Genomic DNA, 72,089 nt, shown 5'->3' with positions numbered 1-72,089 from the left:
GACCGCAGGGAAAAGTTGCAGCGTTGGAATTGAGTCTCGCTCCGTCCCCGTGCGCGGCTTTTGCAAGGCGCTGGGGCGGCCCGAGACTCCGCTCTGGCCCACACAAAGGCCCCTGACTCTGCCCCTCTGTGCGATAACACGGGCGCGCACTGCCGAGGCACTCGGAGGAATCGCTCACTCCTTATCTGCGCGCGCAAACCAGGATATGAGGCCGGCCGCTTTCCCTCTGAGTGAAACACCCTCGGCAAGGAAAATCTCCACCATTGGAATTAGTTCTCACTCCCTCCCGTGCGTGGCTTTCCCAGGGCGCTGGGGCTGCCCAGAGACTCTGCCCTCGGCCCACAGAAAGGCCTCTGACCCTGCCTCTCCGTGGGGCAACACGGGCACTGACTCCCGGGGCCTAGGAAGAAATCTCTCGCCCACTAACTGCGCACCAGCCAGGAGACCGGGTAAAATGGCCGCGCCGCTTGTCTTTCTTTGTTTGGGTTTGGCGCGAGTGTTAGCTTGTATTGCCCGGGTTGCCACAGGATCAGATTTTCCTCGGCTTGGATCTCCGTGCCACAGCCTGTTTCGGCCGTTTGTATTCACCCCCTTTGCCCGCCTCAGTTTCTATATTCACAGTTACCAGAGAAAGCCGCCCTGTTTAGGTTAGTGAGGAAGGCGGAGCATTTCTTACTCCCTATTTCCTTCGGGGTTTGGTTATATATTTAGCCAATTTTTCACTCAATCATACCTTTGGGTGTATTGCGAAGCATCTGGAGGCTCCAAGTATAGGTTTTTCTGTTTCTGGTTGAAGATCTTGTTGAGTTTTGGGGGAGATTTATCGGTATCGCTTCCTACCCTGCCATTACTCTGACGTCATCTCCCGCATTATGTATTTTCTGATGGCTTTAGGTGACCCCGCCGGGGTCACAACCCACAGGTTGAGAACCGCTGGTTTAAAGAAATATATTTGGGCAGTTGGAAAAATATTCACAATCATTTGAGAGATCTTTTGCACATTTAGAAAAAAAAAATAGTGAAAATTTCATAGAACATTAAAAAAAGAGAAGAAAATTTAAAAAATCTACTGTAGTATACTGCTTGTCTCAGTTTTAAAAAAATATCTTTTGTTCAAAAATATAAAGAGTCGATTATCCAAAATTTGTGATAAAGTAGCACTGGCGTCCAGTGTGGCAGTGAACGAATGTCTGGTCAGCAGCCGATGAGGATGGAGGCCTGCCAGTAGCCCTCGCCTGGGCTTAGAAGGGGCTTCTCTTCCGCCTCAGCCTTGCAATGGCCAAAGCCTGGCCAATACCGTGACTGCGTCCTTATGAGAGACCCTGAATCAGAGGTAGCCAACCAAGCTGCTCCAGGATTCCTGACCCACAGACACTGAAAAAATAATTATTTGTTGTTTAAAGCTACTAAATTTAGGTGTAATTTGTTAGGCTGCAATAGATAACTAATACACCTTTCCTTTCTTAGATATAATAGCATAGCAAGCAAGGACAGTAATCTTCTATTATATCTTATATAAACATTTTTTTCACTTGTTGTAGAACTACGGCATTTTTATTTCAGAATTTTTTGTGCCCAGAGAGGATGCTTTGCTTCCTTCACTTTGTGGTTCTGAAAACAGTTGAAGAATCAGACTGATTATAGTAGAAATGCTTCTAATGCTATTTTTATTGTTTGATTGTTTAAACATGTTGGAGAGAATGCATTACAACTGACACTCTGTAGTAATGTCCACGTGAACCTTATCCATCAGCACTTTGTCCCAGTGATCTCAATATTTATAGCATCCACAGCCTGAAGATACATTCCTGTGTATCACAGAAACCCATCTTCCAGCTTACAAAAGATTGCTTCAGAATAGACAACTAATTCTAATTGAGTCTATCAGATCCCCTCTCCCAGAAATTTAGGATCAGGATACATCGATGGAATCATTTAACTATGAGGACTTAAAAGGAATGTTTATGTCGACTTTGGGTCTACTTGCAGCCATCATGAGACAGGCATATACTGACAAATAAGAAGGCAAGAGAGTTTACAAAGTGATAAGCCTGAAACCTATACATGAAAAGAACGATGGTCAAGCAAACCCAGAGCTTTATGTACACATATACACACTCTTGGATCCATGATTCCCTTGGCTAAACTTCTTTTAAATAGATTCTGTGAACATTTCTTTTCTCTTTAGTTAGTTTGGCTTTGATGGGTTTCTATTCCTTGCAAATAAACCATCCCTGGCTGATATGGAAGTTAGAGCCATTGGAGGGGCCCGCCTAAAAGGCAAGCTAGAGGCGCCACTTCATTTCTCGGCTTTAATCAGTACCGTAAGCCTGCGGCGCTGCTGCCAGGAGAGACAAGAACAGCCTACTAGCAAGCACTTCTTAAAAGCCACCATCAATATACAAGCAAAGACACTGTAATTTCTTTTCCCTTTTGAAACATTTCTACATAAATAAAGCTTTCTAAGTATCAGTTGATCTTAATAGGAACTACTCAATCTTATTCATTAGTCTGTAGCTTGGAAAAACTGACATTTCTGAATTTAACAAACTCTACAGTTATAAAAATTGCCTTGTAACAGCAGATTACTTATTTGTATATATTAACCTGCTTTATAAGTGCATACTATAGATTGTCTTGTTTTCTTTTGTGGAATGTTGTGGACTTTGAGACTAATTCTGAATTTTTTATTTTTAAAAAATTTTATTTATTCATTTTTGAAGAGAGAGAGAGAGAGAAGGTAGGAAGGAACAGGAAGCATCAGCTCCCATATGTGCCTTGACCAGCAAGCCCAGGGTTTCAAACCAGCGACCTCATAGTACCAGATTGACTGACCCTTTATCTACTATGCCACAGGTCAGGCCAATTCTAAATTTTTTAAAGATTTTATTATTTAGTAGATCTATTCTTGAAACTGTCTCCACAGTAGAATGATTATAATAATTTAGTGAAAACCAAGGGCAATCCCAAAGTGGACTTCAACTATATAAATTCACTAAACCTGTTTATCTTTTTTGTGTTGTGAAACTATATGGTATTTTGAAGCCAAACTGCATTCAACAACATTCATTTAAAAAATATTTGTTGAACCTCTCCTATTAGCATATTCATTGTTAATTTCTGATGGATGTATAAACATGGGTGACTTCTATAACTTCTCTGAGCTTTGATTTTATGATCTATAAGATAGTAATATTTTTCTTAATTTTATATTTGTGTATGAATAAAAAATCATTTGTGAGTATATAGTAGATGAGAGAAGCGGGAGAGCAGGAAGCATTAATTCCCATATGTGCCTTGGGCAGGCAAGCCCAGGGTTTTGAACTGGTGACCTCAGCATTCCAGGTCAATGTTTTATCTACTGTGCTACCACAGGCCAGGCTAACTGTTATTCTCTTATAAGTATACATACATGTGAACAAATAAACTTGATTTTTTTGGCACCCATTTGGGCCCTGGAACTACAAAAATTCAGGCAGCAAAAGGGAAATGTAATAAATATAAGAGGAATAAGAAGTCTGCCAACTGAGAATAAGCCAAACACTGAGAATTAACTACCTATTACAATACCACATGCATCAATGTAGCCCTCTCTCAGGCATGTTCTGAGCAGAGCAGTAAAGCTAAACAAAGTACAGAAGGTTGGTTAGTGATCTAAATTCAGTCAAAAAGACTGTCATTAAAATTCATGCACTTTTTTCTAGGTTGGTTGCTTCTTTGAAGCTTCTGACTTATGTAACAGAGAACTCTAACAAATTAATAAGCATCTTAACCTACATCAGATTAGCAGAAGAAAATTGAGAATACAGCATAGTCTTTAGGCATACTGATACACTCAAGCAACAGTTGACAGACTAACCAAGAATCACCATACTGGAGAATCAATGAATGAAGATACAACAGCTCCATATATAGACGACTGAGCTGTTACAACCTATCTCAATTATTAATGTCCAAAATAAAGGTTATAAATATAGCCAAACTTGTAATTGGAGAATGAAGAATAAAGGCAGACCAATTAAAGACTAATGTTCCTCTGATTAGTAATAGGAGTTCTTGTTATTACAGGTATATTGACTAGTATTATATAAATGTAATTTAGTGTTAAAAATTCTATCTGATTTTATGCTGGTGTATACTTTCTTTTAGATAATCTTTTATTCCTGGTTGAAAACCATTTCTGTAAGAATGTTGAACTTAGTTTTGCATCATTTTATGTTTATCATATAAAAAGAGAACTATCTCATTGTATTTTACCTGCAGGGTTGACTTCTTAGATATGTGACTATGCAGGTGCCCAAGGACCCACATTTAGAAGGGCTCATGCTCAGTATAGTACTCTGATGCCACCACCTTGCAATTCATTATGATTTTTTTTTTAAAAAAAACAAGGGCCTTGTATATTCATTTTCTACTAGGTTCTCCAAATTATATAGGGGGTCCTGTTTCTCTGTCTACAGTTCTGCTCAATTAGTATATGAAGTGGTATTTTTGGTATTAATAAATAACCCCAATACTTACGTTACAATCAACCATATACTAATTCTAAAATATGTGTGGTTTTTTTCTCTGTTTTATGCGCTACTTCTCTCTTCTCTAGTCAAATAGCCATATAAGACAAGGAGACTAACAAAACTGATATAAAGAACCAGACACAAATTCCTAGATATATGTGCTCTTTTTTTTTTTTTTTTCCTGAAGCTGGAAACCGGGAGAGACAGTCAGACTCCCGCATGTGCCCGACCGGGATCCACCCGGCACGCCCACCAGGGGCTACGCTCTGCCCACCAGGGGGCGATGCTCTGCCTCTCCGGGGCGTTGCTCTGCCGCGACCAGAGCCACTCTAGCGCCTGGGGCAGAGGCCAAGGAGCCATCCCCAGCGCCCGGGCCATCTTTGCTCCAATGGAGCCTCAGCTGCGGGAGGGAAAGAGAGAGACAGAGAGGAAGGAGGAGGGGGGGGTGGAGAAGCAAATGGGCGCCTCCCCTATGTGCCCTGGCCAGGAATCGAACCCGGGTCCCCCACACGCAAGGCCAAGGCCCTACCGCTGAGCCAACCAGCCAGGGCCTATATGTGCTCTTTTTAGTTGGTAGACATGCCCTTGAAAGTCAAGTTGAGGAAGTGCAGTGGACATTGCAATAAATGATGCTAATACATTGGGAGAAAAATAAAATTGTATTTCAAACTCTTATCAAACAAAAAATCAAGTCTGGGTTAATTAAAAAGCTAATTGTGGAAAGCAAAATTGAGAATAATAAAACCAATTATTTTGAAAATGAGATCTTCTGGTCATCAACATATCCTAAAGGAATTTAAAAGTCAAACCACAGAACTCTGTGAATATATTTAAATCACATAAATTTTAGAAATAACTAAAACTTGGAGGAAAGTTTTGAACAGTTCAATAGAAAATTGGGCAAAAGACTTGAATAGGCAATTTAAAGAAGAGAAAACTTAAATGAACAACAAATATGTAAAAATACACATAGATTCAGTAATAATCAGAAAAATGCAAATAAAAAGTAAAATGAGATACCATATAACACAAACCAGACCAGTAAAAAATTTTGTTATATATTACCAAATATCAAAGAGGACATGTGTCAATAGAGATCTTCGTCTATTGTTGATTGAATAATATATTTAAAAATTTCTTAAGAAAATGATGTCTTACCTAAATATGAAACTGACATGCCATATAATCTATCAATTCTATCATTAGATTTTAATAAACTTGGTAAATTCTTATTTATACACACAGAATATGTGTATAAGAAAATTCCTGATCTGTGGTGGTACAGTAGATAAAGCATTGACCTGAAATGCTGAGGTCGCCGGTTCAAAACCCTGGGCTTGCCTGGTCAAAGTACATATGGGAGTTGATGCTTCCTGCTCTTCCACCTGTTCTCTCTATAGCTCTCTCTCTCTCTCTCAAACTAAATTAATTAATTAATTAACAAATTAAATATCTAAGAAAATTCATAGTAGCATAGCTCTTATAATATATAAAGTGGGATATTATCATTCAATGGCATAGTATAGTAATGAAAAAGAATGAATGACACCTACAAATATCACCAGAGATGAATTTCACAAACATAACACTGAATGAAAGATATATATCAAAATATTCATATGCTATAATTCCATTTATGTAAAGCTCAATGGCAAGCAAAACCTAATAATACGTTAGGGGCTCATAGATAAGATGCAAGATAATATATTTTCACATTGGTGAGAATAGTAGTTATTCTTAGGGATAGGAAGAGAAGGGTGTGTCAACAAAGACAACTGGATCAAAGTTACTGGGAATGTTTATTTCTTAATGAGAGTTTTGGCTACTTGATGTTGTCTTAGATGAGTTTCCCTTAGATTGTTAAATAAAAAGAAAATGACAGTTACTATTCTTTCAAATACATGTAGGTTTTATATACCCTTTTAATATATAAATGTATTTTATAATTTAAAAAAATGCCTCATGTTTCAAGGCAGTAGGTACCTAATATCTACTATACTTAAAAGCAACATCTTTTAAGGAGATTTCTATATTGTTGACAAGCCTTCAGTGAAAATGACAAATTAATTCCCAACTGTCATACACACAATCCTCCAGGATAAACAATATTGTATTCGATTATGTATTAAATATTTTTTAAGAGCACTGTATGCTGGATCCTCTGCTAGTTGTTTTTGTAATAAACATGATGAGAACATACATTTGATGATAAGAAACACAAGGTCTCGATGGAGATAATAGAACGTAAATATATTAGTAGGAGATTTATAAGGAGAACAATGATCTACACCTTCGAATCTCCAAATATATTTAAGGTTATGGACTCCCTCTAAAAATATTTCACTTCCTAAGAAGAGGTATTATTAAAGCTATTAAACACAGATTAGAGTTGGTTTTCTAGGAGTGGAGATTTTGAAGGAGACAGATGTCATGGTTATGTACTTCAGTGTGGCCTGTGCCTCTCACTTTTCTGCTGCCCCTGTGATAAAGGCCATGGTCTCTTTCATAATGGGGGTAGGAAGAGGTGATAAGATGGTAGAAATTGAGGCAGAAAAAGTAGTTGGAGACTAGATAGTGATAGGAATTTTAATGCCATTCTGTGGTATTTTGACTCTAATTAAGTGATGGAGAACCACCAAAAGATTTTTAAAAGGGAATACCAGAGTGAATAGTCACATGTCTGTGTAGCTTAGAGTTAAAGGAAAAGAAAAGGCAGATACAGACCTCTTCAAGAGATTAAGTTTAAGAATGGAAAGTGGTGGGGAGCTGTGAAAACAAAGTTGATCAGTTGGAAATTAAAAACTGAACTTTCATCAAAATTTTGAACATTTTAAAATGGAGTGTATGATTTAGATATGGATCAGTACAAGAACATTATCTGGGAGCTTGTATAAATGCAGGTTTCCGGGCCCCATTCCAGAGGAACGGAGTTAAAATATTCATTTGAATAGGGTTTCCAGGTGATTAGATGGCACATCAAAATTTGAGAAGCCCCTCTCAAGCTGAACTTTACAAATGTACTACCGTAAAAATTTAGTCATGTAAGTTGTAATTTTATCCGAAGAACAGAATCCTAGAAATGTGAATTCTTTATAGGAACTATTATGATTGTAGTTTGACAATGATCAAATTTGGGATCTCTTAGAAAAAATGACATAGTTGAGTTAAATTGTATCTAAGTGGAGAAGTAATTTCTATGGTAACCCAGGTTTCCTAGGTGTTTAGAATTAGGAAATTGAAAAGTAATCATGCAGTTGCTAAGGTACAATCATAATTGATGAAATCCTCTGCCAAATGGCAATTGATTGAATGGCTGTAATTTGGCATCAAACTGAGATTTCTGCTGCTTTTTCAGAGGTAACACATGAGGTACTTGCTACCATTTTTGAGATTGCTAAGCCATGATAAAACATGAAAAGTTATCTCAATATTTAAGAGAAAAAAGGTATCCAAAATGTACATATTTATAGCACAAGGGCAAAAGTCTTCTGACACATAGCTAATTTATAATAACCAAGAATCCAGGATGATGATATCCACCTTGAACAGGCAAAAACAATGCTTAGAAAGAAAACATCCCAGAAAGAGATCATTCATGATCATTAAAATACTACTTAGATTTTTTAATACTGTTAATCAGGTATTGAAACATTTTGTTGTTGCAATGCTGACAGATTGACTTCTGATTGAAAGTTATAAACTAGTGTAACAAAATCTCTACTTTAGTTCAAAATACATAAGCTTAAGCAATTCCCTGAGTTTTTACCCCAGACACTAAACTCATTCAAAAGCGAAGGAAACAAAAAAGGAAAAAAACATTCTTTTCATTGTGTTAAAGGGGTTGTTCTCTAAAATATACATGCCCTTCAAAAATGCTTTGTTACTACTGTTTCCTGTGGCTAAAAACCCAAAAGTTTTGAATAACATTGAATTTTGTAAGTTCTCATAGGTTCTCTGATCACTAACAAAAATTCATTTGTCAAACTTTTGAGTCTCTAGTATGTGCTGTGTTCTGGGAGGGATAAAGCACAGTCCCTGCAAAGAAAGAATCTTGACATTTGCCTTTGCTTCCCATTCATTCTCTGTATGAATGTAGATAGTCTGAGGCCAGGGTAAATCAGCCATGCTGCTGATACTTTCCAACTTATTTGAAATTTAGTTTAACAGGGCCTGAGATCTCCATCTGTCTTTTAAACATTCTTATTCCACCTTGAAATGTGCCTATCAAAATCTTACTCATTCTTCAAAGCACATTTTTAATTTCACTTCTTTCATGAGACATTTTGTAATAACTCCCTTGAACACCCCTAAATCTTCTGTGTTATCTCCCTCAAAGGTACTCCCATAACACCTTTCTCTTATGTTGCTCTGCTAGTTTATTCCCTCCTTAGGGATGAAGTCTGTGTCTTATTCATCTTTTCATTTGCATTACAGTTCCCAGTGGCTTGCATGCAGTAACTTGAGAAATATCTATAGCAGTGATTTTCAACCAGTGTGCTGCAAGAATTTATAAAAAATGCAATACCTGATTATTTATTCACAGGTCCTGATATCCTTTCCCTTAGATTGTTAAATAAAAAGAAAATGACAACAGCCAACCCAGTAATCATTGTCCGGTATGAAAAAATCAAAGATATACCTTTTTTATGTCAGATTGGCAAAAATATATATTTTTGGTGTGCCACAGGATTTTAATAATTAGTCCCTGTGTTATGAGATGGAAAAGGTTTGAAATCACCGGTTTATAGAATTTAATTTAACCCAATCTCTCAGTGTCCAACACTGTACATCCTAATTGTTAGATTACTACACGGTTTTCAGGCTCGAAGCACCTCAATGTTGATTGTAGGTTTTTTGGCTCTTGATACTGATTTCTACAGCATCCTAATTCTGATTACTTGAAATTTTTACTTGAGGAAAACAACTGCTTTTCACTTCCCTGTGAAATTTTTATCTCACTTTAATGTTCATTTAATTCATGACTTACACTTGAACTGAACTCTGGCCTTGAATCTAGTTTCTGAACTCACATCTCCCGTATCTATTCCTTGGCTAACTGTTCTTGGCTATACTCTTATCTCTGCCAATATCAAAGGTCTTCACTAATCCTTTGATGAATTAGGTGAATATCCTTTTTTCTCATTCTAGACTGATAGTCTGTTAGGGCCTAAGCTTCAGGGAAAGCATCAAAACTCTATCTTATCATAGGTTGTCTTGGCTGAGTATTTGAAATAGATTATAGGAGAAAAAAAGAGTCCTGCCTCATCCATGTACTGACTTATGCATACAGGGCACCCAAGTCCATCTTGTTTAGTCAAGTGAACTTTTAGAAAACCCCTGTCCTAGAGCAGAGGATGGAGATGGGCGCAATAGGAAGTGGAGGAGACTGGAAGTTGAGTAAGACACTGTTACTGCCTTCAATGGGTTCATTAGCATCGATTAGACATCCTGGCTGTGCCACTTACTAGTTATGAGATTTTGTTCAAGCCACTTAAGCTGTTCACCAGTTCTGTCTGATGACAAGAAGGGATAATTATTTCTACCTCCCGTTATGTTTTAGAGAGTATCGTCATAGTGCATATGCATATACACATGCTTAATAAATGGTAGCAAAAAGCTTGCCCACGTTTTCTCTTCTTCATTTGATAATTTCAAGTATATTCAGCTTAGCACACATTTTAGATCTGACTTTTGTGCATTTCTCAAACTTTGGCTTCCAACACTGGTGAAGCATTGGAATCATTTGGGAAGGTTTTTAGGTCCCCATCCCCCAAATTCTGATTTAATTTGCCTGGCCTGAAAAATGGGGGAAAAAAAGTCAGTAATTTTCCAGGGAATTCAGATGTACAGCCAATGTGTAGAATGACTTTGATAAGACACCTAAATTCAACTTCATTTTCACCCTCTTGCCTACAAATATTTAACTTACTTGTGTTCTCTGTCACAAACTTTTTCTTATAACCTTTACTCTAAGTCAGAAAATGACACCAAATGTGTCTATCATAGTAATGATGCCATGGTCTAGGCTAAAAATCTGGATAATTACCATCAAGTACAACTGAATGACACTTTCCTTCCCAAAACCTTTTTGAATTTTCTTTAGAAATAAGGACTAAGATTTCACTTGGAACTGTGGTGGGTGGAGGTTGGAACTTCTGCTATAATAAAGTTACCAACAAAGATCTAACTATAACTCTGGGGACCATATTTTATGAGTCCTTGCCCTAGATACACTGTCTGACAAGATGAGTATACTTATGGGGATAATGCAATAGAATGTTTGAAATTCATCTGACCCTTAACACCTGGAATGTAGGACTACTACACACTCAGATATTTTTAAACTGCTGATCCTACAGAAGGGTCTATCAATCTCACTTTAATCTGAAAGGCTAAATCATTTTTCACTTCTGTGATGCCTGAAATTTCAATACCGTGGAGACTTCCTATGTGTTTCTTTACAATTCATTATCTGTCCAAAATTTTTTGAGCCAAAGTTTGTGAAGTTGTCCCTGCATCAGAGGCTCTGATTTCACTTAAACTGCTAAAGCCTGAACATGAAAAGATCCTGTCAGGGTACCAAGAGCTATCAGTCATGAACCTGGCCCCAAACCACAATGCAGTGACCTCTAAGCCTATAATGAGAAGAGTGATCCAGTCAGGTATAGCACATAGTCCTGTCACTTCCTGAGATTCTGTGACTTTCTCCAACGTTTGGGAAGTTCCTTGGAATGTCTTTGCAAGCCAAGTTACTGGAGAGATCATTCTGTAGATGGCTCTGGAGACATTTAAGAAATTTAATGGAAGAAAGAGCAGTGAATAAAAACCACTTTTAAATAGAAGATGGTAAAATTTTTCTTTAGTGGAGTGAACATAAATTTTTACTATATATAATTAGAGTCTTTTTGAATCAACACCACTTTCTCATCTTTAGTCCCTGCAGTTCAGGTGGAGCTGACCACACTTCGGGCTCTAGGCCCCAGCACCATGACAAGCCAAAGTGTTCCCCAGGACGTCTTGTGGAACCGTTGTGAAAGGGACAGTGTTTTCTCTGAGATGGCTAGCTGCAGGATGATACAAACCTAGAGTTACTCTGGCTTTATTCTCCACTGTGTGGGGAATTGATATCCAAGAAAAAGTCTACCTAGAAATAAGCAAAGTTCAGAGGTTGTAAGAAAAAAACAGTGTCATGACGCCAGCTTCCTCTGGTTCTACTTTGCTTACACAATGTCCACATCAGTCACATAAAAAACTTTGATTTCTTTATTAGATGGGGATAAACTTAACTATTTATTTCAATTGTGAAAGTCTAGGTTTTCATTGTAACATACAGAATTGATTGACCCTTGAACAACACAGGTTTGAACTGCATGGGTCCACTTATATGAGGATTTTTTCAATAAATACTGTAAATGTATTTTCTCTATGATTTCCTTAACATTTTTTTTCTAGCTTACTTTATTATAAGAATACAGTATATAACACATAGAACAGATAAAATCTGTGTTAATCAACTGATTGTGTTATAGGTATGGCTTTTAGTCAACAGCAGGCCATTTGTAGTTAGGGAGTTAAAAGTTACATGGGGATTTTTGACTGTGCAAGGGTTGGCATCCCTAATCATTGTTTTGTTCTAGAGTCAACTCTATATAGCTATCCAGTCAACTAGTTGTCATCTAAAGTAGTTACCCCTACTCTATTCCAAAGAAAATTTGAGATAGTATTAGTCCTAAATCTTCAAGATTATTCAAGAAATTGATATGTAATCCTCTATAATTTTTCAAGGACTGGCATCAGTTTTGTGTTCACCTCCAACCACATTTCAGGTGCAGATTAATAGGTGGATAAAAAAAAATCTTTCATACCTCTAGATACTGTTTTTCAAAAACAATCTTAAAATTTTTCCCCCAAACAAAAAATTGTATCTGCAGCAATAATTATCAGAGAGAGAAGTGTCAAGGGAAGATGTGTTGAATAATGAAATAACAGCCATCTGTTTAAAGAGGGTTTGGCGGTCTTATCCCATAAAGGAAGCACTCATTTCCTCTGCCAGAAATTGATCCCAGGGTTTCAAAGTAGACCCAGAAGCAGTGTGGCTTTATTTCACACACCAGAAGCACTAGATCTATCACTATTAAAGCTTCTGTATATCCACATCCTTGTGTAATGCAATCAACTTTAAACCCAGTCTTCATATTTGCTGTTTATGACCATATTGTAAATGTAACTGGCATATTGTAAATGTAACTGGACTGCCTTGGAGCAGAAAGTAATTTCATTCTTTCCTAATACAGCTCCTTTAAATTTATTCCTTCAATTTATACCACCACTCCTCAACCCCTAATAAAAATCCCTGTCATGTCCTATAGACTTTTCTTGTAAGTTTTAGGTCGTATATGATTTAATCAAGCCGAATAGTCACATGAATCCAAACCATCTTCCTGTTAAATCTTCTCTCTTATCTCAGCTTGAACTTGAATTCATGGGACATGGTAGCTTTTTTCTTTTTCCATCTAACTCTTCTACTTTTCCTGTTTTACTCACCAGAATGCTTCAGAATTTTAATTGAGAAAAGAATATGTCATAGGACAGAACTGCTTACTTGACTAATATTTATATAATTGTAACCTGATCTAGAGCTCTTTAAGTATGTAGAATTCCATATGGTGGGTCTTCCTTTTATTGATGGTTTTATATTTTTCTGTTGAAATCTCTCACATGTATATACCTTATTAAAAGGTGCTCTTTTCTGTAGCTAGACACTTATGCCCCACTCTCAGTTTCTGTTTTTTCATGGTTCATTTACAATGGGAATCACCTTGTCTGGCATTTCTTTCTTTTTTTTTTAATTTATTTTTAAATTTTTAATATTTATTGAGTTGACTTGGTTTCAGTGTCCCACTCAATACAACACCCTCAACCTCTCCATTATACCCCCATACCCGATGCAAAGTCTCTTTCCAATCCCATTTCACCCCCGTTGCCCCCCTTCCCCTACTTCCAGCCCCCTTCCCCTCTGGAACTTGCTACCCTATTATCTGTAGCTATGTGTTATGCATATATAATTTGGCTAATCCCTTCACCTCCTTTGAACACCTCCCCTCATCCCCCTTCCTCTGACAGCTTTCCAACTGTTCCTTGTGACCATGCCTCTGTTTCTATTCTGTTTCTCAGTTTATTGTGTTCATTAGATTCCACATATAAGTGAGATGATATGATATTTATCTTTCTCTACCTGGCTTATTTCACTTAGCATAATAATCTCCAAGTCTATCTATGCTGTTGCAAAGGTAATATTTCATTCTTTTCAGAGCCGTGCAGTATTCCATTGTGTATATGAACCACAGTTTTTTTATCCACTCGTCCACTGATGGACACTTGCACTGCTTCAGATCTTGGCTATTGTAAACAATATTACAATAAACATGGGGCTGCATATCTCCTTTTGAATCAGTGTTTTGGGATTCTTAAGATATATTCCTAAAAGTGGGTCATAAGGCAGTTCCATTTTTAACTTTTTGTGGAAATGCCATCCTGTTTTCCACAGTGACTACACAAGTCTGCATTCCCACCAGCAGTGTAGGAGGGTTCTCTTTCTTCACACCTTCACCAGTACTAGTTGTTGATTTGTTAATGAGAGCCATTCTGAGAGGTGTGACAAGGTATCTCATTGTGGTTTTGATTTGCATTTCTCTGATGATTAGTGATGTTGAAAGATGTTGAACTTTTTTCATATGCCTATTGGCCATCTGTATGTCCTCTTTGGAGAAGTGTCTATTCAGGTCCTTTGCCCATTTTTTAATTGGATTGGTTATTTTCCTAGTGTTGACTTTTAGAATAAAAGTTGTTCTTTATAAATTTTGGTTTTTAATACCTTATCAGACATATCATAGAATATGTTCTCCCATTGAGTGGGTTTTCTTTTATTTTGTTAATGGTATCATTTTCTGTGAAAAAGCTTTTTAGTTTAATATAGTCCTATTTGTTTATTCTGTCCTTTATTTCACTTGCCTGTGGAGATATATCAGCAAATATATTGCTACAAGAGATAATCAGAGAGTCTACAGCCTCTGTTTTCTTCCAAGATATTTATGGTCTCATGAATTACATTTAAGTCTTTTATCCATTTTGACTTTGTTTTTGTGAATGGTGTAAAGCAGGGGTCCCCAAACTATGACCCACGGGCTGCATGCGGCCCCCTGAGGCCATTTATCCAGCCCCCGCCGCACTTCCGTAAGGGGCACCTCTTTCATTGGTGGTCAGTGAGAGGAGCACATTGACCATCTGAGCCAAAAGCAGGCCCATAGTTCCCATTAAAATACTGGTCAGTTTGTTGATTTAAATTTACTTGATCTTTATTTTAAATATTGTATTTGTTCCTATTTTGTTTTTTTACTTTAAAATAAGATATGTGCAGTGTGCATAGGGATTTGTTCATAGTTTTTTTTATAGTCTGGCCCTCCAATGGTCTGAGGGACAGTGAACTGGCCCCCTATGTAAAAAGTTTGGGGACCCCTGGTGTAAGGTGTTAGTCTAGTTTTATCTTTTCGCATATACCTGTCCAATTTTCCCAATACCATTTATCAAAGAGAATATCTTTACTCCATTGTATACCCTTACCTCCTTTGTCAAATATTAATTGACCATAAAGGTGTGGGTTTATTTCTGGGTTCTCTGTTCTGTTCCATTGATTTGAATGCTTGTTCTTATGCCAGTACCAAGCTGTTTTGAGTACAATGGCTTGTAGTATAACTTGTTGTCAGAGAGTATGATACCTCTCACTTTGTTCTTCATTTTCAAGATAGCTGAGCTTTTTCAGGTCCTTTCTTGGTACCATATAAATTTTTGCAATATTTTTTTCTAGATCTGTGTAGTATGCCATTTGTATTTTAATAGGAATTGCATTGAATCTATAGATTGCTTTGGCTAGTATGGATATTTTAATGATGTTTATTCTTTCTATCCATGAACAGGACATACACTTCCACTTGTTTGTATCTTCCTTGATTTCTTTTTTCAGTGTTTTATAATTTTCTGAGTACAAGTCTTTTAATTACTTGATTAAATTTACTCCTAGGTACTTAATTTTTTTGTTGCAATAGTGATAGGGATTGTTTTCTTAATTTCTCTTTCTGACAATTTATATTGGTGTATAAAAATTCAACTGATTTCTGAATATTGATTTTATATCCTGCCATCTTTTTTTTATTTTTTATTTATTCATATTTTAGAGAGGAGAGGGAGAGACAGAGAGAGAAAGAGAGAGAGAGAGAAAGAAGAGACAGAGAGAGAGAGAAGGGGGGAGGAGCTGGAAGCATCAACTCCCATATGTGCCTTGACCAGGCAAGCCCAGGGTTTCGAACCGGCAACCTCAGCATTTCCAGGTCGACGTTTTATCCACTGCGCCACCACAAGTCAGGCCTATCCTGCCATCTTGATGAATTTATTTATCAGGTCTAGCAGTTTTTTGACTGAGACTTGAGTGTTTTCTATGTATAATATCATGTCATCACCAAATAATGATAGTTTTACTTCTCCTTTTCTAATTTGGATGCCTTTAATTGCTTCTTCTTATCTAATTGCTGTGAATAACTATGCATAGGCTTCCAGAACTATGTTGAATGAGTGATAAAAGGGGATACCCCTGTCATGTTCCTAATTTTAAGGGGATTATTTTTAAATTTTGCTCTTTGAGTATGATGTTGGTTACTGGTTTGTCATATATGGCCTTTGTTATCTTGAGGTACAACCCCTGTATTTCCACTTTGCTTAGAGTTTAGATCAAAAATAGGTGCTGGATTTTATCAAATGCTGTTTCTGCATCTATTGATATTACCATGTGGTTTTTATCATTTGTTTTATTTACATAATGAATCATGAATTTCATTGACTTGGGAATATTGATAACTGTTTCAATCTCATTTGTTTTAATTGATCTGTTTAGATTTTCTGATTCTTCCAGATTCTGGTTTGGAAGATAATATGTTTCTAGGAATCAATCCATTTTCTGTCTCGAGGCTCTATCCATTTATGTTACTGAGGTATTAATATTCCCTACTATTATTGAATTGCTGTTGATTTCTCCCTTTATGTCCATCAAAATCTACTTTTATAAATTTAGGTGCTCCTATATGGGGTGCATAAATATTTACAATGGTTATATCTTCTTGATGGACTGCTTCCTTTATCATTATATAGTGACCTTCTTTGTTCCTTAGTGTAGCATTTGTTTTAAAGGCTATTTTGCCAGATATAAGTATTGCTACCCCAGCTTCTTTTTCATTTTCATTTGCATGAAACACTTTTTTCATCCCTTCACTTTCAGTCTATGTGTATCTTTTTGTTCTGAGGCAGATTTCTTGTAGATAGCATATATATGGGTCTTGTTTTCTTATCCATGCAGCTACCTTATGTTTTTTGATTGGAGCATTTAATCCAGTTATATTTAAGATTAATATTGAGGTGTACTTATTTATTGTCATTTTATTCTTTAAACCCATAATTATTTCCCTTGATTTCTTTTTCTATTTTTTCCTTTCCTCTTCTTATAGCAAGCTCTTTAGCATATCTTATAGAAATGGTTTGGTGGTAATGAATTCCTTTTTCATACTTTTGTATGGGAAGTTCTTTATTTCTTCTTCAATTTTAAATGATAGCTTTGCTGGATAGAGTAGTCTTGGTTGTAAGTTCTTGTTTTCCATCACTTTGAATATTTCTTGCCAATCCCGTCTGTCCTGAAGTGTTTCTATTAAGAAATCAGATGTCATCCTTATGGGGGATCCTCTGTAGGTAATTAATTGCTTTTCTCTTGCAGCTTTTAGGATTCTTTCTTTGTCTGTTAACTTTGGAATTTTAATTATAATGTGTCTTGCTGTGGACCTACTTGGGTTCATCTTTAATGGAACTCTTTGTTCTTCTTGAAGTTATGTGACTTTTCCTTCATTAGGTTAAGGAAGTTTTCAGCTATGATTTCTTCAGACAGGCTTTCTATCCCCTTTTGGTTCTCTTCTCTTTCAGAAACCCCAGTGATACGGATGTTGTTTCTCTTCATGGTGTCACAGAGGTCTCTTAGAGTTTCCTCAGTCTTTTTGAGCCTCTTCTCTTTTTGCTGCTCTGCTTTTGTGCTTATGTTTATCTTGTTCTCTAAATTGCTGATTTGATTCTCTGCTTCATCCAGTCTGCTGTTAATTCCTTCTAGTGAAGTCTTCATTTCAGATATTTGTCAGATATTTCTGACTGTTTGTCTTTGAAATCATGCAACTAAGAAAAGTTGTGTAAAATATTTAAAGTGTTGAAAGAAAAAAACCACCAAACTATCAGTCTGTATCCAGCAAAAATGTTTTTCAAATGTAAAGGAGAAGTAACACATTTTTTAGACGAACAAAAATTTAGAAAATTTAGCGCTAGTCAGACCTACCTGGTGAAAATCTTAAATGATTCAGAAAGAAGAAAAATGACACAGAAATTTTTATTTATATAAAGTAAGAAGAATGTTAGAGGAATAATAAGTGAAAGTAAATTAAAATATTTTATTTTTTATTGTTAATTGATCAAACAGATAAAAGTTTGTTCAAAAGAATAATAATAATGATGTATTTGGTGATTGTTGATTATGAAGACATTAAATAAAAGACATCATTGTTATAAGAAATGAGAAGGAGGATTTAGGAATTCTCTGTTATGGGGCACTTGACCTATCCCAGAAGTGGTATAATGTCATTTGGAAAATAATCTGGATTAATTGTAAATATTTATTGAATATTCAAGGGAAATCACAAAACAAGTTTAAAAAAAGTATAATTGAAAGTATCATTGAGAGAAGAAAAAATAGAATTATTTAAAACACTGAATTAAAAACAAAATGCATAAAAGAGTAGGAGACAGAAAAAAGAAGGGCAATAAATAGAAAACAATAGCAAATACTATGAATATTAATCTAAAATATATCAATAACACTTTAAACATGCATGGTCTAAATAACTAATTAAAAGAGACAATGAGAAGATGAAAAATGAAAACCTAACTATCAATACATGTTATTCTACAAGAAGTTCACATTTAATATAAAGACACAGTTATATTAAAAGTAAAGAGATGCAGAAAGATATACCTTGCTATAACTCATCAAAAGAAAGCTGAAATATCTATATTACTTGCAGACAAAAAGAGCTAAAACAAGGGAAATTATCAAGAAAAATGTAGTGCATTACATATTGATAATATAGAAAATTCTTCAGGAAGATATACCAATCCATAATGTATATGTGCCTAACAATGGAGCATCAAAAAATATGTGAGGCAAAAGTGATAGGCCTGAGAGGAAAAATTATGGACTTACTATTAGAGTTGAAGACTTGAACACCCCTATTTTAATAACTGACAGATTCAGCAGCTAGAAAATTAGTAAGAACATAGTGAAATAAATATCATCACTCGGCCCTGGCCAGTTGGCTCAGCGGTAGAGCGTCGGCCTGGCGTGTGGGGACCCGGGTTCGATTCCCGGCCAGGGCACATAGGAGAAGCGTCCATTTGCTTCTCCAGCCCCCTCCCCTCCTTCCTCTCTGTCTCTCTCTTCCCCTCCCGCAGCCAAGGCTCCATTGGAGCAAAGATGGCCCGGGCGCTGGGGATGGCTCCGTGGCCTCTGCCCCAGGCGCTGGAGTGGCTCTGGTCGCGACATAGCGATGCCCTGGAGGGGCAGAGCATCGCCCCCTGGTGGGGAGAGCGTCGCCCCTGGTGGGCGTGCCGGGTGGATCCCGGTCGGGTGCATGCAGGAGTCTGTCTGACTGTCTCTCCCCGTTTCCAGCTTCAGAAAAATACCAAAAAAATATATATATATATCATCACTCAACTGGATCTAATAGACATCCAACAACAGAAGAGTATACATTCTTCTCAAGCTCACATGGAACATTCACCAAGATAGACCAGATTTTGGGCCATAAAATATAAAATTTGTGGGATACAAGAAAAGTAGTGCTTAGAAGATATATATCTATATCTATATATAATATATATATCATATATATATATCATATATATATCATATATATAGTTTAGCATTCATAATTGGAAAAATAAAAAATTGACTTAAGGTCAATAATCTGTGCTTAGAAAACTGGAAAATAAAATCCAAAGTAGAAAGAAGAAAAGAAATAGAGTTGGTGTATATTACATTTGTAAAAATTACCTTTATGGAGGAAATTCAGTTGAAATTGAATTTTTATTATGTATTACACAAACAAGTTCAAATTTTGAATCTACCATTTAATATCTGAGTAGCATCAAAAAGTTATCAAATCTTTCTGAGGATCAATTTCTTTATCTATAATAGAGATAATAGCACCTATTTCATATGTTTTTTTTATGAGGATTAATGAACTCATTGATGAAAAACACTAGCACAGTAAGAACTGAAAAATGGTAGATATTGTCTTCAACACCAACCTTATTATCACCATTACTACCACCGCCATCATCATCATCATCATCACAATCAAATGCACATTAATGAACAATACTGAACAAAGATAAATAAAGCCTGCTGAGAGATGAACTGTGAACTCTACAAGAGAAGCTTCCTCCTTGCTAGGGAATCTGCTCAAAGACCAACTTCTTTAGAACATGTTCTTATGTGGTTCCATCCTGATATTGATGGTTTAGCTTCTCCACAGTAACTAAGCATTGAGACACTTGATCTCTTCAAGTTCTGCTAAAACATTCCACTCATACACATTCACTTAAGGGAGATTTTTGTAGCAGAAGGGAGAGGCTAATTATCATACACCTCAAAGAAAACAATAAGGAAATTCATACTAGACATTTCTTTCTGTTCTATCAAGCCTTCCTTAGTAGCTTTGCCAACAATGGTTTTGTTTTCTGCCCTTTTTTCCATAATATGCCAATTCCTCTGCCTTCTCTCTCTCATTTCCCTTTATAAATCTCTCTCTTCTCTCCCTGTTATACAGAGTAACTCAGCTCTCTATGGCTCTGCCTTTCAAAACTTTTAGAACAGATAAAACTTGGACTCAAAGAGTTATTCTTCTTCAGAACAGCTCATTTTATTGTTTTGTAGACTCTTTCTTGCCTGAACATGAATGAAACCCTAGGCAAGTTCCATAGCTTTTCCATGTACTTTAAGTTTTTGTTAGTTCATTTATGTTCAGTCTAATTTAACATCAAAGTTATTCTTGTAAAGATTGAAGCTTCAATCCCCCCCCCCTCCAGCTAAACCTAGCTCAGATTGGGAAAACTACAGTGGGGAAGGGTTTTATTTTATGCTTCTTCAGGGCTTCTCACTGTGCAGCCTCTTGATGGAGAAGGAAGAGAGATAAGGTTCAGAAAAAGTCTAGAATTTACCTTGGTAATTTGTCACTCATGCCCTTCAGGAATGAAGGATGCTCAACAGCCCTTTGTTTGGGTGCAGAGTAATCTGCACACCTCAGCTACCTCTGATGAGAATCTTTCATCTGTGCTCCATGACAGGTTGCTGCTTCCTGAGCTGGTTGACTACAACTCTCTATATGGGATTCCTTTACTCCAGGGGTCTCAAACTCAAGTCAGCATGTGGGCCGCAGAGCAAGATCATAGCCATTCGGGGAGCCGCACTAGGTCTCAAAAGGCAACTGTTATGCAACACTTTTCAGTGTCACAAAACGACCTGAAACTGTAGTTCGCATCACAACTGCTGTTAACTAAGCTAATATCTAGCTAGGATGCTAGAGAAATGAAAAATACAAGTAGGCCCCTAGGCTTACTTAATTTTATCCAAAATATTTTGAACTTCGTGGATTAGTCTGCGGGCTGCACAAAATTGTTCGGCGGGCCGCATGCGGCCCGTGGGCCGTGAGTTTGAGACCCCTGCTTTACTCCATCCTTGTAAGGGCTACATCGTGCCTTCAAGCATTCCTCAGAAACAAGGCCCCTCTGTAATTACGCAACCCCTGGCTCTTCTATTGCGTTCAAATCTGGCCCACAGGAATTATACATTTCCTTGTCCAGTTACACTCTGGGAAGTGTAAGCTATCCCCAGAGCAGCACTGTCTCTTAGCTCTGCAGCCACAGGCTCCTCCAGGGAGCTGCTTGTGGACAGGTATCCCTATCTCCCAGTGTTCAGGTGAGAGAGATAACACAGTACTTGAGCAATGAACTCTCTAAAGAAACCCTGTCTACCAATATGCCTTTATCAATCATGTCCCTTTCTATAGGTCCCAAAGCTGGTGATGGTCTATGGCAGCAATTTTCAACCTTTTTCATTTCATAACATCATAAACTAATTACTAAAATTCTGCTGCACACCAAAAATGTATTTTTTGCCAATCTGACAAAAAAAAGTATAATTTTGATACATCTGCACCAGATGGTTATTCTTGTGCTGGCTGTTTTTTTTTTCTTTTTTTATGATAATCCAAGGGAAAAGAGGTCAGTGTCCTGAACAAATAGTCAGGTATTGCATCTTGTAAAAATTCTTGTCATACACTGGTTGCACATTGCTGGTCTATGAGATATTAGGTCAGATATGACATTATTCTTTAGCAAATTGTGCAGATGTTCTAACATCATTCTTAAAAATGTGTGAACATTGAACACCACTTAGTTGAATGTTAGGGCTTCATCCAAAAGTAAGACAACAGGATAAATCCCATTTTAACATCATGTTTTATTTGCATGTAGAAATTCTTCAGTATGTTCAACAAAACATAGGAGTATAGATAAAAAGAAATGTGCATTTATGATAATTTAATGCACTGAATTTCTATTTTTAAAAACACTATTATGTTATTTTTTATTTCTTGTACTTTATGTTAAATTAAAATTTCTTTAAGGGTATGCTTAAGAAATACAACTAATGAAAGAGTTAGAAAAGGCAATTCATGTGTGAAGAAACTTTCCATCTGGTAAATTCTCAAGAAAAAGTCTTTTCTAATGCTGGCAGGTTAGGTAAGGTAAGGTGTCTCTCATATTTAAAATTTCCCTTCACTCTATTGTTCAATGTTTAGAGGTATAGAGAATACTTCTATGCACATATATTATATTCCAAAAATTGACATCCTTAATAATAATAACTTTAAAAAGTAACTGAAGACTTCATGGCCTTGATTTAAAAACAAAAACTTCAAAGTTGAATTAACTGTTGAAAAATAGCTTCATTCTCTTTTCATTTGCATTATAAAATTTGAACTTAATAAACCACCAATGATATAAGCATATAAGAAGCTAGGTTGCCAATTAACATCTTTTTGGCTGTGCAGAGATAACCAAGCATAGAAAAAGTTAAACTAGTTTGACTTTAATGTAATTATGTTGGATGCAAATTTAATCAGATATTTATTAGATGTCCCCAAGGATCCTCTGAAGCAGCAGCATTAATATTGTTTTTCTAAATATTTACCAGAGCCAAATCCTCAGTGAAAATAAACAGAGGAGCTCTCTTGCAAAGTTTCTGAACCTGGCTTCTTCTGCATATATTCTTACTCTATGCCAAGCATAAAACTCCTTTACTGGCAATGGTGTTATCTGAGTTAAGTACATTGACTGTTGATCCCAAGTTGACCAGCTAGTGTTGAGACTGCATCCCAGTAATTGCTTGTCTGATTGCTCAGAGAATCTCCTAATGATCCTAGCAAGATTAGGGAAATGGAATGTAATGGCAGGCGTGCACAAGGGTGTTAATGAAAAATGCAATCAAGTTAAGAAAAGCCTTTAGTGATACAGATGGAAAACTTTTCCACAACCCATTCTTCTAGTTACATTGCCTTTTCAGCCAGTCTTAGACATGTGAACAGAAGTGCTGGAGTTGTAAAAATTAGTGACCATTTTGTTTTTAAGTTAGCATTTACAGAGAGTAAACAGGTTTGCAATGAATGAGATAGAAATAGAAAAGCTTGACACTTTGATGAAACAATTTATGGCATATTGCTGGTTTTCATCTACTATCAAGATCATTCAAGTCTCTGAAATTTAGTGCTAAATCATCATTTGAATGTTTTCAAATTTAGCTCCAATTGCAGTGAATCCTAAATTGTATGTAATACAGTAGATTCTTCTCTGGAGCCAGATTTTATTTACTTTTTCAAATATTTTCTAAGCATATTAACCATCTCATTCTCCTTTTATTCTTCATTAAGATTTCAAATAAAAACATGATGAATGCTGCTTTGATTTCAGTACTATGATTCACAGGTATCTTTTGCTAAGTCATTAGGGAGTATGAAGATAAATGGTGCTAGCTTCTTACTCATTTATTTTGCTTTAATGTAAGAGACCAAACCAGATGCCACCTTGCCCTTGCTTTTTAAAAAATAAACTGAGGGAAAGAAAGTGGGGAGAAAGATGGTGAATCTGGTAATTCCAGAGATCACATTTTGGAAGGAGGTAAAATTTTAGTTATTTTAGTTTTGTTCACTTTTGCAGATTACTTTAAAAACACTTATTTAATAAAAGAGCTGTCTTATAAAACTGTGCTTGAGTTTCTAATACAGGTAGATGCATGCATGCTACTGAGTAGAAGAAACAACACAAAGAATAAGAAACACTGATTTAATGACTATGCATAGCTTCTCACTTATGTTCGGTAATATCATTGGCCATCTCATTTCCTGTAGCAATTGATCACCATTTTATTTTGTATGTGTGCATTCCACTTTTTGAGGAAATGGTGTGCTATATGATCAATTTTCTTGCTTTTAAGGGGAAAGAAAAACTGTAAATTATTATACAGAGACATAAACATTTATTTGAGAAGCAAAAACAGGCTTTACTACAATTTTCCCTTGTTTACAAGGTGCCTGAAATGTATTTCTTCTAAATGGTGTTTTGAGTTTATACTTACTACATCTGTCTATCTGCTACATTACAATCTCAGAAAGTCCAAGAAAATCCTGGGATACCCAGGTTAAACAAAAATAAAAAAATTATACTCTTTCCTAATTCCACAAAGTAAAAAATTCCTTTCTCACTCTGTTCACCCCTTATTCCCACCTTCCAATGCGATAGCAGCTGTGTTTAGCCTGATGGATTTCAATAAGATATAACAGATGTTGGAGACACCTATGTTAATAATCATAAAAAAGAAATTGCTATCCAGAATTTCTATTCTCCGGATACAGTTCCAATTTTTTAACCATTTATAATTCAAGCATTTGAAGTAGAGGAAGGGTAATTCCAATTACGGTGGGTTGCTTATGTTCTGCCAAAAGTAATAGAAACACTTTAGTTTTCACTATAGACAAGGAGAGGGTAAGCAGTACTTCAGATATGAACAATTAATGTAAATTTATCCCATATCCTTCTGTTGAGCAGATAAGTTAATTTATGCTCACTTCATTAAAGATGGCCGCTGCCCCCGTGGGGCAGCTAATTGCCTTTCTTGCTTGGGAAGGGGCTTGGTTACGCTAATGTGTGTTGGGGGGGAGTTTCACGCCAAAAAGTTAGGAGGCCATTTTGGGAGAGTGACCGTGTTCTTGTAGAGAGGAGGAGCCCATGTTGTAGCAGGGCAGAGAGAGGCCATGTGGAGGAGGCAGCTAAAATGGCAGAATGGTGAAGGAGAAGCCAGTTTGTGCAGAAGAAGGAGATGGGGAACAGAGATGAATAAGACTGGTGAGGTGAAATCCTTTGATTCTAGGAAAACTCAGATGAGTCAGTGGCTTTGGGAGCCCTGAATGGAAAGGGAAGTGTTTTCCTGCTGTGTGTTTTTACTCACTTGCCAAGTGAGAGTCTAGAATAAAGGAAAATGGATGACCAGTTTTTGGTTCCAAAGTTTATTTACAATCAATCCAAATTAAATACAAACCTGCATGGGCCAGGCAGCTGTGATGGAGACTGCGGCTACTGGATTTACACCTTCCAAGAAGGAAGTAACTGAGTCAGCAAATATGTAGATTCGTGGACAAACAAGACATGTTTACATTTTGGTTGTAATGCTACTTGAACAGTATACTAAAGATTGTATTGTTGAGATTTGAGAAAGCAAATTGGTCTGCAAGCAACTCTCATTATTAATGAGCTATAATTGTATGTCTGGCTCATTCCCAGTGTCCTAAAACGAAGCCAGATAGTCTTTTTGTAATGACTCAACCCTCTATATTTGTTGCTATTTTACAGAAGATAAGAAGCTAACATTTAATGAATCTCTACTATGTGCCAAGCATTAAATTAGCACAATATCTATTTTATTGCAGTTAATTCTAGTTTAAATGTGTACCTTAGTAATCTGATCCTGTGAGCATTTTCGAATCTTGTCCAACTACCTGGCAAAATGCCTAGTTGTCTGAATAATACTTCTACCCAACTTTTTCTGAGGGATAGCTATATATACTATCTTTAAAAAAATGACCATCGAAGAGAACTTCAATCACATTATATTTAGAAGATAAGTCTAGGCAAGTCTGTGTTAAGCCAGACCTGCATATTTCTATATTATTTTAATGTGGTTTTACTCTAATTTTTAGCAGTTTGAGATTTATCACAAAATATTCCAGTGTCTATTTTAGCATATTTTTCTCTTTGTAGAGATATAGTGCTGTCGGACCAGCACGGCTCCTAATTCTGGGTTTTGAATGTGAACAGTGCAGAATTAAGAAAGCAGACTTATTAAGAAAAAAAGGATGGGATTGGAAGGACTCTTCAATGCTGATGGCAATATCTGAGTGCTCCATAGCCCCAGTTTGCTTTATTATATAGCCATATGCAAATCAAGGAAGTCCTTGTTACAAAGTTCCACATCTGAGGCTAAAACAGGAGCTCTCCCAAGGCATAAACAGAAATCCCCCACCATGCATAAGAGTAAGAGGAAGGGCATGTAAATTGCTTCCAGCAACTTAAGCAAGCAAGTGAAGTGGGTGCAAATACTTAGCATCATAGCCAATATGGAGGTGGAGGGGGGGAACTTAGCCTTTTGCTAAGCCTCAAATCTACAAAGGCTTTCTGCCATTTATGGTCCACAACAATATAGTAATAGTTATGCATTTTGTTGTTTCACTCCATACTGATATATTTTTACTTTTATTAAAATTTTAAATATGCAAATTCCTTCACAAGAAGTATTCTAAAGAATTTGGCATACATGGAAATTGTAAGACTTGGTCATATACATGGTTGCATTTAGGTTTGACAAATATATACTGAGAAATCTAAAATGAATTTAAATAATCATCAACCCTGAATTTTTATAAGCTTTTACATTTTTCTAAATATATAAAACATTCTGCAACATAACTAGAAGAACTTATAGTGCCAACATAGAGTATTGAATGCATGAGGTTATATTAGGGAGATTCTTAGCTTCCATACAAATCAGAAATGTAAGAGTTAGACTGATTTAACATGCTCACAGCTGGGAAGTGCACATGTTTTTGCTTATTTTCCTTCTATCAAAATTTTTCAGTCCAGATGTTCAGTGACTAACACCCTTTATCACTCTTCATGCATTGTGGGCTATCCCCTAGTAGGAGCAAAGGCAGTGTAGGTTGTCTGGGAATCCAGGTAGACCGGTAGTCCATGGACACTATTGGGGTTTTCAGTAGTACCAAATGTCTCTCTTTTTTTTTTGGTAAAAGAGACAGAGAGGGGGACAGATAGGGACATACAGACACAAAGGGAGAGAGATGAGAAGCATCAGTTCTTCATTGCAGCACCTTAATTGTTCATTGATTGCTTTCTCATATGTGCCTTGACTTAAGGGGGCTGTAGCAGAGTGAATGACCCCTTGCTTAAGCCAGCAACCTTTGGGCTTAAGCCAACGACTCTGGGGTCATATCTATGATCCTATGCTCAAGCCAGCAACCCTGTGTTTAAGCTGGTGAGCCTGCATTCAAGCCAGATGAGCCTACGCTCAAGCAAGTTGACCTCAGGGTTTTGAACCTGGGTCTTCTGCGTCCCAGTCTGACGTTCTATCCACTGTGCCACCACCTGTTCAGGTAGTGGTACCAAATGTCTTATCCATCCAGTACCTTTTTATTTAAAAAGTTCATTTTATAGGCTTGAAAGTAGAAAAATATCTTTAATACCTTATGACAATAATTTAGTCTAAATTTTCACACATTGCTGGGGGTATGTCAACATATACTTTAGATTCATATTAGAAGAATAGTGTCTTACACATTTTCAGGATAACAAGTCCAATTCCTTCTGTAAAACAGAAGAAAATGGCCTATAAAATTCATTTGTTCTTTCTTCCTTGAAGAGAGATAATAGTTTAAAACCTCTATGTTTAGTTTTGTTTAGTTTTCTTTTTGCTTAAAAATTGCTTCTGAATTTCTACTTTTGTTTTTATTGGGGGTGACATTGGTAAATAAAATTATATAGTCTTTAAGTGTATGATTCTGTGACACATCATCTGTATATTGCATTGTTGAACAAACTAGAAAAAAACCAACAAACAAAAACTCATAGACACAGACAACAATATGGTGATTGCCACAGGGAAATGAAGTGGGAGAATAGTAAAGGGTAAAGGGGGTCAAATATCTGGTGACAGAAGATTTAAATTTTGCCTCTTAATGATTTCCTCTACTTCTTGAAATCTTAGCAATTGTTTAGAATCTAGTTTAAACACCAACTCATAGGCAAAACCTCCTCTAATCCTAAACACACTCACATGCTCTCTTCCTTCTATTGCATTTTTACACCACTCTTAGATCATTTACCATTCTGCCTCATTTTACAGTCATGTCTATTATTTATATCCTTCACTAGAATTAAATTTCTTGTGAATGGGACTTTGACTTGTTTATTATTCTATTTCCATGTACAGTATATTTATATACTGGAAGAGTGATTTATATACAGTGTTTAAGAGTTGCAACTTTTTTTTGTTTACTTTGTGGTGGAATTAAACCCAAACGGAATATAGATAATCATACAAGAGGTTTCCACAACTTTTTATTCAGACTTAGTCCAGATTGTCATGAAATATGAGCCTCTGTTCCCCAGCTACATACACAGCTTTTTATTTCTTTTTCTAATCCTCCACCTACACAGAGAACAGTAAGCACCAGGAGTTCTCACCTCATCAGTGCTAAATGAGTCTTTGCTGGATTTCATGGTATAAATGATTAGAATACTAATCTGATGCAAAGCTGAGACAACTCATAATTTTTCTTGAGATGAAGCTAGGGAGAGTTTGCAGTAAATCATTCAGTGGAAACAGGCTATCCTGGTTCATTCAGAATGAATTGAGTGAAGGATGTGTCAAAAAAAAAACCCCTGTGATAATATGAGCCCTTTTGGCTTTTACACTCCATCTCTTATTTGAACAAACTCTCCAGGACTCAGCTGTGAATACCCTTTTCTTTATTCTCTGATTTGACATACTTTATCTACTGTCAGAATTTGGGGGACACAAAAGCTTACATTCAGTAATATCCTCTTGAACAACATAGGAAAAGATATCTGAAGCATATTATACACTTGTGGCTCTTATTTAAGGGTTGGTGAAGTCTGAGTGAACTATAGCTACATTTTAACACTCATCTGACCTAGAAGTTGCCTAATACATGCATGCATCGTGAATATATAATGAGTGGCTAAAAATAACCATACTTTCAGAATGAGAGCTTTTAAAAAGTAATAATCTGTGTGTAATTCTTTTAGTTCTAGAAATTATTCATGCTCATTTAAACCCTTCTCGCTGAATAAATATTCTGAGTTCTGAAAGTTATACATACTTTCATCCACTAAACAAAAATAAATGTGGAATTTCTCAACTTCTAAGTCAAAACAATTATAAGCAAATGATTCTTTTCAAAAGTTTTTTTTTTTTAAATTTTGACTCATTAAAATTTCTGCACAAAACCAACACATAAAAGAACAATTCTTGTCAGGTTTAAACAAAGGTCATAGTGACACCTAGGAGGCATGGTTCCTTTCCAGTTCACAAACACTCTTGTGGTCTCTGTTGAATAAATGTCAGGGTGAGATGGAGTCTTCCTAAACATAATGGCTATGAGTAAGCTCCATCCTTATTAAATAAATAATTAGACAAAGTCAATATCTATTTTCTGTAAGGTGCACTATGTGGTACCTTTGAAGATCAATGCTATTTTCTTTGTCTCTATGCTAGTAATACCTGTTAGTTTTGATAGGCTAATAACATTAGGACACCATTTGGGGATATTTCTCAAAAAAAAAAAAAAAGAAACACTAAAATGTTTTTACCTTTTTCTCTAGTTCTATGCAATTGTGGAAACAGGATGGAGTAGAGGAGCTTGGAGAGGGTGGGTAGTTGACTTTAAACAAGGATCGTGTTTTCTGCTGGTATTTTTCTGAAATTCAAACATAATCAACTTACATCTATTGAGTGCTCATTTTGTGCTCAGTACTTTCTTAAAGGCCATGGAAAAATATGAGAGTATCATCAAAGAAAGTAATAATCTAGTGATGGAGACCTGCACAAATAAATTCTCTGCCAGTTGAAGTGTGACTCATGCCGAGTAGAGGTATACACAAAATGAGACTCATGGGCATAGATAAAAGTTAAATGGTTACCTGGGGGAGAAGGTGAGAGGAGGAAAGGAAAGAGGGACAAATATAAAGTGACAGAAAATGATTTGACTTTGAGTGATGGACACATAGCACAGTCAGCAACTTAAAGGTTATAGAGATGTTCACCAAAACCCTATATACTCTTGTTGATTAATGTCATCCCATTAAATTTAATTTCAAAATAAAAGAAATTTTTAAAAAGTTTAAAGTGGATTGGAGAAGCAGTTCAGGTAACAATTTTAATTATAACTGAAAGATCAAGAAAGCCCTTCTGAATAAAGGAACACTTGCATTGTGTCTTGAAGGATGGGAAAATTTCCATAGGCAGAGATGGGAAGTATGGGCTTGTGGGAAGATGGGAAACACAGGGACAGATGTTTAGAAACAGAAGAGTACATGTTAGATTGTATACTGAATTCATGAAAGTAGAAGAGAATATGGTTATAAAATAGGGTGGTATGAAAAAAAAATAGGGTGGTATGTGAATTTTGTTCTGTGGCCAATGGGAAGCCATTGAAGACCAATGGAAGGTAATCATCTTTCTTTGCTTTGATATTTCACATAAACATTATATTAAGAATACTTAAAGAAGTTTGAGATTAATATTATTAATACAGCAATGCATCCTATAATCCAGTGGTGGAGACTTGGAACTAGGGGAGCCAGGTAGAATGCCATTTCAGTTATCTAAGTGAGAACCTTAGATAATGGCAATGAGAATTCAAAAGAGGAAACCAATGTTAATATACTATGAAGACCAAATTAAGAGCACTTAAATGCCAAGTGAGAGTGAAGAGTAAGAGGGAAGGAGGAGACCCAGATGTTTCTGAGTAGAAAGTTACTAAAGAAAATTCCAAATTGGAGAATTTAGAGGAACTGCACATGTGGGGGCTATGACTATCAGAATTTCTCACCTCCAGGCTGACTCTTGGGATTGGACAGGGAAGGGAGGAGTGTCATTTGGGACAATGGTATAGAACAAAACTGAGGAGTATACAAAACTGACAATTATGCATTAAATGGGGGTATAAACTAAAGGGCAGAGAGCCAAAGTGCCACAGGAAGGTGTCAAATCAAGGCTATAGAGTCAGAAAGTTAGGTCCTAGGAGAAAGAACAAATGTACAATATATGAGTGTGAGCCAAGAGCAAAAGTGGAGAGGCGCTAGGGAAAGTGCTCTAAGTGAGCGTCAGCTGGCCAGGAAGAGTGTGTTGGCTCAGCTTGAAGGACCAAGACAGGAAAAGAAATTTTGCATCTTTTAAAAGAGTTTGAGGTTATAATATAGGTAAACTGCTGAAAATTGTATTTAGAATTTAGGAAAAAGTTGGAAGCTTAAAATGTAGAGAATTTGAATTTACCTTCATAGAGTTGGAGTTCATATATGGGGAAGCATATACCACCAAAGAGAAAATATAGTAACAGGGGAAAATGATATAAAATGCAACTTTGGTGGAGTAGGTTTCAGTAGGAGTTGAGTCAAGGAGGAGTTATAAGGCCAGTGCATATGAATTTTCTACTCAAAAACACCTACGTTTGCCAGAAATGTAGTTCTATCAATATTTATTCTATAACTCAACTTAAATATCTCAAACTCCTATTATTTTTTTTTCTTCCTGGAAGGCAGAAAACTAACTCTAGTGAAAAAATTCTAGTTTTTTTTTTTTTAAAGGCATTTAAAAGTTCAGTTAATTCAGATTTTCCCCAGCTTGTGCCTTACCCTTATGAGTCTTCTTAGTCCTTGATGACCCAAATGGTGCCACCATGTTATTGATGAGGGAGCAACTAGACCCGGCTTGTCAGGGTGGACTGAGCTGTAACTCTATCTGGTTTCATGCACCACAAGGGCTGTTCAAGCATCCATTAAGGCAGGATCTGCAAGACTTCCATTCCCCATGGATGCGTGTCTTCTTTTACATGACCACCATGTAAAAGCAGGTCTTTGAACTCTCTCCTAGCCAACTTCTGTCTTTTAGAAAATACAGGTGCCCCCCAGAGCTAAGGGAAAAATCTTGAGACTGCTCTAGGCACTCTCTCGAAATTAACTCCCAAGCAGCCATTTGTAATTCCACCAAATGTGAACAATAAACCTGTTTAGTTTGTAGCCAGCCAAGTGTCAGATGAGAAATAGGCATGAATCTTTTCAACTCAAGGATTTCCACACTTCTCTGAGGTATCTTATTCAATCACCAACTACTTAATTAATGTAAAATACTAACTGGAATAAAAAAAGTTAAAGAAGGTGAATAAATTTTGAAAGATTTTCATTGATCATAACCTTTACTTGAATGCTATTTAAAATCAAGATATATTTATAGAAACTTTAATTCTGATCATTAGATTATACTGAACCTTCCTATCTCTAGTAAAACTCATACATAGAAAGTGAATTTGGTCAGTAAGATAATGAAAACTATGAGTTTCTCTATGTCCTGTTTTTGGATTCAGCTATTTCCTTGGGTTTTCTGTGGCATCAGGAATGTTGAAGACTGCCCAGTAGCATGGAGCCAAGGGAAGTGGGATTTTAACAGTCTCATAGATAGTTTTAGACAATTATCCTGTGTTTAACTTTACCCCTTATCCCCATTTCCAGAGGTAACCAGTGTTTTCAATTTCTTATTTTTTCTAGGACTCTGTGACAAAAATTAACTCTCACTGTAGGAAGTTATGCTTTAGTGTTGCTGTTCTGTTAACAGTTACAGTTCGACTGTGTTTTGACTGAAAATTGTGTTAACATTTCTCATCTGTTTTCATCTCCTCTTCTTTTTAGCATTGCTTTTCTTTAAACACTTTGTATACCTTTTAATACTTTTCATTTCTTTGAATTTCACAATAGTGGAATTTCACAAGGGGTCTTCAAACTTTTTATAAAAACCGCCCACTTTTGAAGTGCTGGTCAACCTGGTCCCTACCGCGCAACCAAACAGTGCTGCGATTGGCCCACCATGAAAGCTGGACCACCCACTAGTGGGCGGTAGGGACCAGGTTGACCAGCACTGCAAAAGTAGGCGGTTTTTATAAAAAGTTTGATGACCCATCTATTCAACTGAATTTCTTTCCATAGCATTCTAAGTCACTATGTACCTGTAAGGTAAGTTAGGTATGATTTCAAATAATTAAACAGTTTAATGCTGTAACCAATTAGCAATGTCTACGGATAGACTCTGGGATTAATAAAGGCAAGTAATAATTACAGCTATCATTTATAGGGTGCTTATTCTATACCAGATTCTCTTTTCATCTCTTTTTAGAAAATAACTTAATTATCACATCTATATAAGGTATGTTCTATTTTAAAGATAAGGAAATTGAGATAGGTTCAGCAAATTAAAGGTCTCACAGCCCCTAAATGGTACAGCTGGTATTCAAACCCAAACTGTGTAACACCTCAAATAAAAACAGGTTGGGCAATAGGGATTTCAGGGTTGGAATTTAGCCTGAGCAAAAGCCAGCTTGTTGTCTTTTCTTTCTCCGTTTAAATTCTACATCTATTTTTAAGTTGTTAGTATGCAAGACCACTGATTTAGTCTAGCAAACTAAACTATCAGATTGTAGAACTCCAGGGAAGCCATTCAGAATAGCCTAGGTGTATCTCTCTCCATCATGATTTAGTAGAAAAAGGCCTGCCCTCTCAGTGACTCTCCAGTATGACAAGATCAAATCACTACACCGTTGAGGGGCCTGGCATTTTTATCTGTAAATTGAAGAGATTACACTAAAAGATAATAATAACAGCCAAAGTTTATTCAGTTCTGTTTTATGCTAAGATATCATATACACACATATATGTTTTTTCATTTAATAATTTTTCAGTTTTAAGATGACTTAAATAAATTAATATGAATTTGTTCCATCACTCTCCTTTTCAAAACCCTGAAATAGATCCTAATTACTTAAGTGTCAAGTATAAATTGCTCTTCATACTTGAGGGACCTAAATATTGTCCATACTTTTATTCTAACAGTTATTCAAAGAATCATTCAATTCTCTCAGTTTCATAAACTCTCTTTTTATTCATCAAGCCAACACTGATCTCTTTTCTAAATGAGAGCATATAGAAAAGTAGCAATGTATCAGTGATTAAATATAAGGTTATATTCATCTTTTTTTTACATTACCTTTATTTCACCAGGGAGATTATAAGCTTATGGTGGGTAAATTGTGATAATTTTTTCTTAGTTTTCAAATGTCTCTCACGGAAACTCACGTAATGCTTGGCACAAGTTGAAATACTATGTTTTTAATGTTGGTTCAGAAATTAAGAAAGACTAAATGTGAATTTTACATCTAGGCTTGGGGATACAAAATTTTTTGTGTGTGCTCTTTAAAAGATAAAAATTTCCAAATATTTTGGATAAAGATGTATTTTTAATGTAAAATTGACTTTCTAACTTCTGATTTTAGATTTAATATTTAAATTTAATCTGTGGATTCCGTTGTAACATCTGAGAGTTTGGTGGATTCACTAGGTTTTCATCCTTTGCTTCTCAGTTCCGTGGGTGGCAGAGGATGTGACATATGAAATAGTAATAAAATTAGAAAGTAAACAAGCTCATATTTATGACAAAAGGAACAAATTTCTATAAGAGAACTTTGTCTTTTAACACTCCTCCTTTCTTTGACAGAATGATAGTGACTAAAAACAGCTCATGGAAGGGACCTGCCAAAATAAGAATATTTCTTACAGTTTTTAGTTCTTCGTTTTCCATCATGTAAATTTGTATTTGTTGATCATATCTGATGTTGCTCATTTGATCCACAAACTTAAGTTGCTCAATGAAGTGGATTTCCAACATGGAGTTATCAACTTCCTTGTTATAATTTATAATCCTTTTCTTCACTGTATTCTCTTATAGTATTTTATATCTATGTATTGATGCCCTAATGACACTAAAGACCCTTTAACTATCACATGACTTTCTAAAAAAATTTACCTAAATGATAGGGTCATGAGGCTCAATTAGAATATTAGATTAGCTGAGTAATTATGAGAAACACAGTGGTTGTATGGGAAACCATCAGAAAGCTTTTATTCTTTCTGACATTTAAAACAGATTTAAAAGAAAAAAGAAATCTCAGTAAAGATTATATTTCCTTTACCCTTTGAGTAGTGAGATTTTGTTAACCCTTTGAGTGAGGACGTACTTGAACGTTCGTACTACTCACAGGGTTAATCATATCTGGAAAGAAAATGTAGCCAAGGGCTAGGATTTGGAAGAAGAATTCTCGAATTTTTCAATTGCACTTCTCTTAACAGTCCTCTCAACCCAGTATGAAATTGTAGGATGCTCCAGTGGAGCAGAAACGCTTAATACAATTTGAAAGTAAGTCCTAAATAGAAAATCAAAACAAAAAATCATTTTGTTTATAGCACTTCAAAGGTGAGAGTACGTCTGTTTGTTTATTTAGATCTGGGGTTGGTAAACTATGACAGGTAGGCCACAGCTGACCACTAACAGCCACTGTAAATAAAACTGAGGTTGAACACAGCCAAAGCCATTTGTTTACCCATTTGTCTATGGCTACTTTGGCAATATAACTTGAGCTAAGTAGACCACAGAGCTAATAACATTCACTCTTTGACTCTTTACAGAAAGAGCATGTCTACCCTGATTTAGATGATCCTCTGCCACCCACTGAACTGGTCTCAGGTACTGACGTGTGCTCTGCACACAGTAGTTGATGAGTAAACACCACTGATTAATTAACTCATTCATCTGGTATTGAGTCCACCTGATTTGGACCACGTAGCAGATTCAAGAATATAAAACACAAGATTTAATCTGATTTTAAAATCCTCCTGTACATTTTACAAATTTCAAATGATCCAAAATTATGGGGTGGATATTATAGAAACCAAAGCGTAAATTTAAAATCATAATTCTTAGAATGGCCATGAGGAATGTTGTTCTGAAGGTAAACCCTATTCTCTTACATTAACAAAACAAGCATTGCTTGATTGATACCCAACCTGCCAAGTCCTATTGTACTTATTTACCTAAAATCAATGGCTCTTTTAAGAAATAAAAAATGCTTGCATAATTATAGTTTATCAAATCCTATAGAAATTATAAATTCTACAAAGGTATTGATCAGTTCTAATATATAAAGCAGTGTGGGAATGGACTTTTCATGGTACAGTGTAATGTTGAGAAAAAGTGGCTTCTTCTGATGAGTCCATCTGCTTCTATTGGTTCCCTTTTGCTTTGGAAGTGACCTTTATTACCAAATGGAGTAGTTATATTAGCTTAGATTTTCGACTATGTACTTTCCACTGTTACTTGGCTGTTATTTTTTAATCCTTGTTTTAAAGATTCGGCTTCACATTTGTCTTTATTTTTGTACACTTCTTTAACTTTATTTGGGAAATTAGGTTTTAAGAAGTATATATAAGAAACTAAAAATATATAATTGATTGTCACATCCAGCATATGTATGAATCTATATAAAGTTAATTAAATCAGTTGATCAACATGAGTCCATTCCTAAAAGTCAAAAGCAAATATCCCTAATTAATGGTGAGATAGAGGGAAATCATCTGGCTGTTCCAATCACGGTACAAAAGATATTTAGCTTCATACCATAATTAGCATTTTCAGAAGGACCATAATTATACATTACATTACTTCTCCAGACCCTTGTGCACAAAGGGGTCTTTTTGTGAGTGTAGTAATAATTATAATATCATGAATTTTAATTATTGACAGTCATGGGCTAAAATATAATTGTGAACTGATGGCTTTTATTTTGTTAGAAAAACTTTACTGATTTTCAAATATATCAGGTGGAATAAATAAATACTCCTCATAGGCTAGTGAAAATATAAACAACATGTCTTTTAAGAAAATAAACAAAACTAAACTAAAACCGAAAAAAGAAAAACGCTGAAACAATCTATTGGTCAAAAAGTCTAGCTCTTGCCAATTACTTAACTTTTATAGTTCATTTATATAACTTTATGAATTTATGTCCACAATATAAATTATAGAAATAACTATTTTCTTTTACCCATCTTCAGGAAATACACAGAAGAAACTTGAAGATTGTGTTGAATAGGAAAGAAGTTAAGCTCAGACACAAACATACAAGGTACTATGATCAGACTTTCCAAACATATTTTTCTTTGTATTTTAAAATGCACTCCTTATATTCAAAGCAACAAAAGCTAAATACACATGATGTATAATCCACAGAGTTCAAGCTATAAATCTAGAAGCACTAGTCAGGAGTGAGATGTATGCACTCAAAATAAGGCTGTAAAATCTACTTCAATTCTAATTTCAAATTATCCATAGTTTATTTAAAGGCTGAGCTTCATGGCTTTACAGTGAGTCTGATTTTGCCCTCAGAAAGACCAGCTTGTTTTATAATGTCCAGAAAATTTGATTCATAAAGTAGTTCATAATGTTTACTGAATGCCTAATGGTGGCCATAATTAGGTTATATTTGTGAAGAAGGCAGTTTTAAAATACATCAAAAATCCTTGGGAATCTCTGACCACTACCCTAAGCTGGTATTTATTTTACAAGCATGAAAGGCTTGATGTTAACACCCACCAGAACAAATGAACAACCCTGATTGGGAGACTTTTCTCTCTTCAATTAGCATCTTTCAGTTTGATCCTCTTACTGCTGTGGCTGTGCATAAAGATGGGGTATTACTCTCTCTGATTTGATCTGATATTTTTCCTGAGCGAGAATTATAAAATCAGTTAGCTACAAGAAATCTTCTCTATAATCTGTAGGAAGGCCATTATATTTCTACTTAACTCAAAATGTCTTTGTATGAATGCAGTTGCCAACTTTGATCATTTGTTCACATTTTATGTAAGCAGTTTGAGAAATATTACCAACAAATAAGAAAGGAGAAATCAATCACAGTATGCAAAAATACTTCATAAATATTTGAATATCTTTATTTTAAAATGAAAAGACTATGAGAGCCTGATATAACTATGAAAGATTCATGATTTTTAAATGAAAAAGAGTGATTCCATTCAAACACAATAACAATAACAACATTTCAAGATATATCCGATTTCATATGGCAATGTTTATTTGAATGTGGGGAGAAGGAAGTACTGTATTAGATTCACTTCCTGCCCTTAAAAATACTAAAAATATTATTACTTTTAATGAAAATTGCACAGTAAATTTCTAACTTCAAGATTTAGTATTGATAGTTCCTGATCATGTACCTCAGCTGGTTAGAGCATCATCCTGATATGCCAAGGTCATGGGTTTGATCCCAGGTTAGGGCACATGCAAGAATCAATCAAAGACTGCATAAATAAGTAGAACAAATCCCTATCTTTCTCTCTCCCCATCTTCCTCTAAAATCAATAAAAAATTTTTTAAAAAATAGTAGGGATTTCTATATCATTATAACTAAAATAATTCAGGAAACAACTAGGGAAAATTATGCAAGAAAATTGTCTTAAAAAGACATTTTTGCCTGAATGGTGGTGGTGCAGCAGATAGAATGTCAACCCAAATGCTGAGGTCCCTAATTCAAAACCCCAAGGTTGAAAACTTGAGCACAGGGTCACTGGCTTGAGCTTGGAATCATCAACATGATTTCCAAGGTCACTGGCTTGAGCAAGGGGTCACTGGCTCAGCATGAACCCTCTGGTCAAGGCACATATGAGAAGCAATCAAAGAACAACGAAAGTGAAGCAGCTACAAGTTGATGCTTCTCGTCTTTCTCCTCTCTCTCTCTTTCTCTTCTTTCCTGTTTCTCTTGCTCTCTCTCTCTCTCTCTCAAGAAAAAACAAAGGACATTTGTTTCCTTTTTAAGGCAGTAGTGGTTAGGTTTTCTGGAACAAGGACTGTGGATTAGAACTGTAGGATGCAATGTTCTGACCATTCCTCTTTATGCTTATTACTACCACTACTGATATTAAATATAAATGATAACATAGTGTGTATGTATGCATGTGTACTTAACTCAATATGGACTTTATAAAAAATAAAGTTATCATAAGGCCTGGCCTTATGTTCAAGTGTTTTAAGGCACAACCTTTGTTATCTGAGCTTTGGTCCTCATATTTCAACAGGTCATGTTGCTCATCACCACATGACTAAAATTAATGAGCATTTGCACATATTAAACTTTATGTAACATTTATTAATATAAACCAGATCATGAATGAAAGCAATAACTATAGCAGTGTCACTAATAAGGAAATATTTTTAGATGTTATGGATTTAATGCCACACAGACTTTGGCTAACACAATTTAAAATGACAGATACAATTTAAAGAACAAAGGGGAACTTCATGGAAGGCAGAAGCATATCAATACAATGAAAACATGAGCACAAGGACTTCATGTTTCAGGGGTGAGAAGACAGTTGCATACATGGTTTGTATATATCACATACTCCTTGTTCAGACCTCCAGTTGTTTAGGAGGAGCACAACTTTCTGAGCATAAAGGAATGTTACATATGTTACTAAATATTGCAATTTTGGGATGGTCCTGTGGTTCCAAAAGTGCTTCAAAAGATACTATGTATTGAATTCAGCTTCTTGATTGATATTAAAAACAGAGCACCTGGCAGCTCTCTTCCTTCTATAGTCTTTGGGGCACTGAAGGGAACAGACCAAATGATCTCCATTTCTTTCAGTCCTAATATTCTACAATTCTAGTTTAGTTGTTCCCTTTCAATGAGGTTGTGACTCTCCAGCCATCGTTCCCTGTCATCCTGCCTGTATGCCCCATTCAAACTGTCTTCCTCTTATGCCTGTCACTTCTTCTAAATTAACCTAATTTTTCTTTGAAATTTTGTAAACTGTTGTTCATACTAGGATTTTAATTGCTGTCATATAGATTACATTGTTTTACATATTTACTAGTACGTCATATTTATTATATTGAAGTGACCTGATTCTAGGTGAGCTGAGGAAAAGTTAGAGACTTATGTGCATCTAATCAAGCAAAGAGTGAGGGATTTTCTTGAACTCTGCACGGGGGACAGATAGCAATACGGGAATATATGAATAAGAAAAGATGTATTTTCCAAAATTAAATAAGTTATCAGTATGCAAAATAGAAAAATAGAATCAATAAGAGATTAAATACAGAACATAACGGATAAAGAAAGCAGAATCTGACTAAATGCTGAATGGGAAATTGTCCTAGCTCTAGAACTTAGATCAGCTCTGCTTATTAGAAATTAAAGTTTGGAACAATGTATAATACAGGTGAATATAACCTAATCTAATCCAAGTAATATAATATGATATATACAAATACACATACATATAATTTATTCTGACTAAAAAGGTAGATACATACTAATTCTTAAAAAGACTATAACAATTATACAGAGAAGGCCTTTGGAAGATGTTTATAGAGCTATTAGTTAATAAATTTTTAAATTCTGAGTAATGGCTTTTTAAGAGGAAAACATAGCCACAATGCAAGAAAAAATAAATTAAAAAAACCCAGTATCTATTATAATGCATTATGACCTAAACACCCCAATTATATCAGTCAATTCAGAAAATCAAACTAAGTAAGACAGATGTGATAATAGAAATAGCAAATATATTTCCAGGTAATGAATAATCTTTTATCACCATAGAATATCAGCTGAGATTAGTTGTAACAGTTTTTCTGTATTCACCAAGATCTTTGCATGACTTTACCTCCTCAACATATTGCTGCTAGTTTCTAAGCCTTTGTCCATCCTGGATAGCATTGAAGCTTGTGTTAACTCTTATAGCCTTTTATTCAGCTGAACAGTGTACTGGTGACCTGCACCTTAAACTCCATTTTCATAAGCCTCTAAGTAATACTCAATGAAAAGTTTAGAAATGGAGAACATCTTGTTAAACCCAGTCAGGCTATATTTAGGACACCCCTGGAAAGTTGTTCCTCCCTTCCCTTCCCCACCCTTCTCTCCTTTACTCCCCTCCACTTTTCTCTCCTTTCTTTTTTCTTCTCTCTCTCCCTCCCTCCCTCCCTTTCATAACCATATAGACATACTAAAAATCTCTCCACAGTAGACATTTAAACAAACACCTTAAACAGTACTTCCCTTTTGTCCTTCTCTGCCAACCTTCAGAAGAGTTTTTCCCAGATACACTTTATTTGCTATCTCCCAGTACTTCATTTGTTTTTTTCAGAGTCATGGCACATATAGAAAATGATAAATGACTAAAGCTGACAGTGGCTATGGGGGCTGTCTTAAAAGACACAGCTGTTCTGGTATTCCAGAGTGCTGAGAGGATCACTAACATGGTGTACCTGTAACCCCACCAGGACTCACCACTGTGCTGAGGTACAACCAAGGGTCACTTTGCTCAATTTAATTCATACCAACCTGTGTTCTGCTTACAACACAAACCTGATGTGCTCCCACCCAATGTTAGTTAGTTTTGTTTTGTTTTTGTTTTTTGCTATTTAATAGAATACATGCATTTGCTGACCTTGTTTTATGTAAAATAAAAAATTTTAGTGGCCTCCTAAAAAATCTTGTATCCTTCTCTTTTCCCTATGATCTTACTCCCTACTTTTCTTTCTGTTTGTGTCGGACATGTATTACACATCCCCTACATCCCCTGGGGTCACTCTTCCTTCAATAATTGTTGTACCCACAACAGCTTCAGGCCAAGTGACCCAGAGATCTAGCAACCCTTATGGTAGACAAAAATTTCTTCTGGCTCTTTGGTAAGCCCCAGCAGGAGAGTTCTCATTCAGGCCCCTCGGTGTGAAGTGGCACATGCTCTCTGTGGCAAGGACAGCCCATGAGCTGTAAAGCAGCTCTTGGCATGCCCAAGGGACCAGTGAAGACTGGGTGCCTCACTATGGGGACCTGCCTGTGAGATAAGACACTATTGTTAGATGGGTATTATTAGATCCACCAACTCATAAGCTTTTACTCTAGTAACGACCTATCATATCATAAGGGATTCATTTGGAAAAGGGTCTGAGCAGGCCTGGAGAACACGTCAGTTTTAGGGACATGTGGCCCAGTTTCCTCTGGTAGCTACTGCTGTTACATGGATGCTTCACTAATGCCTCTCTTTCAGTTTGCACCTCTGGCTTCATGGTAAGGTTTTCTATAACCAATTAATAGAAAAGGAAAAATATAGGGCTAATTCACAGATGGATCATTCCCAATTTCTTGGCCCTGTTACCACATGATGACCCAACTCAGAAGTGGCCCTGAGGGGCAGTGGTATGGGGAAATCTTTCCAGTGGAATAGAACTATAAATTGGGAAAGTCGTCATTCATCTACCTTGTACATTAAATATATATTTTTAGACATTACAGATAGCTACCAAATCATCAAAGTGTGTGTGATGGATTGTGTGTAATGTGGGGCACAAGCAGATAAAAGTGATGTAAAGAATAAAGAATAAATGTATCTGTGCCCCATCTTTTATCCTCTGGACCCTCCCTTTACTCCAGCTATTCCTGCGGCACCCAGCTGCACACACTGGTCAAATGACAGCATCATCCTCATAGGTCTATTTCTACCCCAGGCTTCACCCCTGCACCCAATGAAACATCGATGGAAGCCCTTTCAATCATTCTGACACAGCACAAACCTGAATGTTCAATGGTCCTAACAACCCAAAGGGCATACCTTGACACTGCAGCCTATGAATAAAGGCTAAGGTGGACAATTTGGGGGTGTATTATACATGGTTCCTCAGAGGTCCCTAGCAGGACTAAACCCCTGATGCTCATCATGGGGATTAGTTCAACAAGACACCTCAGACATCTCACTCCTTGTTCAACTCTTCCCACTACTACACTCCCATTCTTGGGAGTTTTTTTATAAAATTAACTGCCTATACCAAAGTATTTTCTCAGACTTTGGTTTGGGTGGTGGGTTAAGACAAATCTTTTCGTCTTTCATCTTTAGATTTCTAAGTGTGTTCCTTTTCTGTTGGCTGTTCCTTTAGGTATTGACATTCCACAGGATTCCAATATTGGTTTTCTCCATCCACTCTCCTGCTTTATCTTATATGCACTTTATCCATGCTTTAATTGCTAAAAACTCTCCATCTATTTCTACCGTTCACTTGACTCTTCTGACCTGTACAACCACATTGCACACTCCATTAGACATTTTTACTCAAATGTTCTAATATAGATTTGAATTTAACATTAAAAGAAAAACAGAGCCCACATTTGCTAGCCCTGGCTCCCAACTGTTCTTTCTCTGGTGTTTCCTTTTCACGAATGGCATCATCACACTTTGAGTTGCACAATACAAGAATGTGTAAATATATTTTTTTGTAAATGTATATTGATACCTCCCTTTCTATACCTCTCACAGGCAAACAATAAGCAAGACATGCTGATTTGTACATTCTTAGAGTCCTCATTTTTCATCTCTACTTGACATTGCTGCAGCCCTCCGTTTACTATCAATTCTTGTCTTTTAATATCTGCACCACACATTATGAAGGAAGCTAAGAGAACAGGTTGGGTTAGTGGATGCGGTAGAGGCAGTGTGAGATAACTAGTTGTGTGATGGCTGTTTGTCCAGGTCAGGGAACAGTGCTGATCTAGCTTAGCATGTAGTACATATTAGACACTCTGAATATTTGTGGAGGAACTAAAAAAAAGGACTGCAGTGTGAGAAAGAAAGGATCTTATTAGAATTCTTTAGGTTAATATATATATTTTCTTGGTTATCAAACTTTTATTTTGAAATTAAATTTAACAGGGTGACATCAATCAATAAGAGTATATTGGTTTCAGGTGAACATTTCTATAGCATTTAAACAGTTGATTGTGTTGTGTGCCCATCACCCAACATCAAATCATTTGCCATCACTATATATTTGTCCCTCTTTACACCCCTTTCATGAGTAACCACTTTACTTTTATCTATGTTCATGAGTTTCAGTTTTATATCCACCTATGTGTACAATAATATAGTTCTTAGCTTTTTCTGATTTACTTATTTCACTTAGTATAATGTTCTCAAGATTCATCCTTGTTGTTGTAAATGTCACTATGTCATCATTTCTTATGGCTGAGTAGTATTCCATAAAATATATGTACCACATCTTCTTTATCCAATCTCCTATCAAGGGACTCTTTGGTTGCTTCTATGTCTTGGCCACAGTGAATAATGCTGCAATGAATGTGAGAGTGCACATGTCTTTATATACCAATGTTAATTGAGTTTTTTTGGGTAAAAACCCAGTAAAGTGATTGCTGGGCCATATGGTTGTTCTAGTCTTAATTTTTTGAAATACCAGCATATTGTATTCCATAATGGCTGTACCAGTTTACATTCTCACCCACAGTGAATGAGGGTTCCTTTTTCTCCACAGCCTCTTCAACCCATCTTATTGATGATAATAGCCAATCAATATCTGCATATATTGGTCTGTAGATTTATTTTTTTGTATTGTCCTTGCCAGATTTTAGTATCAGGGTTATGTTGGCTTCAATAATTGTATTAGGGAGTATTGCTTCTTTTTGAACTTTTTGGAAGCTTTTGAGAAGACTAGGTACCAATTATTCTTTAAATATTTGGTAGAATTCACTAGTGTAGCCATCTAGTTTTGCACTTTTATTTTGGGCAAGGTTTTGATAGTTATTTTTATTTTCTCCCTGCTTATAGGTCTGTTTACATTTTCTACTTCTTCATGACTCAGTCTAGGAAGATTGTATAGTTCAAGAAATTTATTCATATCTCCTAGATTGTTAAATATGGTGGCATATAATCTTTCATAGTATTCAAGTATAATTCTTTGTATGTCTATGATGTCTTTTGGTAATTTATCCTCTTTCAGTTTGGATTTTGTTTATATGAATCCTTCCTCTTTTCTCCTTAATGAGTCAGTCAATTTTATTATTTTTTTCAAAATTCCAGCTCTTCTTTGTATCATTTTTTTCTATAGCTTTTTGTTCTTTATTTCATTTAGTTCTGCTCTAATTTTTACTATTTCCCTTTTTTTTTTTTTTTTGTATTTTTCTGAAGCTGGAAATGGGGAGGCAGTCAGACAGACTCCTGCATGCGCCCGACCAGGATCCACCCAGCACTCCCACCAGGGGGCAATGCTCTGCCCATCTGGGGCATCGCTCTGTCGTGACCAGAGCCACTTTAGCGCCTGGGGCAGAGGCCAAGGCGCCATCCCCAGCTCCCGAAACATCTTTTGCTCCAATGGAGTCTTGGTTGCGGGAGGGGAAGAGAGAGACAGAGAGGAAGGAGAGGGGGAGGGGTGGAGAAGCAGATGGGCACTTCTGCTTGTGCCCTGGCCGGGAATCGAACCTGGGACTCCTGCACGCCAGGCTGATGCTCTACCACTGAGCCAACCAGCCAGGGCCTATTTCCCTTCTTTTGCTGGAATTGGGTTGCCTTTGTTCTTTTTTTTCTAGTTCTTTCAGATGTGACATTAGGTTGTTCACTTGGGATCTTTCTTGTTTTTTGATATAAACCTGTAATGCTATAAACTTCCCTCTTATTATTGCATTCATTGTATCCCAAAAGTTTTGATATGTCATGTTATCATTCTTATTTGTCTGTATATATCTTTTGATTTCTGCTTTTATTTCTTCTTTGACTCATTTTTTAGAAATATGTTGTGTTTAATTTCCACATTTATGTGGATTTCTTTACTTTCCTTTTGCAGTTAAATTCTAATTTTAAAGCCTTATGGTAAGAGAATATGCTTGGTATAATTTCAATCTTCTTAAATATGTTGAAGTTAATTTTGTCTCCACACATATCCTTGAGAATGTTCCATGCATATGGAAAGAAAAATCTATAATCTGATGTTCTGGGATGGAATGTTCTGTAAATATCTATTATGTCTATTTGGTATAGTGTGTTTAAAGCTAATTAATTATTGATTTTTCTATATGGATGATCTATCTAAAGCTGTCAATCGTGTGTTGATATCTACAACTATGATTGCATTTTTGTCTGTTTTTATTTTTAGATCTGTTAGTAGATGCCTTATATTTTTTGGTGTGCCCTGATTCGGTGCATCTATATTAAGAAGTGTTATGTCCTCATGATATAGTATCTTCTTTATTATTATGAAATGTCTATCTTTGTTTCTCATTACCTTTGTTGTCTTGAAGTCAGTATTTTCAGATATAAGTATGGCTACACATGCTTTTCTTTGGGTATTATTTCTTTGGAAAATCAATTTCTAACCTTTGACTTTGAGTCTACTTTTGTCCCTGTAGCTCAGATGTGTCTCCTAAAGGTAGCACATGGTTTGATTTTGCTTTTTGATCCAGTCTGTTACTCTGTGACTCTTTTTTCTTATTTTTTTATTTACTTTTATTTATTTTTAGATTTTATTTATTCACTTTTAGAGAGAAAGGAGAGAAAAATAAAGAGAGAGAAAGAGAGAGAGAGAGAGAGAGAGAACAGGGGGAGGAGCAGGAAGCATCAACTCCCATATGTGCATTGACCAGGCAAGCCCAGGATTTCAAACCAGCGACCTCAGTGTTCCAGGTTGACACTTTAGCCACTGCGCCATCACAGGTCAGGCACTTTGTGACTCTTTATTGGTGAGTTCAGTCCACTTAAATTTAGGTTAATTATTGACATATGAGGACTTCTTATAGCCATTATATGTTTTGTATTCTGGTAGCTCTATGTCTCCTTTTCTTCTTTTCCTTTCTGTTTCTTTCATTTGTTTTTGTTTGGTGGTATTCCATACTATTTTTCTCTATTTCATCTTTTTTCTTAAGTTACGTTTTTCAGTTTTGTTTTTTTATGGGTGGTTACCATTAGGTTATTGAGAAAAAATGTATATATATATACAAGAGTCCTTTGTTTTATGAGTGATTCTGCACTCTATCCTTTTGTTACTTCAGATTTTTATCCTCTCATCTTTTATGTTTTTGTTGTCACAGATTATTTTTGCTTATATTGTAACTTTGATGAAATTTTTACTTGTGTTGTTCTTTGTATCTGGCAGAATAATCTCCTTGAGTATTTCTTACAGTGGGAATTTTCTGGTGATAAATTCCCTCAGCTTCAATATGTCTGGAAAAGTTTTTATTTCTCTTTCATATTTGAAGGACAACTTTGATGGATATAATATTTTTGCCTGGTAATTCTCCTTTTTAGTACTGTGAATGTTTGGGTCCACTCTCTTCTGACTTGTAGAGTTTCTGCTGAGAAATCTGGTGATAACCTGATGGAGTTTATTTTATATATTAAGTTTTTCTTCTTCCTAGCTGCCTTGAGGATTCTTTCTTTGTTATTGGTTTTTGACATTTTTATTACAATATGCCTTGAATAAGGTCTGTTTGGGTTGAGGTAACTTGGTGTTCTGTTTCCTTTTTAGATTTGATGATCTAACTCTTTCTATATACTTGTGAAGTTCTCATTAATTATTTATTTGAATAAGCTTTCCATTGCCTTCTCCCTCTCTTCTTCTGAAATACTCATTATTCTTATATTGCTCTTTCTGACAGAGTCAGACAATTCTCATAGAGCTCTATCATTTTTTAAAATTCTTGAGTCTCTCTCTTTTTCCCTCTATATTATTTCTAGTGGCCTATCTTTGATGTAAGTGATTCTCTACTCTATCTGGCCTGTTCTATTAGCTAAACTTGCTAGCTCATTTTTCATTTTGTATATTGAGTTCTTTATCTCTGTTTGGTTCTTTTATAAAGTTTCAATTTTCTTGGTGAAGCACTCATTTTGTTCATTAATTTGTTTTGTGAGCTCATTAAATTGTCTATCAGTGTTTTTTCACATCTTGTTGAGTATTTTCAGAACTTCAGTTTTGAATTTTCTATTGTTTAACTCCAAGGTTTCAATGTGGTTGAGATTGCCTTCTGGAGTTTTGTTTGTTTGTTTACTTCTGAACTGTATCTTTTTTCTTGAGTAGTCATGGTATTCCTTTTTTTCTGCATTGAGTGCATCTGAGAATGGTATTATTAAAAATCAAACAAAAATAAAATAAATTTAAAAATAAGAAAAAATAAAAAGACAAAAATCTTAAAAACACAGACAATCATCAAAAACAAGCAAACCAACAAAAACAAAAAGAACTAAAAAAATTAGAAGAAATAATTACCAAATGGTTTTTTAATTTTTTTCCAGTAGGTGGCACTAGATTACAAGTTTTAGTTCTGCAAAATCCCAGGCTGAACTTTGCTGAGAAGATGTTGTCACAAAGGTGGAGGCAGGGCTGCTGTCACTATGAAGGGTGGTACTTGTTGTGAGGGCTTTATGTCTTTAACAATGGCAATCTCAAGCCTCCATGTGCTCCCTGGTCCCATCAGAGCAGGGAACAAGATACAGAGAACCACTGTTCTTCAGCTGTGGGGTATATCTCTTCCACTCTCCATTCTGGCAAGGGGAGGGAGATGGGATCTAGGAGGCTGGGGCGGGGGAGCGCACTTTGTATTTTTTTGTCTCTGAGTGCGAGCTGTGGGCCAACCCTAGGAATACTTGCAGTGACCCCATGCTCTGCTGCTTTGGTTCAGTATCACACCAAATACCCTTAATCTCTCTGCTTTTCCCAGAAGAAGACCCATTCACTCTGGGTTTCCCCCCTCTCCTGAGCTCCAGCAGATGAAAACCAGGATAGTCTGGGCCTGTCCTCTCTCTGGAGCTGACCACAAGTGCTTCTTATTTTCTGCCCCCTGTTTTTTACCCTTCCCACTTTTAGTCCACTCAGTATGCAGATCTTTCAGGCAAGCCTGGGAGCCCAGCTGGGGTTCTTTTGCTAGGTTATAGCTGTCCAATTTGTCAAAATTTCAAGTGTAGAGGTCAAGCATATCTTTCACACCTCCATTACTCTGACATCATCTGGTTTTCTGGGTTAGTATTTTATACACCATCAAAACATTGTCCTGTGAGTAATTAAATATAAGAAAATTTTACTTGTTAAGACTTGACCAATAATATGGTTTTAGTATTCTTTTATTCTAAATGTTGATAACTTTAATCTGGGAGTCTTTTCATTGCCATGATAATACTGGAATGTGGTTGGCTGTTGATTTTGTTGGTATATCATGTATCTCTCATAGAGCCAAAAGGTTTCTGAAGTTGGTAGGAACAAATGTTATGCCTGGTATATTGTTTTTGGTGGTGTATTGTCATAGATTAGAGGGAAGGTACAGAATTGTGTGAGGAGCAAAGTGTAAATCAGTCTGAAGCACAACTTGGACCTGTCTATTATCATCCTTCTTAATTTCATCTGTTCATTTTTTTTAGATTTTATTTATTCATTTTTATTAGAGAGAGAGAGAGGGAGAGATAGAGAGAGAACAGGGGGAGGAGCAGGAAGCATCAACTCCCATATGTGCCTTGACCAGGCAAGCCCAGGGTTTTGAACCTGCGACCTCAGCATTCCAGGTCGACGCTTTATCCACTGCACCACCACAGGTCAGGCCTCATCTGTTCGTTTTTTATAGCTTGCACATATTTTTGTATATCTCCTTAAATATTTTTTGTAGAAAGGTAAGAAGAAGGCCACTTTTCTTCTTTATTTAAACAATAAAATTAATTATGTGAGCAAATTAGATATCATATAGAAATAAATAGGCAATTTATGGTCATGAGTTTAATAAAAGTAATCATTTTCTGCTAAGAATAGTTTAGTTCACATGTCATAAAGTTACTAAGATAAGAATTATAGCTACAGACATGTTGAATTATAAAGTAATCCAGGCTGTGATAATGACCTATTGTCCAAGTGTGAACACACCTATGTTTGCAACAGTTTATTATCTCACAGGTCAGTAGCATTTTCAGACTTGTAGTTGGCATCCTTATTGGCATAAATAAAGACACATTTTAAAATATATTTTCAAATAACCCTCATTCGGAAGTTTTTAAAAAAGACTAATCTATTAGACTTCAAAATAATAATGCTGTACCATTATTACTAAATTTATTTTTCATTAGAATTCCAAATGAAACTCTATCCTGAAAATAGTATTTCTCTATAACTTTCTGGATCAACTAGAATAGTTATCAAGCCTAACATATTAAACTCTTTATTTTGCTCTGGATTGAAGCCAAACAACAATAATTGCTCCTATGCATTGCCTCGGAGCAGGTGACTCTGCCATCTGGATATGTGTCTTCCAGCTCACTGAGCAGGGCTCTGTAAAAATGCCATATTCCTGGCCTCAGGGCAAAGAATAGTATGGGGAATAAGCAGCCCTATAGATCCTCGTAATAACTTACCTTTCCCTTTGGTACTTATACCCTGCTTCATTTTACGAAGATTTTAAAGAAAAGGCCCAGTATATGGGAAATGAAATGTGGCTGTTGTCCCAGACATTCAAGCTTTGTTTGCTATTAGATGTTTCAGGATACTAAAGGTTCTTTCTTTTCTGGTTGTGATCCAGAGAGTTTTCATAGTTACAGCTTCATAAAAGATTGCTGGTTGCCTGTTGAATCTATCAGTGTGGATTGTGAATGGGAAAGCTATCTTGGGGTTCCTTTTTTGATCAAGTCTTACCCAGTAGTTCCAGCAGATAAACTAGGATGAGAGACCTCCAAGTTGCCCTGACAAAAGTTATTCATCTTTGTATGTTTAGCCTAATGATCCATTTCTTAAAAATTTCTATCCTTTCTCTCCTCAGTTCAACAACAATATAATCTTGGTCTTGTCTCCCTCTGTGACTTATATGTTTTTTCCCTTTATGTATTATTTCTTAATCCAGTTGGTTGGAATCACCTAAAATGCACTAGAAAAGCAGTCACTGGTTGCCTTGTAGCTATTACTTGACAAGGCTGTAATTAGTTGGGCCATTTTACACCTGCTTTCCCAGCTGGGCAAAGCATTTTGCTTTACAATGATTTGTACCAGAACTGAAAGGGCACTGCTTCAAGAGTGAGCTCACAATATCCAGTGACAATGTAAAATTGTACAGATCCCACATTGTAGAGACCTTATAAAATTCTTTCTCTTTCTTTTTTTCCCTTTCTCTCTTTCTTTCTTTCTTTCTTTCTCCCTTTCTCTCCTTCTTCCCTCCCTCCCTCCCTCCCTCCCTCCCTCCCTCCCTCCCTCCCTCCCTCCCTCCCTCCCTTCCTCCCTTCCTTCCTTCCTTCCTTCCTTCCTTCCTTCCTTCCTTCCTTCCTTCCTTCCTTCTCTCTTTCTCTTTCTCTTTCTTTCTTTCTTTCTTTCTTTCTTTCTTTCTTTCTTTCTTTCTTTCTTTCTTTCTTTCTTTCTTTCTTTCTTTTTATTGCAAGTGTATCTTTCTTCTACCATTTACCTCTTTTGATAATATTCAGTGAAAAGCTTCTAATAAAGAAACCAAAATTGACTCCCACCTATGTTGGTAGCTCCTTATTTAACATTTCAGTTGACTTTTGGAGAGATGTGTTGATTAGGGTTAGTTTTCATAGTAATCATGGTTATAAATTAACCTTTAAAAGCCATGGAAATATGCCTTTCAAATAATTCAGAAAATATATTTGATAATGCCACTTGTGTCAGTTAATTCTCAGGCTAAATTAAACCCTTTTAAAGAGAGAATACATAGATTTTTTTTATTTAATGCCTGATGTTTCTATTAATTGCTCAAAAAGCACAGGCCATAAAGGAATGTGCATTAGGAAAATTAAAAGAATCCTTTCCTAAAGACTCCTTGTTGTCAGCAGAGAGCGCTTCATCTTTTTCTCACTTTGCCACTTTATTGCAAGCATGCTGTTTCTTTTGGTTTAGTTTATTGTAGGCTTATTTATTGGGACTGTGTGATAGTAATTGATATTTGCCTTTGTGAGTAATCCAGAAAAATGTTAGAAATGAGAGGAAGCTCCAGCAAGTATCCTGAGAAGTCAGTGCTGCTCCATTGTCAACCCAGTTGGTTGTCCCTTGAGCCAGTAATGGGTAGATATTTCAGATGACCATTATGTAGCAATTAGTTGCTGTTTTTCAATTATTATTATTTTTTTTTACTGAAAGCACCATTAGTGGACCTCCGCAGTGTTCATCCAAGAGCATAATGATTAACTTAATAATGTCAAAAGTTCCTCTCAGTTTGTTCTATTTAGAAGATAGAAACACACATTTACCTTGGCTTGTTCTTTCAGAAAATTAAGGTGCAAAAATCTTGCCCATAATTATCATTTCTTCCTCTTTGGAATGCTATCTGTAAAGAAGTCAAATCATCTATCTATCATCTATCTATCTATCTATCTATCTATCATCTATCTATCTATCTATCATCTATCTATCTATCTATCTATCTATCTATCTATCTATCTATCTATCTATCTATCTATCTATCATCTATCTATCTATCTCTCTTTCCATCTTTCTTGTTTTGTTTCATCAGGAATAAGAAAAACGGCTAGCATTTTTTTTTACAAACTCACATTGTTTTCTAATAAACACCAAGTTCTTTTTTCTTCTTTAAAAAACGTTTTTTCTCCTTCACATTCCCTTCTCTCTCCTCACACCTGTCTGTATGGGACCCTCAGCACATCAAGCTGGACTATCTGTATAATTCTGGTCCAGTTTGTCTTCCTGCATACGGGTAACCCCATCTGCATTGCCAGAACCATTTCAGCTTTTTACTCTTCTGCTTAACTTGCTGTAGGGGTTCTCCCTTATCTGCTAGCTCCTAATCTGGACGAAGATCAATACAGTCTGTCCCTTAACTTGAGTTTTCTTTCTTGTTTTATTGGTCCCCTCCTTACAGATTCTTTTGAATGCATTGTGATCATTCTCTTTCCCACACTGGAAACGGCCTTTTCTTCTTTACTAATTCTGTTCCACTCCTGCTATCTCCCCCCACCATTCATTCATTTATTATTCATTTATTTTCCAGATGAGGTCTTAGTAATCTGTCACTAAATAGTAGTATTTAACCAGCAAAACCTGGTATGTGTATTTACTTATTTGTTACCTTGTATTTTTGTCCTGCTTATTCAACTTTGATTTATTTTTTTATCCATGTACAATTTATACCACTAACTAGATTGAAATTCTCTAAAAGCAGGGTCCTCATCTTGAACTTTGTATTCCTCCAGCACCCGGTAAGTGTCAGGCTTGGAACAGAAACTCAAAAAAATGTATATTAAATATACTGTTTCCCTTAAGTTTTGAAAATTAGATGTTAGACTATTAAATAATCAAAAAAAATTTTTTTCTGTGAGTCAAGCACCTGACTATATGAAATGAAATTTCATTTATCCTAAGAGTGTTTGGGAAGAAATGACTCACATAACCTCTTCAGAAAATTGTTTAGAACAATTCCTCATTAAAATGGATATTTATCTAACACTTTTACAGAAATATTAAATTCCACATAAACTGGCCTCTTCCTTGCCAGATTCAGGTTGCCATAGTTGTGTCTTTGGATGTATCTATGATCACATTCCTATGGACACCTTTAATGCCATACCATGTAGACATCCAATTTTGAATTTACTTTTAAAAGGAACTTGTTTGTTTTTTTTGTTGGTTTTTTTTTTGGTGTCTTTTTTTTTTTTTTAGATTTTACTTATTCATTTTAGAGAGAGGAGACAGAGAGAGAAGGGAGGGAGGAGCAGAAGGCACCAACTCCCATATGTGCCTTGACCAGGGAAGCCTGGGGTTTCGAACCAGCGACCTCAGTGTTCCAGGTCGATGCTTTTACCAAAAGGAACTTGTTTTGATGTATTTATCACACAAATTTTATCAGTTTCTTACTTAAAAATTTTTTTTCCATTGATTTGAAAGAGAGGAAGGGGGAAAGAGAGAGAAGATTCAACTCACTGTTCCACTTAGTTGTTCCATTTAGAGATGTACTCATTGATTGATTCTCATATGTGCCCTCACATAGCAACCTCTGTGTGCCAGTATGCCACTCTACCCACTGAGCAATCCAGCTAGGGCCTGTCAATTCATTCTTTATCACAAAAATGCTGACCAAGAACAGCTGAATGCATGTTATTTGTTTATATAAAAATAGCAGAAAATAAGTAAAAATGTTGATTTATTTTATCTATAACCATATTTCCTCTGAGTCCTGGAAGACGGTAAGACTTGTGATGGTTTTGTTTTTAGGAATTAGCTTGGCTGGAAAGATCCATATGAGTCCAACAGTGTCTTCTACCCTGCTTTTCTGATTATCATTTGTTTCATAAGGGCAGTTTCTATATGTTAAGGCTATTTCTGTCTATGAGAAGTTCACTTTCCAGTCATCTTAAGGGCTTTAAAAAAAAAAATCTTCTCTCTGCTGTTTTTGTTATTCATATATAATACTTTCTCCCCCCCCCCTTCTTCTTTTCCAAGTGAGAGGAGGGGAGATAGAGAGACAGATTTTCACATGCACCCCAACCAGGATCCATTTGACTACCCCATCTGGGGCGATGCTCTGCCCATCTGGGGCCATGCTCTCAACCGAGCTATTTTTAATGCTTGAGGTAGAATGCCATTCTCCGTGTCTGGGGCCAATGCACTCAAACCAATTGAGTCATGGCTGCAGGAGGGGAAGAGAGAGAAAGAAGAGAAGTGGAATGGGTGGAGAAGCAGATCGTCACTTCTCCTGTGTGCCCTGACTGGGAATTGAACCCGGGACATCCACATGCCAGGCTGACACTCTACCACTGAGCATTCCAGCCAGGGCCATATGTTACTTTCTAACTAACACCTGTATTGCTAATTCTTTTACAATGCAAGTTGGGCTTGGGTTTATTTTATCATACATTGATTTTAGGCCCTAGAGCTGAAATTAGGTATTAGATAAAAAACTAATTTATTTGTTAACTTATTAATTATAAGAGGTGACATTTATTGTGTACTTAATATATTCCAGGCACAATTCTAACCCATTTTGCTCTCTGAAAACTAGCAAATGATAACTTTTATTTACCCTACTTTACTGATGAGGTAACTGAGGCACAGAGAGGTTAGAAGGTTTACCAAAGTCATATAGCTAGTATGGTCTGGAGCTACCCCAGTCTGCCAGCTGCTGCAGTTCCCATTGTATAAAAGCTCTGCAACATCTTCTGAAATTATTCTCCTCTACTGCAGTTATTTCTACTGCTCTGTTCAAACTTCTGTGTTAGCTATATTATTGTTTTCTATGCTTTGTTACTGTTAATTGGGCAAAATGTCTCATCTGAAAGTGGCACTGCATTAAATATGGCTTTTTAAGCATATTGTGGCATTCTGTTTTAGGAACTTGGTTTCACCATCTTATGTGTGATTGGTGGGTGATAAGAAAACTAGTCAGACTTTACATATCCCATAAGCTTGGATTGGTCTAATGCTTGATGCCATATTGCTTGAGCTTCTAATTTATTAAGAAGGAATTGGGAAACTGAATTCACTGGAGCATCATGTTTTGGAGGAGGTAATTCTAAGCCATATATAGTGGATTGTGTGCCTTTATATAATGTTGAGGCTGGAATGCTAAAATTCCATTTTCCATAATCTCTCGAAGCTAACATTCTTAGTGTGCTTTAGAGTCCATGAATCAGATATAGTTCTGTTTATCTTGTATACAGAACCAAGTTAGACTGGGAAAGAGGCAGGATCAAAGATACCAATTTTGTTTGCTTAGATATGGCAACCATAATCACCTACTTCCCAATCTCACTGGCAACTTTCTGAAACTACAGTGTCCTAATCAAGGAAGAATTTCCATGGCTTCCCAGTTTGTAGTGTACTTCCTGAAGGCTCAGTCTAAAGTCTATTCCGTTAGCCTAGCAATTCTGTAACAGATTTGTACACCGGTACAAATCCCTCTGTTTAAGAACAGTGAATTCTGTTCTCTGCAAGTGAATCTGACTGATGCAACTGTATCTAACTCTATGTTTGAGTTATTGAATAGTAAGCCAGATTTTATAGCTGTATCTTAGGATAGAGAAGTAACAAATCTTTGCTTTGGAATAAAATGCTTTGGACCCATGTTATTTATTCTTAATGGTAATACTTTCATTACTCTCACAAAAGAGAAAACCTCTAAAATAACGTGAATGCTTTTTAGCATTTAGGCTTATTATTTAACTCAACATGTATTTATTGAATGTCTACTCTATACCAGCAACAGTTCCTTGGGGGGTGGATACTGTAGTGAACAAAACAAGGTGTCTACTCAAATGGAACTTAGAATCTTCCACATCAATTTACAGACTAAGTGAACTGCCCACATGCTGTTAGGTAACCAAATTAGTTGAAAATATTTCAAAAACTTAAGAGAGATTAATACCTCAAAATAAAAAAAGCTGAGTTTGGCATTGAGATTATAATTTTAAAGGGTGGCCAGTTTACTAATACATAAAATGGGAATTTATATTTATTTCTCGTGATGAAAATGGCAAAAAATGTTCATTGGGGAGATGGCTATGAATTACTTACATGTGGAATAAATAAATGTGAAAAAATCAATTTGGCAATAGTGATGAGAATTGTAGGCATTTTTAACTCTTAGTACTAGTAATAATATAGAAAACATGAAGAGAAACAATAAAAGCTTTCTTCAACAGTTTATATTAAAATGAAACTGAGGTTTTTATTCTACATATATACCAGTTAAATCATCACAAGTGTAGGAAGACCTATAAAAAACGGTCTATCAATTTTATCTATATATAATACGATTGTATTCAAAAAGAGTATAAGGGAACTTTTTTTGAATTTATGTTAAATTAATTCCAGTTTCAAAAGCAGTGATTCTAAAATGGATATATATGCAGTTTTAGGAGTTAAACTAGGAAAGAGTATATATGTATTTCCAGCCATGAAATTATTGGATTATTTATGATGCATTGTAATATTTTTCTATGGAAATTGTCAAGCTTGATATGATTTATTTCAGCTGGTCAATACAGATATATTTAACCAAAATTAAAATATGTATTTTATGTTTATTTTTGTAAAGAGAAATAGAAAAGTATGACTCTAGCTTTTCCATTGGGGGAAAATGTCAATAAGGTCAATCTCAAAGCAAAGGTTTTTTATCATAAAGGAGAAAAGAATAGCAGTGCTCAATGAAATTACATATGTGTACCTGTGTACATCTGTATATGTAGTTTTCTTAGGATTGAGTGACTAATATTGTTGAAGATAAAGTACAGTATATGAGAGCTGGTAAATATTTTATAAATCAGCAATTATAACTGTTAATTATCAGAAACATACAAATATTTCTCTCTGCCACATATGTTACCAAGGACATATGAGAAAAGGTGAGCCATCCTGAATTTGCTTCCACCTGGTGTGCTAGATTCCATGACGGGTTTTGTTTTATTGTATTGAGTCTTATTTCTTATTTAGTAACTTAGTTCCTTCAAACCAAGATAGCCTATATTGATCTTTCCACCCCTTTTGATCTCTTTTACACCAAAATTGGAGTTCAGCTCGAAGGCAGGGTCCTGCGACCAACTGCTGAATCCTCCCTGAATATTCACAGGGTGTCTACTTCCACAGCCCCCTGCGCCTGCCTGAGCATCCACAAGCCAGCTCACACTTGACCTCTTAGACGACATCTCTCCATTGTCTGTACACCATCACATTCCTCATCTCAGTGCACATTCTAAGTCATAGTTATCCCAAGTCCCGAGGCACAGCTTTGATGTGAGATCATTGGAATTATAACATGATGAGATGTAAGTAAACAACAAATGAAAAAACCAGAAACAGTAGGAGAGTTATTTGCTGGTATAAAAATTTGCAAGTATAAAAATCTGCTTGAATGTCAATATAAACCATAGGAAAGAAATCCTAATTAGGTCCTTGACAATCCTATTCCATGAACTAAATTAAAATGACCCTTTTAAAAAAAAATTAAATCTTGTTTTCTTTAGGACCCATTGTCTTTCTTTCCTGAAAGTAATGCAGTCATTAATTGTTACTTCCTATTGTTTAGGACTGTTAGGTTCTTTGTAAAGACTTACCTGGCTTGTTGCCTGGAGCCTTATTTCTTACAGTCACCTCATTTGGATTGCACTTTCATTTCCATTATCTCAGAAGAAGTAGGTGTTTGCCTGGTCGCCTGTACTTCCAAAGAAATCTTTACAAACCAAGACAATCTAGAAATTTTTCATCTCTGGTGACCCTAATCACCTTTGTAAGACCAAGTTTGCTCAATGCCCAGTGGAAATAATGAGATATGATATCTAAATGTAGCTCGCTTTTTTAATTTATACTATCTAAATAGTGAGTTAGAATAAATCATTTAAAATATTTGAGAGCCTGTTTCCCCATTTACACATAATATTATATCATGTAGCTCCTCAGAAAATGTATGCATTCACATGTAAAGTTCAGCCTTTTCTCTTGTTGCATGTTTGAAAGCAGGATGCGTCACCAGCATCTGCACTAGAGTTATTCACAAAAATCTAGCCAGAGTCCCCTTTTTGCCACATGTGCTCAAATCAGCAAGATCTGAGCCAGAAGTATGCCCTTAATATGTGCCCTCAGTTTCCATCAGTAAGCAAAGTATATAGGCTTCATCAAGTTGGACTAAGAGATCTTTGTGAATGGATCATCAAAGACATTTATCCCTTGAAAGAAATAATGCTAGCTCTTTGTACATTAAAAAAAATCTTCAATTATGAGTGTTTTAATGCAAATTAAATAGTTAATTGGTTATAGAAATCTCCTTTTAAAAACTTATCTTCTCAAAGAATTTATCTTCAAAATGCATGATTTGCTTTCCCTCAGTTATATAAAAGTATTCATGCTAAAGAAATAAAATTCAAATCACTTTGATTTCTTATTAAATTCAATGTATTAACATCCAAAAAAGACCTAAGGCCACCAAAGATCATCAGATTTTTCTTATTCTTCTGGCCTCTACTTATCAGTTTTCCTATTATTTTCAATAAATTTTTTATTGTTCTGATCATAAAAATTAATGCATACTCCTTGTAAAAGTTCAAAGAGAATAAAGAAGAAAAAATGTCCCTAAGCCTAGTACCAAGCAGTAACTAATGTTAACAGACTAACTGATTTTTTAAGCTGAAAATTCTGTTTAGCTTTTACTTATCCTCAAGCTTATTGATCTTTTTTCTAAACCTTACCTTTGAACATTAATTGTTTCTAATGAGAATACCAAGCATTTGTAAAATAAACCATTTAGCTGAATTAATTTACTTTCAACCTGCTATACCAATGAATAATAATAGACTTTAGCCATGGCATATATTCAGCATAATAAATGAAAAATAGGCTATGATATAATTATTCAAAATTTACAAATCTAAGGAATAACTTACATTCAACAATATTTTTTACTATAATTTTACCTGCAGTTCAATTTATTGTTTTATTCATTTTAGAGAATAGAGTGAGAGAGAGAGAGAAAGAGAGAGAGAGAAGAGGAGGGAGGAGCAGGAAGCATCAACTCCCATATGTGCCTTGACTGGGCAAGCCCAGGGTTTTGAACCAGCGACCTCAGTGTTCCAGGTCCCTTTTATGTTTTTTTTAATACTTATTAATTTATGTCTTAGCCTCACTTCATCTCTTTACAGAGGAGGAAACTAGGACTTAGAGATGTAAATTAACATATACAGAATCAGCAAGACAATGAGAAAAACAGAACTGGGTTCTATTCATTCATCCTTTATGACATCACAGTCTTGATTGTACATTGCAGAGGAAATTAAGTACATTTTAATTCACTTGAAATTGAATTTGTTTAATGCTTATTTCTGCTAGTATATTTGCAAGGAAGCTTCCTCATTATATTTTGTGTAGGCTAAACTTGAATAAGTTTGTATTTTTAAAGTACACATGAGTTAGGTGGATAGATGTGAGTAACAGTAAAAGTAAAGAGGATTGTCCTCTGCAGAACTTTTGGGAGCAGGCTTCCAAACAAGATTCAAGATTCACCATGGATGCCTGGCCAAGCAGTGGTGCAGGGAATTGAGCATCAACCTGGGATACTGAGGACCCAGGTTCAAAACCCCAAGGTTGCCAGCTTGAGCCTGGGATCATCAACATGATCCCATGGTCCTTGGCTTGAAACTCAAGGTCACTGGCTTGAGCAAGGGGTCACTGGCTCAGCTGGAGTGCCCCCACCAGTCAAGGAATGTATGAGAAAGTAATCAGTGAACAACTAAAGTGCAGCAACAAGTTGATGCTCATCTCTCTCCCTTCCTGTCTCTGTCTCTGTCTCTCCACTCCCCTTTAAAAAAATAAAATAAAGATTCACCATGGATAAGTCATAGACAAATACACACACATGTATGAATGTATGTATGTGTGTGTGTATGTATGTATCTAGGTATGTATGTATTCAAAACACCAGTCAGAAACTTGTTTTGGGGAATTTGATAGTTATTTCATGTACATCTGTTAAACTGATGGCAGACACAACTAATCATTCCCCAGAAATGTTTTTTTGATTCCAATATCTAACATTTTGCCTCATTTTTTTTGGTTTTGCTGCTTATAAAGGTTTGGATTCAAGAGGGCTCACTGGATCCAATCCTTGGAGTTTAATCATTGGATTCAAAACATAATGTGGATAGGATAGGAAGAATGAACCACATGGATTCATGGGGCAGGATCATATTACCAGGAACATAGTGGATTCCTGCCCCAAGCAAACTGCATTTGTGTGGATTTTTTGTTTTTATTCAACTTAATAGGCTATTCCAGAATTTTTTTCCCTATTTTTGATGATTGGAGCCCATAAGATGCATGATGGAATTGCATTTTTTGGTAAAAGGAGCAAAGTGAGGACCTAGAGATGTATGCTGGAGCAATCTCGGAAGGAGTCAGCATGAGTAAAGGGTACATGTTTAAAAGGGAAAGAGGGGATTGTTTAAAGTAGTAAATCAGTAAGTCATTTCTAAATTTAAAGAAAACAATATTGGAGTTGAAGAATAAGTAGGTTTTCAATTGGCTGTTGCCATTTTTCTTTGAAAAATAAACATTTTTTTAAACTAAAAAAAGAATACACACATATACACACAGATATATGAAAAAAAAAAAAAGAGGTTCTATGGAAAGTAACATTACAGGGTAATCTGATTACAAATTCCAAATTGGGCAGGTCATGATGTGTGGTTAAACCTCAAGCATATAAATTTCTTTAGTAAACTGTTTATTTTGCCTAAAGTAAGCCTTGTTTATTGTTTCTGTACATCTAAGTTAATACACTTTTGAAATAAGGCATAACCACCCTCAAGAGAGCACATGATTTTTTTAACTATTCTATAATCCAGTCCGGGTGTGACCAACAGTTTTTGCCCCCGAACCAGATTATAAAGAAAACTTTTTCATGGGCCGGACGAAATATTAAAATTAAAAAATGTAAAATACAAAAACAATTTGTTTAAATGAACAAAATTTTATTATGTAATTTGTTTATGAATACATGTGAGTGAAAAAAATTTTTAATATACAATATTATTTTAATAAAAATATAATTACATACCGTATAAATATCTAAACTGTATAGCAATCAATCAAAACAATATTTAATTAATAGAATGAGCTAGAAGGGGTTATATCACAAATAAAACAATTATTTCATTTTACAAAGAGCCTGGACACGTTTTCAGTTATCAACTGCAGCTATTGTCTATGCTACAATGCCACATGATTCAGCACACTTGATCACAAAAATAACAAATTGTTTGACCTTGGGTGCGCACTGGCAAACTCCGCCTAAAAGAATGTGGGTTTCACATTGCTGTTAAATGTCAAACAGTTCATATCGAGTACAGACGAGTACAAAAGTTATAAATCTTTATAATGGAATTTTTTTATAAAATAAAGAAGTATCGAAAATCCATTCAACCAATTATTGGAAGTTAACCCTAGATTCATCACACGTGGAATTCTTTTCCATGTATCACTATCTTCTTAAATATCTCAGTTTCCAATAATCAAAGACACTTCTGCTTCTGAGTAGCTGAGAGCGGGCCGTATGATGGCCATGCCTGATCCAATCTCTACCTTCCTTCCTCCCACCTCTCTGTAATCTTCCTTATATTCCCTCTTTAATTTCAAATGCATAAAATAAGCTGCAAAACTGTTACTTCCCACAGCATTTAAGATCTTTCTCCCTGATATATGTTGTCAGTTTGGCTCAAATATACTAAACTCTTATAAAAATTCTTTACAGGTTTGGATGTTTCTTACATAGATATTCTATAGACAGTTTTGCTTGGCTTCTGATAATACATCCTATCTACACCATTTCCCTTTCTTATATACCCTTCTCTCCTACTCTCTCACCTTCCTCTCAGACTAGGGATGTTAGTCATGTATGCATATGGATGGCCATGCAGATGGTTAAAACCTTATATTGGTTGATTTACAACTTTTTTCTTGAGCCTCCAAGTACCATTCCATCCTGCCTAGCCCCTTTACAATGATGCTCCATGATCCAGCAACTAAACAGTTAATGCCAAATGTAAGGGGAACTCCAAGACTGTTCCAGTGTTTGTACACATTCTGATTATCAGATGCCAAATCATGCTGCTGTTAGATACCTTTACTACCATCTTGGACACACCAATATCTGTTTGTCTGTAATCATTTCCAAAAGAACTTCTGGGGGGAGCGTAACATTGGATCTTGAGAATTTCACGCTAAGTGAAATAAGGCAGCTATAAAACTGAAAGCAACAAATGAACTAAGAAGAAAAACAAACAAAACTCATAGATACAGACAACAGTATGGTCGTGATTATAGAATGGGGTGGAGATGGTAAAGTGTAAAGGGAGTCAAATGAAAGGGGACAGAAGAAGATCTGACTTTGGGTGGCAGGCACACAATGCAGTATACAGATGATATGTCATAAAATTGTACACTTGAAACCTGTATAATCTTTTTTTAATTTTAATTTTTAATTTATTGTGTTTGCATGGTTTCAATTGTCCCACACAATATAACACCTACTCAAGCTGCACCAAAGTTACCCTGGCATTCTGGACTTTGAGTGACACTACCCCAAGCTGAACCAATGGATAATATGCCAAGCTGATGGCCCACTGAAAAATGGATATCTTGAAGAATGACTGGTGGTGATACCTTGACCCCAAATAAAGTCAATGTATATGAGAAGTTGGACCCACCCACACTCCAGCGGGATATTCCAACCTACATTTGTCTATTCATTGTTACTCAGCTAATGTTGTGATAAGGGCAGCTTTATATTTAAAAGACTCTCTGCCACTCCAGCTAAGGGTCACCCCCCACCCCACTTTCTTGAAATATAATTGACATATAACATTGTGTAAATATAAGTTGTACAACATGGTGATTTGATACACATATACTACAAAGTGATTATACCATAGAGTCAGCTAACACCTCCATCATGTCATAATTACCTTTTTTTTTTTTTGCAGTGAGAACATTTAAGATCAACTTTCTCAGCAATTTTCAAGTATTTAATACAGTTTTTAAACTATAATTACCATGCTGTACATCAGATCCCCAGAACTCATTCATCTTGTAACTGGAAGTTTGTGCTCTGACCAACATCTGCTCACCCCAACCCTCAACCCCCAGTAATCAAACTGAAATCATTCTTATTTTACCTTCTTATTTGATCTTATTTTTATTCCTTAGAGTTTTACAGAAATCTAATCCTTCCATAGGGTTATTCTTCAGACAATTAAAGAGTACAGTCTCATGCCCACCAACTCCTCTTTTGTGGGCCGACACTGTCAATTTCTCCAATTATTTCATGTATGACATGGTGTCTAGTGTCTTCTTCATTCTGTATCTTGGCTTTGAATTTCTTTTAAATTCCTCTTAAAATGCAGTCCCCAGTACTTGGCACCATACCACTTAAAATGGCCAGCTCAAAATAGAAACCACCACTGTTTATATTCTAGACATTTAAAGATGCCTAAAATTATAGGGGTTTTACTTTTTTAATGTTTTTAACAACAAAATATCATTTCATCATACTGTGCAAAATGTAACTAGAAATTGCTATTTTAAAAATGTTGTTAAGTCAGGTCTTGGTTCTCTGTCCATATACTTCTCCTTAATTAAACATTTTATTTTGAGATAATTCACATGCCATTGTTAACAAACAATAGAGAAGAATCATGTGCACTCTTAACCCAGTTACCTCCGATGATAACAACTTATCACAACCAGGCTATTGATATCAATGCAGTTAGTATACAGAACATTTTTATTACAAGGATCCCTCATGTTTCCCTTTTATAACCACATTTGCTTCCTTCCTGCTTCCAATCCTTTCTTAAGCCCTGGCGACCACTAAACTCTTCTCCATTTTGTAATGTTGTTATTTCAAAAATGTTATAGAAACAGGAGCATATAGCATGCGATATTTTGAAATAGGCTTTTTACAGTCAGCATAATTCCCAGGAGATTCATTGAGATTGTTGCATTAATCAATCGATCATTTCTTTTTACCGCTGAGTAGTAATCCACAGGATGGATGTATCATAGTTTGTTTAACCATTCACCTATTGAAGGACATATGTATTGTTTCCAGTTTGGTGCTATTATGAATAAAGCTGCAATAAACATTTGTGCAGAGGTCTTTGTGATTTTCATTTCTCTGAGATAAATTCCCAGGAGAGCAATTGCTGGGTCGTATTATAGCATGTCTACTATATATTTTTTTGAAATTGCAGTTACATTTTACATTCCCATCAGCAATACATGGAATGATCCAGTTCCTCGGCATCCTGGCCAATAATTTGGTGATGTTACTCTTTTTCTATTTTATTCTAATAATATACAGTGATATCTCATTGTGACCTTAATCCTCTTTTCCTTAATGGCTAATAATGTTGAATATCTTTTTATGTGCTTATTTGTCATTGGTATGTCCTCTTTGCTAAAATGTCTTTCCAAGTCTTTTACCCATTTTTAAATTGAATTGTTTTTACAATTGAGTTTTTATATATTAAACATATTAATCCTTCATTGAATATGTGGCTTGCAAATATTTTTTTCTTAATCTGTAGCTTTTTAAAATTCTCTTAAGATTTTTTTTCTTCAGAGAAATATTAATTTTGCTAAAGTCTACTTTATCATTTTTTTTTTAATTTATGGGTAGTTCATTTGCTGTCAAGTCTACTAACTCTTAGATTTTCTATTTCTTTTTCCTAAAAGTTTTATATTTAAGCATGTAAGGTTTAAGTTAAGGTTGATTTTTTTTTTTTTACCTAATATATCTAATTGCTAAAGCTCTATTTGTTGAAAAGATTATCATTATCTTTCCTCTATGTAATTGCTTTTGCATCTCTGTCAAAAATCAGCTGGGCATAATTTGCATTGCTCTGTTTTGTATTTTCAATTCTATTCCACTGATCTGGGTGTCTGTACTTTCTTATTTATGGTACTTATGTAGTAATTGGTTATATAGCTGATGTGTAGATTAATTCTTCCAATTTTAATCTTTTTTCCCCAAAATGTTTCAGCTATTCTATTTTCTCATTTAAATTTTAATATACCCTTCTTTATATCTATAAATGAAATTTTGATAACAATTGTGTTATATGTGTACAGCTATATACCACATAAACAATATTTCTATCAACAGTGGACCACATATACAACGTGGTTTTATAAGGTTATAATGAAGCTGAAAAATTTCTATCACTAGGTGACATTGTAGCCATCTTAATGTTGTGGCTCAACACATTATTGATGTGTTTGTGGTTATCTTTGTGTAAACAAACCTACTGTACTATCAGTTGTATAAAAATATATACAATTAGGTACATTACATAATATTTGATAAGGATAATAAATGACTATGTTTATGTATTTACATTATACTTTCTATCAGTATGTTGGAGTATATATTTTTATTTTATTTATTTATTTATTTATTTATTTATTTATTTATTTATGTTGAGACAGAGAGAGGGAGACAGGGATAGATAGTGCAGACAGCCAGGAAGGGAGAGAGATGAGAAGCATCAACTTGTAATTGTGGCACTTTAGTTGTTCATTGATTGCTTTCTCATATGTGCCTTCATTGGGGGTCTCCTTCTGAGCTTCTGACCCCTCTCAAGTCAGTGACCTTGGACTTCAAGCCAGCAACTCTTGGGCTCAAGCCAGAGACCTTTGGCTAAAGCCAATGACTATGGGGTCAAGTCTATAATCCTATGCTCAAGCCAGCAACCCCTTGCTCAAGCTGGTGAGCCCATGCTAAGCAGGATGAGCCCACTCTCAAGCCAGCAACCTTGGGGTTTTGAACCTGGGTCCTCAGCATCCCAGGTGGACACTCTATCTAGTGAGCCATCACCTGGTCAGGCTTCTCTTTTTATTAAAAAAAATTGCTGTAAAACAACATGCCATATTACATCAGTAGCAGACTCATACAACTTGTGCTGACTGTGTCTCTTATTTGTGTCTTTTTTTCTTGTGCTTGAATTAACATGGTGCTGTTTTATACATCATAGCCCTTCAGCATTTGCACAATTACAAATTGCCTAATGGTGCATTTTTCAGAACATATCCCCATCATTAGAGGATATGTGACTGGGTACCAACTTGGGAGAATAGATGTCTTTAATAGGTTGAGTCTTCCAAGCCATGACCATGTTACATCTATTCATTTATTAAGCTCTTTGATTTTGTTTTATCAGAATTTTGTAGTTTTTAGCATATATAGATACTGTATATATTAATTTATTAGATTTACACATAAGTATTCCATTTTTAATTTAATTTTTTAAAAGAATTAATCATGCCTCGGATAAACCTCATTGGCTATAATACTGCCACTGTGCAAAGTTTCCATTCTTTTAAAATAATTGTATATTATATTTTTAATATTAGTACCCAAGTGTTCATTGCTAGTACATAGAAATACTATTGGCTTTTGTATGTTTCTTTTATATTTTGTGTTTAGTGTGGGGTCTATAGTAGACCCTGTACCCATGTCATGGGAAGGATCCCTATCTACTCTTTGACCCACACTCCCACACCTGTTGGCAGACCACCGTTGGTCCTGCTAGGTTCTTTCTACTCTTCTACCAGAGGCACTATTTCCTTTACATTGGTGGCCTTGGGCACAAGACCAATTGTCACCCTTCCCCAGTAGCTTATTGCATTCACTTCCTATGAGCTAATAGTCTGGGAAAGTGGCTGATGTTTCACACTTGTCCCCTAGTAGCAGCTTCTCACATCTTTCCTGAAAGCTCCTAGTGGAGAGTCATAGAAAAAAGCCAGAGAGCGAATACAAACTCCCTTTCTGTCTGAGCTCACAGATATTCTAAAATGATATGTGAGCTCATGCTCAACACTTAGAAAATTGTTTAAATTTCAGGAGAGTTTTTTCTTACTTGCTCTGCCTCTTCCTCTGGTGCTGTGTCAAACCAGAAAAAAATTGAGTTTCCCAATTTTCTTCAGAGAGGCTTGTCACTCTAAAATTAAGTTTATCTGTTTGCTTTGCAACCCCATATCTCAGTTGAGTTCAAGAGAATGTATAATTTTGAAAATTATTCAACTTATCCTTTCTGTTAGGATGGGTGCAATGTTATATTGAAGCTTTCTAGTTGCTAAGTGGAAGTGGAACTCTTCAGGAAATTTAATCAGATATTCACAAATAAAACCAACCAGAAAGAAAAAAAATTATTGAACTTTATAATTATGTTTATTTATTGATACAAACCATTAAGATCATGAATAAACAAGTCAAAGAGTGGAAAACATCTATAACCCACAAAAGGCTGAAAACCAAAATATATAAAGAAATCTCATGAGATACCAAGATGGCAGTGGAGTAGGCAGATGCACAGATTCCCAGTTACACCACCAAACTGGATTACAAATTAATTTAGAACAATCAGTGTGAAAAACCAACTCTGAATTACAAGAACAGCTCTCAAAAAACAAGAAGCAAAGAAGAAACCACACTGGGCCTGGTAAGGAGTGCTGAGGAGTGGTGGGTCTTTCCTGCTTCCAGGAACAAAGAGGGGATGAGGCTGAGAGTTCAGAAGGACTCTCATTCCAAGGAGAAGAGCAGAAAATGTCACTCACAGCCACTTGCCTGGGGACCTGGGAATGAGATGTGCTGAGACAGCTGGCTTGTCTTCCAATAGAAAAGTGGGGAGAGAGAGACAGATGGTGACAGTCAGAAGAATGCATAGGATGACCTTAGAAGCTGATTCATCCAGTGCAGAGGTGGCTATAGCTGGGGGAGGGGTTGATTCTTCCACACAGCACAAGCCTAAAGTGGTTCTGGGTGACACATCTCCAGAAATCTCTCCAGCTCTAATCAGTGTGACAAGATACAGCTGAAAACAGGAAGTGTGGAAGAAGGGCAGTAACTCAGGTCTCTAAGGAAATCTGAGATACACCTCCCCCTACTGAAGGGAGAAAGCACTTCCCCCAGAAAATAGCTGGCGGATCAGGCCTTCAGAGTCTCAAGTTACACCCACCACATTCCTGGATACAGTTTCAAATAAGCCCCCTGCTGAGATCAGTAAACAAGACTACCACTGAGTTAAGAAAACTGAGAAGAAAACAAACAAATCAAGACTTCAAAGTGGCTCTACTAGAAAAGCCAAATCTGACAGTGGATTATAAACAACAGCTGATGCCAACCCAAGAAGACCTAGAAATAACACAACTGAAAATTGGAGGCAGACAACACCAAACCTAGACTCAACCAGCTCTACAAACAACACAACCAAACACACAAACATAATGAGAAGACAGAGAAGTGTAATCCAAATAAATCAACAAGAGAAACCTCCACAAAATGAACTGAGTGATATGAAATTAACCAAACTACCATATGCAGAGTTTAAAATAAGGATTATTAGACTGCTGAAAGATCTTAGATGGACACATTGGATGGACACAATGAGCATATAATAAAGAGATTACAAGCATCAAAAAGGACATTGAAATTATAACAAAGATCCAGTCAGAAATGACAAATACAATATCAGAAATGAAGACTATACTAGAAGCAATTAATAGCAGGCTGGCTGAAGCAGAGGATTGAATCAGCAATTTAGAAGACAAGATAAACAAAAACACAGAAGCAGAGCAACAAAAAGAAAAGAGGCTGAAAAAATCTGAGGAAACTTTAAGAGAGCTCTGTGACAACCTAAAGAGAAACAACATCTGCACCATAGGGGTTCCTGAAGAAGAAGAGATAGAACAAAAGATAGAGACCTTGTGCAATGAAATCATAGCTGAAAACTTCCCTAAATTGATGCAGGAAAAAGTGTCACACAAGTTCAAGAAGAACAGAGAACTCCACTAAAGAGAAACACAAAGAAATCTACACCAAGACACATCATAATTAAAATAACAAAACTAAGAGATAAAGAGAAAATTTTAAAAGCTGCTAGAGAAAAAAATGTTATCACCTACAAAAGAGCCCCCATAAGGATGACTTCCAACTTCTCAACAGAAACACTTAAGGCCAGAAGGGAATGGCAAGAAATATTCAAAGTAATGCAGAACAAAAACCTACAACCAAGACTTCTTTATCCAGTAAGGCTATCATTTAAAATTGAAGGGAAATAAAAAGCTTCCCAGACAAAAAAAACTCAAGGAGTTCATTACAACCAAACTAATGCTGCAAGAAATGTTAAGGGGCTTGTTGTAAACAGGACAAAAAGGGAAAAGAATATAGTAAACGAGGAATAAAACTTTAAAGAATAAAATGGCAAGAAACAACTATATATCAATAATAACCTTAAATGTAAATGGATTAAATGATCCGATCAAAAGACATAGGGTAGCTGCATGGATAAGAAAACAGGACCCATACATATGCTGTCTACAAGAGACACACCTCAAAACAAAAGATACACATAGACTGAAGGTAAAAGGATGGAAAAAAAATATTTCATGCAAATGGAAATTAAAAATAGCTGGGGTAGCAATACTTATGCCCGACAAAATGAACTTTAAAACAAAGGCTATAGTAAGGGATAAAGAAAGTCACTACATAATGATAAAGGGAGCAATCCAACAGGAACAGATAACCATTATAAATATTTATGCACATAATATAGGAGCACCTAAATATATAAAGCAGATTTTGATGGATATAAAGGGTGAGATCAACAGCAATATTATAATAGTAGGGGATTTCAATACCCCACTAACATCACTAGATAGATCCTCAAGAAAGAAAATTAACAAAGAAACAGCAGATTTAAAGGACATACTAGATCAACTAGATTTAATATATATCTTTAGAACCTTTTACCCTAAAGCAGCAGACTACACATTCTTTTCAAATGCTCATGGTACATTCTCTAGGATAGACCACATGTTAGGGCACAAAAGCAGTCTCAATAAATTTAAGAAGATTGAAATCATATCAAGCACTTTCTCTGATCAAAATGGCATGCAATTAGAAATCAACCAGAACAGAAAAAATGAAAAATTCTCAAACACATGGAAACAAAATGGCATGTTATTAAATAACAAATGTATTAACAATGAGATCAAAGAAGGAATAAAAAAAAATTTCCTAAAAACGAATGATAATGAGCATACAACAACTCAAAATTTATGGGACACAGCCAATGCAGTCCTGAGAGGAAAGTTCATAGCACCACAGGCATACTTTAAGAAGTTGTAAAAGCTCTAATAAACAACTTAACCCTGCATCTAAAAGAACTAGAAAAAGAACAGTAAGTAAAGCCTGAAGGTAGTAGAAGAAAAGAAATAATAAAGATCAGAGTGGAAATAAATGCGATAGAGGCTAAAGAAACAATACAGAGGATCAATAAAACCAAGAGCTGGTTCTTTGAATGGGTAAACAAGATCGATAAACCCTTAACCAGACTCACCAAGAAAAAAAGAGAGAGGACTCAAATAAATAAAATTAGAAGTGAGAGAGGAGAAATAAAAACCGACACAAAAGAAATACAAAATATTGTAATACAATACTATGAAGAACTATATGCAAAAAAATTAGTCAACCTAGGTAAAATGGACAAATTCCTTGAAACATATAATATTTCAAAAATCAATCTGAAAGAATCAGAAAATCCAAACAGATCAATTACAACAAATAAGATCGAAACAGTTATCAAAAAACTCCCAACAAAGAATAGTCCTGGGCCGGATGGCTTCTCACAGGGGAATTCTACCAAATATTCAAAGAAGAACTAACTCTTATCCTTCTCAAGCCATTTCAAAAAATTTCAGAGGAGGGAAGACTTCGAAGCTCCTTTTATGAGGCAGCATAATTCTGATTCCAAAACGAGGCAAAGACATCAAAGAAAGAAAATTATCCAATATCCCTGATGAACTTAGATGCTAAAATCCTCAACAAAACATTAGCCAACCGGATCAAGCAATATATGAAAAAAATCATACATCATGATCAAGTGGGATTCATTCTGGGGAGGCAAGGATGGTACAGTATTCATAAATCAATGTGATTCATCACATAAACAAAAGGAAGGAGAAAAACCACATGATAATTTCAATAGATGCAGAAAAAGCATTTGATAAAATCCAGCACCCATTCATGATCAAAACTCTCAGCAAAGTGGGAATACAGAGAACATACCTCAACATGATAAAGGCCATCTATGACAAACACACAGCCAACATCATACTCAATGGGGAAAAATTAAAAGCAATCCCCTTAAGATCAGAAACAAGGCAGGGGTGCCCCCCCTTTTTATTTTTTTTACAATCCCTTGCACCACTCTTATTCAACATAGTTCTGGAAGTCTTAGCTACAGCAATCAGACAAGAAGAAATAAAAGGCATCCAAATTGGAAAAGAAGAAGTAAAACTGTCATTAGTTGCAGATGATAGTATACTGTATATAGAAAACCCTAAAGTCTCAGTCAAAAAACTACATGACCTGATATATGAATTCAGCAAAGTGCCAGGGTATAAAATTAATACACAGAAATTAGAGGTATTTTTATTCACCAACAATGAACTGTCAGAGAAATTAAGGAAACAATTCCCTTCACTATTGCAACCGAAATAATAAAGTACCTACGTGTAAATTTAACCAAGGAGGTTAAAGACTTGTATTTGGAAAATTATAAAACATTAATAAAAAAAATTGAGGAAGATATAATACAAACAAGTGGAAAGAAATATACTGTGTTCATGGTTAGGAAGAATAAACATCATTAAAACATCAATATTACCCAAAGCAATCTATAAATTCAATGCAATACAAATTAAAATACCAATGACATACTTCAAAGATATAGAACACATATTCCAAAAATTTATATGGAACCAATAAAGAACACAAATAGCCTCTGCAATCTTGAAAAAGAAGAATA

The 72,089-nt window shown here is 35.7% G+C and overlaps 1 pseudogene; it reads right to left on the bottom strand.

Annotated features, from left to right (window-relative positions):
* Positions 1-66,508: 66,508 nt before the first annotated feature.
* LOC136404588 (U4 spliceosomal RNA) lies at positions 66,509-66,590 on the bottom strand (annotated as a pseudogene).
* Between the last annotated feature and the right edge of the window lie 5,499 nt (positions 66,591-72,089).

This window comes from Saccopteryx leptura, chromosome 4 (genome assembly GCF_036850995.1).
Source record: "Saccopteryx leptura isolate mSacLep1 chromosome 4, mSacLep1_pri_phased_curated, whole genome shotgun sequence".
Classification (NCBI taxonomy): domain Eukaryota; kingdom Metazoa; phylum Chordata; class Mammalia; order Chiroptera; family Emballonuridae; genus Saccopteryx; species Saccopteryx leptura.
This window is presented reverse-complemented; position numbering and strand designations above follow the sequence as displayed.